This window comes from Hordeum vulgare, chromosome 6H (assembly GCF_904849725.1).
Source record: "Hordeum vulgare subsp. vulgare chromosome 6H, MorexV3_pseudomolecules_assembly, whole genome shotgun sequence".
NCBI lineage: Eukaryota > Viridiplantae > Streptophyta > Magnoliopsida > Poales > Poaceae > Hordeum > Hordeum vulgare.
Genome location: NC_058523.1, coordinates 348,842,560 through 348,914,648, shown reverse-complemented (window position 1 = coordinate 348,914,648; position 72,089 = coordinate 348,842,560). Strand labels below are relative to the sequence as shown.

The window sequence follows — 72,089 nt, the reverse complement described above, 5'->3', positions numbered from 1 at the left end:
GCCCCTATCTGTTGGAAATATGCCCTAGAGGCAATGATAAATAGTTATTATTATATTTCCTGTTTAAATATAATCGTTTATTATCCATGCTATAATTGTATTGAATGAAAACATAGATACATGTGTGGATAAATAAACACAACAATGTCCCTAGCAAGCCTCTAGTTGGCTAGCCAGTTGATCAAGGATAGTCAAGGTGTTCTGACTATGTGCAAAGTGTTGTTGCTTGATAACTGGATCACATCACTAGGGGAATCATGTGATGGACTAGACCCAAACTATGAATGTAGCATATTGATCGTGTCGTTTTATTGCTATTGTTTTCTGCGTGTCAAGTATTTGTTCCCATGACCATGAGATCATATAACCCACTGGCACGGGAGGGATACCTTGTGTGTATCAAATGTCACAACGTAACTGGGTGACTATAAAGGTGCTCTACAGGTATCTCCGAAGGTGTCCGTTGGGTTAGTATGGATCAAGACTGGAATTTGTCACTCCATGTGACGGAGAGGTATATCGGGCCCACTCGGTAATACAACATCACACACAAGCCTTGCAAGCAATGTGGCTAAGTGTAAGTCACGGGATCTTGTATTACGGAACGAGCAAATAGACTTGCCGGTAACGAGATTGAAATAGGTATGCGGATACTGACGATCGAATCTCGGGCAAGTAACATACCGAAGGACAAAGGGAATGACATATGGGATTTCCTGAATCCTTGACACTGAGGTTCAACCGATAAGTTATTCGGAGAATATGTAGGATCCAATATGGGCATCCAGGTCCCGCTATTGGATATTGACCGAGGAGTACCTCGGGGCATATCTGCATAGTTCTCGAACCTGCAGGGTCTGCACACTTAAGGTTCGGCGATGTTTTAGTATAGTTGAGTTATATGTGTGGTTACCGAATGTTGTTCGGAGTCCCGGATAAGATCACGGACGTCACGATGGTTTCCGGAATGGTCCGGAGACGAAGATTGATATATAGGATGACCTCATTTGATTGCCGGAAGGTTTTCGTGCATTACCGGGAATGTACCGAGAGTGACGAATGGGTTCCGGATGTTCACCGGGAGGGGGCCAACCCACCCGGAGAAGCCCATAGGCCCTAGGGGTGGCGCACCAGCCCTTGGTGGGCTGGTGGGACAGCCCAATAAGGCCTATGCGCAAGGGATAAGAAAATCAAAGAGAAAAGAAAAAAAAGAGGTGGAAAGGAAGGGAAGGACTCCACCTTCCAATCCTAGTTGGACTAGGATTAGAGGTGGACTCCTCCACCTCCTTGGCCGGCGCACCCTTGGGGTCTTGGACCCCAGGAAAGCCTCCCCTCCCCTCCTCCTATATATAGTGTAGTTTTAGGGCTGATTTGAGACAACTTTTGCCACGGCAGCCCGTCCACAAACACCACGGTTCTTCCTCTAGATCGTATTTCTACGGAGCTCGGGCGGAGCCCTGCAGGAGTAGATCCTTCACCACCACCAGAGCGCCGTCACTCTGCCGGAGAACTCATCTACTTCTCTGTCTTGCTTGCTGGATCAAGAAGGCCGAGATCATCATCGAGCTATACGTGTGCTGAACGCGGAGGTGCCGTCCGTTCGGCACTAGATCGGAGCAGATCGTGGGACGGATCGCGGGACGGTTCGTGGGACGGTTCGCGGGGCGGATCGAGGGACGTGAGGACGTTCCACTACATCAACCGTGTTTCTTAACGCTTCCTGTTGTGCGATCTACAAGGGTACATAGATCCAAATCTCCTCTCGTAGATGGACATCACCATGATAGGTCTTCATGCGCGTAGGAAATTTTTTGTTTCCCATGTGACGTTCCCCAACAGTGGCATCATGAGCTAGGTTCAGGCATAGATGTACTCTCGAGTAGAACACAAAGGGTTTTTTTGGACGGTGATGTTCGATTTGCTGCCCTCCTTAGTCTTTTCTCGATTCGGCGGTATTGTTGGATTGAAGTGGCCCGGACCGACATTATTCGTACGCTTACGAAAGACTGGTTTCATAGCTTGACATGCAACCTCGTTGCATAAAGATGACTGGTGGGTGTCGGTTTCTTCAACTTTAGTTGAATTTGTTTTGACCAAGGCGGTCCTTGGAGAGGTTAAATAGCAATTTGCACATCTCCGTTGTGGTTTTTGCGTAAGTAAGATGCTATCTACTAGATACCCATTGCAACCACGTAAAACATGCAAAAACAATTAGAGGACGTCTAACTTGTTTTTGCAGGGTATGCTTGTGATATGATATGGCCAATGATGTGATGTGATATATTGGATATATGATATGACCATGTTTTAATAGTTAATATCGACTTGCACGTCGATGGTACGGCAACCGGTAGGAGCCATAGGGTTGTCTTTAAACTAACATTTGAGCTTGCAGATGCGTTTACTATATTGCTAGGACGTAGCTTTAGTAGTAATAGCATGAGTAACACGACAACCCCGATGGCGACACGTTGATGGAGATCATGATGATGGAGATCATGGTGTGGCGCCGGTGACAAGAAGATTGTGCCGGTGTTTTGGAGATGGAGATCAAGAAGCACATGATGGTGACCATATCATGTCACTTAAGAATTGCATGTGATGTTAATCCTTTTATGCACCTTATTTTACTTAGAACGACAGTAGCATTATGAGGTGATCTCTCAGTAAAATTTCAATATGAAATTGTCTTCTCCTCGACTGTGCACCGTTGCTACAGTTCGTCGTTTCGAGACACCACGTGATGATCGGGTGTGATAGACTCAACGTTCACATACAATGGGTGCAAAACAGTTGCACACGCAGAACACTCGGGTTAAGCTTGACGAGCCTAGCATGTGCAGACATGGCCTTGGAACACATGAGACCGAAAGGTCGATCATGAATCATATAGTTGATATGATTAGCATAGGGATGCTTACCATCAAAACTATCCTCAACTCACGTGATGATCGGACTTGAGTTAGTGGAATTGGATCATGTACCACTCAAATGACCAGACAGATGTACTTTTTGAGTGGGAGTTTAGCAAGTAATTTGATTAGTTAAAATCTAATTATCTTGAACATAGTCTAAGTCCACTTTGAAAATATTTGTGTTGTAGATCAATGGCTCACGCGACAGTCACCCTAAATTTTAATACGTTCCTAGAGAAAGCTAAGTTAAAAGATGATGGAAGCAACTTTGTAGATTGGGCTCGTAATCTTAAGTTGCTCCTGCAAGCTAGGAAGAAGGATTATGTCCTTAATGTTGTGCTAGGAGATGAACCACCCGCCGCGGCTGACCAAGATGCTGAGAACGCTTAGTTAGCACGCAAGGAGGACTACTCAGTAATTCAATGTGTAGTCTTGTATGGTTTAGAGCCGGGACTTCAACGTCGCTTTGAGCGTCATGGAGCATATGAGATGTTCCAGGAGTTGAAGTTTATCTTTCAGAAGAACGCCCAGATCGAGAGGTATGAGACCTCCGATAAATTCTATGCTTGCAAAATGGAGGAGAATTCGTCTGTCACTGAACATGTGCTCAAAATGTCTAGGTACTCAAACCGTCTAGCTGAGCTGGGGATTGAACTCCCGCAAGAGGCTATCAGTGACAGAATTCTTCAATCACTACCACCAAGCTATAAGAGCTTTGTGTTGAACTATAACATGCAAGGGATGAACAAGTCACCCGGCGAGTTATTCGCAATGCTGAAAGTCGGAGAGTCAGAACTCCGTAAAGAGCATCAAGTGTTGATGGTGAATAAGACCACTAGTTTCAAGAGAAACGGCAAAGGAAAGAAGGATAATTCAAAGAAGAGCGGCAAGCCTGTTCCAATCCGATGAAGAAGCCCAAAGATGGACCTAAGCCTAAAACGGAGTGCTATTATTGCAAGGGTATGGGTCACTCGAAGCGCAACTGCCCCAAGTATCTGGCTGATAAGAAGGCGGCCAAGAAAAAATCAGGTATATTCGATATACATGTTATTGATGTGTACTTAACCAGCTCTCGTAGTAGTGCCTGGGTATTCGATACCGGTTCTGTTGCTCATATTTGCAACTCGAAACAGGAACTGTGGAATAAGTGAAGGCTGGCGAAGGATGAAGTGACGATGCGCGTGGGAAATGGTTCCAAGGTTGATGCAATCGCCGTCGGCACAGTTTCACTTCAGTTACCATCACGATTAGTTATGAACTTAAATAAATGTTATTCAGTGTCTGCGTTAAGCATGAACATTATATCTGGATCTTGTTTATTGCGAGACAGTTACTCGTTTAAGTCACAGAATAATGGTTGTTCTATTTCTATGAGTAATATCTTTTATGGTCATGCACCCAATGTGAGAGGATTGTTCATATTGAATCTTGATAGTGATAATACACATATACATAACATTGAGACCAAAAGAGTTAGAGTTAACAATGATAGCGCCATGTTTTTATGGCACTGCCGCTTAGGTCATATTGGTGTAAAGCGCATGAAGAAACTCCATACTGATGGACTTTTGGAGTCACTTGACTTTGATTCACTTGACACGTGCGAACCATGCCTCATGGGCAAGATGACTAAGACTCCATTCTCCGGAACAATGGAGCGTGCAAGTGACTTGTTGGAAATCATACATACCGATGTGTGTGGTCCGATGAGTGTGGAGGCACGCGACGGATATCGTTATTTTCTCACCTTCACTGATGATTTGAGTAGATATGGTTGTGTCTACTTGATGAAGCACAAGTCTGAGACGTTTGAAAAGTTCAAACAATTTCAGAGTGAAGTTGAAAATCATTGTAACAAAAAGATCAACTTCCTACGGTCTGATCGTGGGGGTGAATATCTGAGTTTCGAGTTTGGTGCTCACTTAAGACAATGTGGAATTGTTTCACAATTGACACCGCCTGGAACACCACAGTGTAATGGTGTGTCCGAACGTCGTAATCGTACTTTATTAGAGATGGTGCGATCTATGATGTCTCTTACCAATTTGTCGTTATCATTTTGGGGTTATGCATTAGAAACAACTGCATTCATTTTAAATAGGGCACCATCAAAATCCATTGAGACGAAGCCATACGAACTATGGTATGGCAAAAGACCAAAGTTGTCGTTTCTTAAAGTTTGGGGATGTGATGCTTACGTCAAAAAGCTTCAGCCTGAAAAGCTGGAACCCAAAGCGGAAAAGTGCGTCTTCATAGGTTACCCAAAAGAGACAGTTGGGTATACCTTCTATCTCAAATCCGAGGGCAAAGTGTTTGTTGCTAAAAACGAAGCTTTTCTTGAGAAGGAGTTTTTCTCGAAAGAATTGAGTGGGAGGAAGATAGAACTCGATGAGGTTGTCGAACCTCTAATTCCTCTTGATGGTGGCGCAGGGCAAGGGGAAACCCCTCTTGCTGCGTCGCCGATTGAGGAACAAGTTGATGATGATGATCATGAAACTTCGGATCAAGTTACTGTCGGACCTCGCAGGTCGACAAGATCACGTACTGCTCCTGAGTGGTACGGTAATCCTGTCTTGACGATTATGTTGTTGGACAACAATGAACCTGTGAATTATGAAGAAGCAATGGTGGGCCCAGATTCCAACAAATGGCTGGAGGCCATGGAGTCCGAGATAGGAGCCATGTACGAGAACAAAGTGTGAACTTTAGAAGTACTACCTGAAGGCCGCAAGGCTATTCAGAACAAATGGATCTATAAGAAGAAGATGGACGCAGACGGTAATGTGACTGTTTCTAAAGCTCGACTTGTGGCAAAGGGTTTTTCACAAGTTCAAGAAATTGACTACGATGAGACTTTCTCACCGGTAGCGATGCTTAAGTTTGTCCGAATCATGTTAGCAATAGCTGCCTTTTACGATTATGAAATCTGGCAGATGGATGTCAAAACGGCGTTCCTTAACGGTTTTCTTAAGGAAGAGTTGTATCTGATGCAACCCGAAGGTTTTGTCGATCCTAAGAATGTTGACAAAGTGTGCAAGCTCCAGCGATCCATTTATGGACTGGTGCAAGCATCTCGGAGTTGGAATAAGCGTTTTGATCAGGTGATCAAAGCATTTGGGTTTATACAAGTGGTTGGAGAATCTTGTATTTACAAGAAAGTGAGTGGGAGCTCTATGGCGTTTCTAATATTAAATGTGGACGACATATTGCTGATTGGAAACAACGTGGAGCTTTTGGAGAGCATAAAAGGTTACTTGAATAAAAGTTTCTCTATGAAGGACCTGGGAGAAGCTGCTTACATTCTAGGCATTAAGATCTATAGGCATAGATCGAAACGCCTGATAGGACTTTCACAAAGCACATACCTTGATAAAGTTTTGAAGAAATTCAAAATTGATCAGTCCAAGAAAGGGTTCTTGCCAGTGTTACAAGGTATAAAATTGAGTAAGACTCAGTGCCCAGCAACTGCAGAAGATAGAAAGACAATGAGTTTCGTCCCCTACGCTTCAGCCGTAGGTTCTATCATGTATGCAATGTTGTGCACTAGACGAGACGTCAGCTTAGCCATAAGTATGACAGGCAGGTTTTAGAGTAATCCAGGAGTGGATCACTAGACGGCGGTCAAGAATATTCTGAAGTACCTGAAAAGGACTAAGGAAATGTTTCTCGTGTATGGAGGTGACAAGGAGCTTCTCGTAAAAGGTTACGTCGATGCAAGTTTTGACACCGATCCGGATGACTCTAAGTCACAAACCGGATACGTGTTTATTCTTAATGGGGGTGCGGTAAGCTGGTGTAGTTCCAAGTAGAGCATCATAGCAGATTCTACATGTGAAGCGGAGTACATGGCTTCCTCGGAGGCGGCAAAGGAGGGTGTCTGGATGAAGCAGTTCATGACAGATCTTGGAGTTGTGCCGAGCGCACTAGATCCATTAACTCTGTTATGTGACAACACTGGTGCCATTGCCTTAGCAAAGGAACCAAGGTTTCACAAGAAGACCAGACACATCAAACGACGCTTCAACCTCATCCGTGACTATGTTGAGTTAGAGGACGTGAATATTTGCAAAGTGCACATGGATCTGAATGTAGCAGACCGCTGACTAAACCTCTTCCACGGGAAAAACATGATCAGCACCAGAACTGTATGGGTGTTCGATTTATTACAATGTAAATCGCATGGCGATGTGAGGACTAGATTATTGACTCTAGTGCAAGTGGGAGACTGTTGGAAATATGCCCTAGAGGCAATGATAAATAGTTATTATTATATTTCCTGTTTAAAGATAATCGTTTATTATCCATGCTATAATTGTATTGAATGAAAACATAGATACATGTATGGATAAATAGACACAACAATGTCCCTAGCAAGCCTCTAGTTGGCTAGCCAGTTGATCAAGGATAGTCAAGGTGTTCTGACTATGTGCAAAGTGTTGTTTCTTGATAACTAGATCACATCATTAGGGGAATCATGTGATGGACTAGACCCAAACTATGAACGTAGCATATTGATCATGTCGTTTTATTGCTATTGTTTTCTGCTTGTCAAATATTTGTCCCTATGACCATGAGATCATATAACCCACTGGCACCGGAGAGATACCTTGTGTGTATCAAACGTCACAACGTAACTGGGTGACTATAAAGGTGCTCTACAGGTATCTCCGAAGGTGTCCATTGGGTTAGTATGGATCAAGACTGAGATTTGTCACTCCGTGTGACGGAGAGGTATATCGGGGCCCACTCGGTAATACAACATCACACACAAGCCTTGCAAGCAATGTGACTAAGTGTAAGTCACGGGATCTTGTATTACGGAACGAGAAAAGAGACTTGTCGGTAACGAGATTGAAATAGGTATGTGATACGTCTCCAACGTATCTATAATTTTTGATGGTTTCATGCTATTATCTTGTCAAACTTTGGATGTTTTGCATGCTTTTTATTTATTTTCTGGGACTAACTTATTAACTCAGTGCCAAGTGCCAGTTCCTGTTTTTTCCATGTTTTTGACCCCTTTCAGAGGAGATTTTAAAACAGGAGTCCAAACGGAAGAAAATCCCCGAAAAGATTTTTTTGGAACGGAAGAAGATCGAAGAACTTGGGAGCCAAGCCAGCGGAGCTCCAGGGGCCCCACAAGCCCCCACCCCACGGCCAGGGGGGTCGCGCCATCCAGGCTTGTGGCCCCCCTGGAGGTCCCCTGACCTAGATCTTTCGCCTATATAATCCCATAAATTCCAGAAAAAATCAGGAGATCATCGCAATCGCTTTTCCTCCGCCGCAAGCTTCTGTCTCCGAAAGATCCCATCTGGGGCACGTCTTGGTGCCCTGCCGGAGGGGGGATTCGGATAGGGAGGGCTTCTTCATCAACACCATGACCTCTCCGATGATGCGTGAGTAGTTCACCATAAACCTACGGGTCCATAGCTAGTAACTAGATGGCTTCTTCTCTCTCTTGGATCTTCAATACAAATTTCTCCATGATCTTCATGGATATCTATCCGATGTAATCTTCTTTTGCGGTGTGTTTGTCGAGATCCGATGAATTGTGGATTTATGATCAGATTATCTATGAATCTTATTTGAGTTTCTTATGATCTCTCTTATGTATGATTTCATATCCTTGTAATTCTCTTTGAGTTGTGGGTTTTGTCTGGCCAACTAGATCTATGATTCTTGCAATGGGAGAAGTGCTTTGTTTTGGGTTCATGCCGTGCGGTGACCTCACCCAGTGACAGAAGGGGTAGCGAGGCACGCATCGTGTTGTTTCCATCAAGGGTAAAAAGATGGGGTTTTCATCATTGGTTTGAGATTATCCCTCTACATCATGTCATCTTGCTTAAAGCGTTACTCTGTTCGTCATGAACTCAATACACTAGATGCATGTTGGATAGCGGTCGATGTGTGGAGTAATAGTAGTAGATGCAGAAAGTATCGGTCTACTTGTCTCGGACGTGATGCCTATATGCATGATCATTGCCTTAGATATCGTCATGACTTTGCGCGGTTCTATCAATTGCTCGACAGTAATTTGTTCACCCACCGTAATACTTGCTATTTCGAGAGAAGCCTCTAGTGAACACTATGGCCCCCAGGGTCTACTCCACACCATATTTTCAGCCTTAGACTATTTACTTCGTTGCACTTTCCGCCTTCAGATCTCACTTTGCAAACAATCTTGAAGGGATTGACAACCCCTTTGAAGCGTTGGGTGCAAGCTTGTTTGTGTTTGCGCAGGTACTCCGGACTTGACGAGACCCTCCTTCTGGATCGATACCTTGGTTCTCAAATTGACGGAAATACTTACTGCTCCTATGCTCCATCACCCTTTCCTCTTCAAGGGAAGAACCAACGCAAGCCCAGCCTGTGTCAACGTGTCAACTTCTGGCGCTGTTGTGTGTGGGATAGCAGAAGAATTTCTGGCGCCGTTGCCGGGGAGGAAGATCAAGTCAAGAACTCATCCGAGTAGGTGTCACAAACTCATCTCTTGCATTTACTTTGTTTGCGAGTTGCCTCTCGTTTTCCTCTCCCCCACTTCACCAATTTGCCTTTTTCGTTTGCCGTTTTCGTTCGCCCTTTTCTCTCGCTTGCTTTATGCTCGTCTGTATGGGATAGTCTATCCTGATGGCTAGATCCACCACTTCGAACGATACTCCCAAGAGCGAAGTTCTCAATTTCAAACAAATTGAGGGAGAAAACTTAAAGGACGCTTGGTATAGGATTTGCAATGCTCAGAGTAGATCTACTCATAAGCAATCCACTACTCTCTTGCTTCGCAGTTTTTATGTGGGTGTTTCTCCTTGGAATAGGTATATTCTTGACACCATCGTAGGTGGAAAATTCTTGGGTAGCCATACCGTTGATTCTTACGGAGCTGTGATAAATTTGGTAGGTTCACCCCCACTCATGGTTAATGGAACTACCTTAACGCTGGAACATGTGATGCGTAGGCTTGACGCTATTGAAAATAAAGTTGCTACGATTGAACTCATTGAGAATTTGGATAAAAAGATCCACAATCAAATCACTCAGTACAGATCCAAGGTGGGAATGGTTTTGAAAAATTTAAAGGAGAAGGAACCCACAGTTAACGAAAAGTTAGGTCATGATTCCGCTAGGATTGGCAAACTAGAGGATGTTATAACCAACTTGGGTTCCGCTTTTTCCGCTGTGCAGAATAATCCAAATTTTGCCCACAATAAAATCACCAAGTCTTTCTTTGTTCCTAAAAGTACTGGTGAATCATCTAGCAAGAAAGATGAAAACCCTCAAGATGATAAGTGATTCTATCGCTTCTATGCCTAGCTAAGGGCGTTAAACAATAGCGCTTGTTGGGAGGCAACCCAATGAATTTATCTTTTTTCCTTCTGTTTTGTTGCGTCCACACTTTCACAATTCTGTTGTGATTGTGTTTTTTGTGTTTCTTTTGGTGTTTGAGCCAAGCAAAACTTTTATAACTAGTCTCGGTAATGGTTGTTTGATCCTGCTGGAAAAAGACAGAAACATTTCGCTCACGAGATTATTTTTCATTTTTATTCAGAAAGAGATTTTGAGTTGATTCTTTTTGCTTCTGATTGATATGCTTTTTCCCCAGGCCGTCGTAATTTGTCAGATTTTTTGAGGTACCAGAAGTATACGGAGGATACATATTGCTACAGACTGGTCTGTTTTTGACAGATTCTATTTTTGTTGAGTTGGTTGCTTGTTTTGATGAAACTATGATTAGTATCGGGGGGTACTAGCCATGGGAAAGTGAGAATATAGTAGCCCATCATCAATATAGATGGAATTCAAGTTTTCTACAGTACCAAAAGAAGGGGTAGTTTGTTTTCTTGTACTAATGTTAAACCTTCTGGACTTGACGAGACCCTCCTTCTGGATCGATACCTTGGTTCTCAAACTGAGGGAAATACTTACTGCTCATGTGCTGGATCACCCTTTCCTCCTCAAGGGAAGAACCAACGCAAGCCCAACCTCTGTCAACGTGTCAACTTCTGGCGTTGTTGTCTGTGGGATAGCAGTATGCAGATACCGACGATCGTATCTCGGGCAAGTAACATACTGAAGGACAGAGGGAATGACATATGGGATTGCCTGAATCCTTGACACTGAGGTTCAAACGATCAGTTATTCGGAGAATATATAGGATCCAATATGGGCATCCAGGTCCTGCTATTGGATATTGATCGGGGAGTACCTCGGGGCATGTCTGCATAGTTCTCGAACCCACATGGTGTGCACACTTAAGGTTCGGTGATGTTTTAGTATAGTTGAGTTATATGTGTGGTTACCGATTGTTTGGAGTCCCGGATGAGATCACAGACGTCACGATGGTTTCCTAAATGGTCCATAGACGAAGATTGATATATAGGATGACCTCATTTGATTGCTCGAAGGTTTTCGGGCATTACCGGGAGTGACGAATGGGTTCCGGATGTTCACCGGGAGGGGGCCAACCCACCCGGGGAAGCCCATAGGCCCTAGGGGTGGCACACCAGCCCTTGGTGGGCTGGTGGGACAGCCCAATAAGGCCTATGCGCGAAGGATAAGAAAATCAAAGAGAAAAGAAAAAAAAAGAGGTGGGAAGGAAGGGAAGGACTCCACCTTCCAATCCTAGTTGGACTAGGATTGGAGGTGGACTCCTCCACCTCCTTGGCTGGCGCACCCTTGGGGTCTTGGACCCCAAGGCAAGCCTCCCCTCCCCTCCTCCTATATATAGTGGAGTTTTAGGGTTGATTTGAGACAACTTTTGCCACAGCTGCCCGACCACAAACACCACGGTTCTTCCTCTAGATCGTATTTCTGCGGAGCTCGGACGGATCCCTGCAGGAGTAGATCCTTCACCACCACCGGAGCGCCGTCACGCTGCTGGAGAACTCATCTACTTCTCCGTCTTGCTTGTTGGATCAAGAAGCCCGAGATCATCGTCGAGTTGTACGTGTGCTGAACGCGGAGGTGCCGTCCGTTCGACACTAGATCGGAGCGGATCGTGGGATGGATCGCGGGACCGTTCGTGGGATGGTTCGCGGGGCGGATCGAGGGACGTGAGGATGTTCCACTACATCAACCGCGTTTCTTAACGCTTCCTGTTGTGCGATCTACAAGGGTACGTAGATCCAAATCTCCTCTCGTAGATGGACATCACCATGATAGGTCTTCGTGCGCGTAGGAAAATTTTTGTTTCCCATTCGACGTTCCCCAACACTATATTCATATGTGTCCTATGGAAAAATGAGCTCCACAAATATGTCTTGAGCGTGAGCAATCATAGAAGATTAAATAATAGTTGAGTATGTGAACTTGCCAATAAGAAATCTCTTACATAGACTCTCCTCTGGAATACGATGAATTATGATTGTCCTAGTGACTGAGAACATAGTTTGTTGATTGTTAATAAAGTTTATGCTTCATACCCCAATAATTGTGAATGGATTGTTACTTGTTTATGAGGATATATATGATAAAATACTTGCTGCTATGCTATTATTCATGATGCTCTCATGTTTGTGTTTTGTTTGTATCGACTTCTCCCTCTCAAATCACGTGGCCATTATTTTCGAGGTCGGCTTTTGCTTGAGGACAAGTGAGGTCTAAGCTTGGGGGAGTTGATATGTCCATTTTGCATCATGATCCCTTATTGATATTTATGTTATTCTTGTCCATTATTCCCTATTATCATATAATTCTTATGCCCTTTCTCTTTGAATATGCAAGGTACATCAGGAAGAGGGCAATATCTGGAAAGTAGAATTCTGTATCGGGAAAACACACTCCAAGTGACCTGAAAATTCACGAAGAATTTTTATGAAATATTTAAGAATTATTGGGCCAAAAATATACCAGATGGGGCACCTACTGGCCACGAGCTAACATGGCATGCCCACCCACCCCCTTGGCGCACCCTGATGGCTTCTAGGCCCCGTACAGGCCTCCCGACGCTCCTCTTCTCCTATATGGTGTGTTTTGACATAGAAAAAATCATAAGAAAACTTTCAGGACAAAGCGTCGCCATCTCGAGGCGAAAACCTTGGCAAAGGCCCTTTTTCTCTCCGGCACAGAGATTCTGTCGGGGAATTCCCCTCCGGGAGGGGGAATTGAAGCCATCATCATCACCAATGCTTCCTCCTTCGTGGGAGGGCCAATCTTCATCAACATCTTCACCAGCACCATCTCATCTCCAACCCTAGTTCATCTCTTGTATCCAATCTTTGTGTCATAACCTCAGATTGGTATTTGTGGGTTACTAGTTGTGTTGATTACATCTTGTAGTTGATGGTTGTTGGATTACCTGGTGGAATATATTATGTTGAGATCCTTAATCATTATTATTATACCTCTGATTTTGAACATGTTGATGAGGTGTGAGTATTTAGTATTGTTCAAGAGGACATGGGAGAAGTCTTGTTATAAGTAATCATGTAAAGTTGGTATTCGTTCGATATTTTTATGATATGTATGTTGCTACTTCTCCTAGTGGTGTCATGTGAACGTCGACTACATGACACTTCACCATGTTATGGGCCTAAGGGAAGTCATTATGGAGTAACAAGTAGATGATGCGCTGCGAGAGTGACAGAAGCTTAAACCCCAGTTTATGTGTTACTTCATGAGGGGTTGATTTGGATCCACGCGTTTAATGCTATGGTTAGATGTACCTTAATTCTTATTTCATAGTTGTGGATGCTTGCGAGAGAGGGTAATCATAAGTTGGTTGTTTGTTCAAGTAAGCACAACACCTTAGCACCGATCCACCCACATATTAAATTATCAAAGTAGTGAACGCGAATCAACTCAACATGATGAATGTGACTAGACAGAAATTCCCATGTGTCCTAGGAAGCCCTTGCTTAATATAAGAGTACTTTCAGGCCTGTCCTTTGCTACAAAAAGGATTGGGCTACCTTGATGCACCTTTGTTACTATTGTTACTTGTCACTTGTTATGAATTATCTTGCTACAAAACTATCTATCACTGTTACTTACAGCACTTGCAGAGAATACCTTGCTGAAAACCGTTTGTCATTTCCTTCTGCTCCTTGTTGTGTTCGACACTCTTACTTATCAAAAGGACTATGATTCATCCCCTATACTTGTGGGTTATCAGTAGTATGATGAACTCCTTGCTCTTGTGCTTCTAAAGATAGTCTCCGCAACACTCAATCACTCTCTCACAGATTTGTTGTGGGTAGAAGAGATTGATTGGGTGGAAAGCAACTTGAGGAGGCTAGAAATTAAGATTCATATGGTAGGAATGGAATATCTTGATATCAACACATGAGTAGGTGGATATCTCTCAGAAAATGGATGGGGCAAGTGTTGGTTCGTTATGAGTGCTTCCTCTATGAATGAGAGGCTGGTGAAGGGGTATATATAGGCATCTCCAAAAATACAACTGCTATAAAATTATTGCCCAACTTGGTGAAACCGAAGTAAAAACTTGGTTGCACCGACTAGTGCAAAATGTGGCAAATTTTGGCGTTTCGGTGAGACCGGTATATAGATCTCGAAGGGTACGATTTGGCTCACCTATGCAGTTACGAGACTCGGTGTCACCGATTTCTAGAAATCGGAAATTCCGATTCTTTGAAATAGGTAGACATATGCTTGGTCACTGATTTTCGGTCAGACTGAAATTGAACTTCGTGGTACCGAGACCTTAGGGTTTGGCATAGGATCTGTCTAGGGTAAAACTCGGTGTGGCTGATTTGGAAATATTGGTGGCACCGAATTTGGACTTTGTGTTTTGGATAGAATATTTGTGGGAAAATTTATGACTATTTTTGGTGGCTAATCTCTAAGCACTTGAGCAACCAGATCATCATAGATACCTCATCCCCTTTTAATAGTATTGTCATTCCTATGGACTCAAGTGTGATTTCTCACAAAATGCAAAATGTAGAGTCTTGAAGCTTGTTGCCAATAGATGTTTCTTGCATCTAGGGGATCTCCTCACAATCCTTAGTCAATCCATCATTGAACTTTTCGTGAAATATACTTGGTAGAATCATTAGTTCAATGACATATATGTTGTTATTAATTAGCAAACCCACCTAGGGAGAAGTTGTGTTTTCAGCGGTCCGGCGGGTCGGAGCGCGGCAGCGCTGCTCCCTGGTGGTGGTCGCGAGGTGGCGGTGGACTGCGGAAGGTGGCGACTTCGTCGGTCAGCGAGCTGCAACAGGGTGGCAGGGACTGTCCACATCCATTTGGGTCCAACTGGCCAAGTAGGGGCCTGGTAGGTCCCTACCGTCACATCCGGTCGGCTCCGTGATGGCGGTGGAGGATGTCCCTCCTGTCGAGTGTGTTGTGGATGCCCCAGAGCCCATTGTCTCCTCTTTCGTCCTCCAGGTCTCGTGTCGGTGGACTCAGTACGACGACGGAGTTGGTTCGGTGACCGTGGTGGCACATGATGATGGGGCGGCGGGTTGGGCGGTACACTACGGAGCGTCCGGGGTGGTGGTTTGTGTTTGGGTCGGGAGAAATCCCCGACGACTCGTCCGGCTCCGATGCGGCGACGCATGCGAGCGTCATCGGGCCTTCCTGAAGGGAGTTGTCGTCCCATTCCTTCTTCAAGGTGTTGCTCGGTACGCAACGCCTCGAAGTGCTAGGAGCACGGTGGTACTTCTCCGGAGGGTGCGGCGGTTGCCGATCATCTTTGCTACGTTGTTCTGTCAGTGTCGACATTTGTTTCTCTTTCTCTCATTTTCTTTTTTCGGCTTGTTTGTGCTGCACCCCATCGTGGATGTCTCCGTTGGTTGCTTTATAATATAAAGCAGGGAGAAACCCTTTGTCGTTAGGGAAATTTTTATAATCGGCAGTCCGGCCGAGTCTTCGGCAGGACACGCAAGCTGCCCTAGACTGCTGCGACGAACCGCAAGACACCAGGACACGCAAGCTGCCCTAGACCGCTGCGACGAACCGCAAGACGCCATGAACGGTGCCTCCTTCCTCCCACTCTGAACGCAACCCACACCTCGTCGGACTCACAAAGGTGATGTTGGAACCAGCATTATTTTTTGCTTCAACCGGCCAAAGCCAGAGCCCGAACCACATGTGTTTTTTTGCTGCAACCCATAAACAAGTTGGAACCATAGCTGATTTTTGCTACAACCAATGTCACTATTTGCTAATGTCACTATTTGCTACACTAGGGAGATCTGAAAGCTGCAACCCACGTTGCGAAAAGCGGGTTGGGGCAGCTGTAACTGTCAGTTTGGAAAGAGTGCATTAGTCAGTTCCCCCAAAAAAAATGTAGCACGTGGTTCTAACTGACAGTTACAGCTTACAAGCAACGCAGAGACAAGGAAGCATGTACTTATTCTGCTTGTCGGTGCAATACATGGGCAAACCTTGACTCGCGTCTACAAAGAACAGTTTATTCGACAAGTGTACCATAGAGGAAGCAATTCATCCTAAACAAGAACACGTCAGAACGAAAAGCTGTGCTGCCTACACATTCTGCTCAGCTCAACCAAGTGACCCTTCTTGGGTCGTCGTTGCACATGACCTCTTATTACAATGGAAGAGAGTAGCCGCGGAGGTACTTGGAGTCAACCCTGGATTCACGGAGTAGCGCCGCCCGACCTGTTCTGGCGACCTGCCATGTGTGGAACATGACAGAGAGGAAAGCATACGGTTAATTTTTCAGAACAAAAAAAAATGTGGTTGAACACAAATAAAGCATTCTGTTACATGTGGAACATAAAGATTTATTGTTCCAGGGAGCATAGGAACAACATTAGCACATCATATTGCGGGGATGAATGCATGTCCAGATGATTGAAAAATGACTCAGTGCCAAGAAAAGAAGGTACAGCCATGCCCTGAATCCTCAGCACAGACAGCACACAAGTCTTAACATCTAGAAATGTTTCCATTGTTTATTTTTATAGAATGTACTCCCTCCGTAAACAAATATAAGAGCGTTTAGATCACTATTTTAATGAACAAAACGCTCTTATATTTCTTTACAGAGGGAGTACTATTGTTCTTCTTTCTCTAACTGACACAGAATTGCCTTGAAGTTGTTCCAGGGACCTACAATTGTACCCTGAAATCATCAACACAGGCTGAGGACAAATCTTACATCTAGAAATGTTTTCCATTAATTATTTTGATAAACTCCGATTGACTGCAGGGTATGTTGAGACTTGAGAAACAATACTAAGCATTTATCATGGTAAGAATGCGAGCTCAAATACGTGGATTTAAATTATTTGCAAACTTAGATTCCATCACATAACAATCGACTCACAAGAATGAAATTGACATTATTTCACATCGTCAATAGGATAGCAACAAAACAGAATTAAAATACCAAAAAGCTCATCTAGAATTACTTGTTCCTAGTCACAAGAAATCAACAATGAAGAGGCGAAACCAATCAACATACCTCACATATGCCATAAGGCTCCAACAGTCTTTGTAGTGCAACCATCTTGTCAAGATCCCCAGTAAGCTACATAGTATCAGAAGGTATAATTATGCAAGAGTTTTTGTCAGTGATTAAATAGCCTTAAATAAAGCAGAATAAATAGTTGCAGTCATGTCAAACATTCAATCTTTTTATGCCAACAATTCATCCTGTTACTAGTTTGCTACCAAACTACTGTTCCCATAAAAGAGGAAATCAGGGCATAGTGTGTTCTAAAAAACATCAGACAGACAAATACCTAACCATGAAAGAAGCTCACCTGTAGTGTAACTGTGTGATCAGAAAGATCCACACATTCTGCCCGGAAGATATTACCAATATCTAGTATCTCCCTCCGAGCAGCGGTGTTTCCCGATACTTTGATAACCATCAGTTCTCTTTCGGCAAAAGGTAAGTCAGTTAAATCATCAACCTGTGATGGTCACATGTTTTGCATTAGCCCAAAGTATTTGCTAGCACAAATGATTGATCTAACAGATTGCATGTCATTTACCTTATGTACATCGATAAGCTTGTAAAGCTGCTGAACTAACTTCCCAATGGATTCATCAGTTCCAGGAACAACTGTTGTAATACGTGAAATGCCTTCCTTTTCAGCTGGGCCAACAGCAAGGCTCTGGGCAGTAGTACGGTCTCATTGATAACAAGCCTGGCACATACACAACAACAATGAACAGAAGTTTTGACAAACCTGTATACTGTACCCTCTGCGAGCAAAGACCCCTGTTATAATGTTGAGGACACCCGGACAATCATTCACAAGGATGGAGAGAGTATGTGAGCGAAGCCCGCTTGACTGTACCAAACAAAGTCATCGTTAGCTTAGAAGCTGCACCATTACTACAGCACATATTATCATGTCGATTAAGCACTGTGATGCTTAAAGCTACAGAGGCCTTTGTTTATATTTGACTATTTGCAATATAAATGAAGAGGCAAAATGAGAACACACTGCAGTCAAAAGAGAATTAGATCCAGCTTTGAAATAAACAGTGCATACAGTCTATATGTCATTTTAATTGAAAAACAGACGATGTTTCTTTTGCAAAACTGGAATTCTTTGAACTTACATCTTCATCATCAAGAACACCCCAATGGGCATCAAGTACTTGGTTCATGGACAAGCTCTCATAAGGTTCCACGGGATAAACATCACCCTGCATACACAGTTCAAAGTCAAAACAACCACATGTTATAAGAATCAGTAGCAATAGACATACATACTGTAATAATCTATACCTAATAATAAAGAGGCTATTGCTTCCGTCGGAAAACCCACCGCGGCATTTTTATAAAAAAGCCCCTGTAATTTTTATTATTCAACCCGCGCTCCATCATTATTTTAATAAATCAAAATGATTATAAAAAGATTAAAAGCGTGTGGTATTTTTTTTCTCCCGTTGCAACGCACGGGCCTTTTGCTAGTGTATCTAATATGTTTACTGAAAATCTGGAAATATTTTTCTCAGTTATGTTGCTTCGGTTGCACATTTAAAAGTCTTGTGGTGATTCCTAAGTGTGGTCTTCAGTTTTATATGAATGGAGGTCTCCCCAGTTTCGCTGTATGAACTCTATTTTTCTTTCTATTTTTTGATTTCCTATAACCGGGTATACAAATTAATTTTCCTCTAAAAAGAACCACTTATGGAGCGATGGCTACACTGGGATTTCTACAGTGGCAAGAAGTTTAGTTTCATTTGTTTCCATTAAATAACTATTAAAGATACACCAGTTCGCAAGTTCTTTCTTTTCTTTCACCTCAAAATCTTTCTTGCATTATCCACACAAGGGGCATCTCTCAAGCATAGCTTACGAAGTACATTTAATCTGCATACAGCAGTGTCCTAAAAGGTACTCCTAAAGCTACACGCCACCTTTTAGAACGGATATAATAGGACAAGAAGAACAAGAGGAAATGGGCAACAAACATGGAGTTAGTCTTATAAACACAGAAACATACCCCAGCACTGGATGGTTGATCAAAACTGCCATTAACCGTCTTATTCACAGAGGTAAGAGGATTTTTACGCGATGCTTCTACAAGGTCTGGGTAAGAAGCAGCAGAAAATCCCCAGAAACGTGCAGTTGCTCCGATCTTTTCACGCCTCAAAGCAATCTAAGAACGTTGGAAGATAAGAATTAGCTAATGAAGAAAATATGCATGTGGATGTAGGCAGCAAATGATTCAGAAAATATGCCCATGCATGTAAGCAGCAAATGATTCAGAAAATACTTTTCCCGTCCGACAAATTTCTTTGATCCCAAATTTGCTTAAGTTCCTTTGTGCCGCAACAATTTTCCCAGGATCTCCAGTTACCTACAGCATTGATCAAATAAGCATCAAAGGGCTTCTTCCAGCATAAAGCAAGGAACACATATACCATATGCAGAACTGTTGGAGATCAAGAGTTTTTACCTCCAGAGTTAAGCTGTTCTCAGAAATATCAACAACTTTCGCTCTGAAAACAGTAGCTACAAACATGACCTATCAACCATGAGAAGAAACAGCACATTAAGAGTATTGTTGCAACTGCGTATGGAAGTACCATTACCAATATACTAATTCAGTGATTGCAGATACAAGTCAACAGCATATCTTACATCAGCACGTTGATCTGGTTCAACATTGAGTTTTATAAGCATGAGCTCTCTTTCAACCTGAGCCTCCTTAGATAGATCTTCAACCTGCAATTTATTGGATTCAAATACGATATATATTAACAAACATTTATATGATCACAGAACAACGTGCAATAAGAAAAGAAATCTGAAAGCCAGGAACATAGCAATGCTTGGGATAAAAAGGAAAACATCACATCACACTATTCAATTCATCTAGATGGTAGGAACGATAAGCAGATGACAGACAATTATGCAAATTGGTATGAAATCAGCTTAGATTCGTTAGATAGCTGTTTTCTTTGGATATCCTGTATGTGCATAATGGCAGACTAAAATTTTCCATCTGTGAGTCCTTTCTTTTTAAGCATCTTCAGTATAACAATTATGATAAGGTTATATGGAAACAACCTAATACTCCTGATTCCATGCAACACAGTGATTTTTACCAAACATACAAACTGCTTATTACTTGGATTATAACCATGTGATTATATGCTCGACATCGCTGAAGACAAACAAAATTTACAACACACTACACAACCAGGACACATCAGACATAAGAGTAAATTTCTAAACTTACACTTTTTGTTGCAAAATTATCAACTGATTACACGTTTAAGGGCCCACATGTCCTGGGTCCCCTGTGGCGCTTCTGGGCAGCCGGCCTTCAGGGCCTTTTCTCGACCGGGCCAGGAAGAGATTCTTCTTAGTGCAAAGCCGTGGGGGCGGTCTTTCCCCCACCAGTCGAGTTTTTCTTTGTTACACGTTTAAAGACTAATATCACATAAAATTACCTTTTCTTGCACACTGTAAAGGAATACTACTTTTTTTCAACTCTCTAATGGTTTTACTTTTACAACACTGTATCACGGGGCCTTGTACTGCCATGCTATGCCTAGGTCTTTGGTCCAGTAAGCATGCATGTGTGTAACTTTGAATCTGAAACAAACACACGAGTGGTTGGTTCAGAGCAACTCCAACGCGCCGACCCAAACGGAAGGCGCTTTTGTTTGCTTTTTGTCCGTTTGGGTCGCCCGCCCGCTCGGCGTCAGCCCTGTTTAACATTTGGGTCCGCAGTGCGCCCAACGCCCGCGACCCATTTCATGTCCGTGCACACATTTGAAAAGGCCCGCGGCCGTAGATCAAGACAGCGGCCATGTTGTCGCCCAAAGTTCATGCCGACACCATGCCAGCAGCCGGCATACAATGCCAGCTTCAAAAAAAAACACCACACGGTTCATGCTGGCGCACTTGCCAGCGGCCGGCACACATGCCAACAAACAAAAAGGGGCGGGAGTTCGACCCAAAGCCATTGCGGTCGTGGTCATGCCCTCACATTTGCCGGCATACAAAAAAGGATGGCGCTCGCCGCCATAGATCACTCGTCGTCGAACTTGAGCATGTCGGCCTGCATCTTCTCGAACCACGACCTCTTCCTTGGCGACACGGTGTTGAAATCCACCTTCATGATCTCCACCCCCGTCATCATGCTAGCGAGAGCCACTTCTTTCACCTTGGTCTTGGCATTGGCGGCCTCGATCTCTAGCATCTTGGCTTGCTTCTCCGCCTCCATCTCAAGCATCTTGGATTGCTTCTCCGCCTCCATCTCAAGCCTCCTCCTTTGATCTTTGGATCTCCATGAAGGCGTTCATTTGCTCTTCCTTGTCTTGTCAGCGCTTCCCCTCCCTTGAGTCCTTCTTGGTCATCATGCCCTCCACGGTTGCGATCAAGGCGATCGACGCCGAATCGGGTGAGTCGCTGACGCGCGGGGCGACTCTGGCAACACCATCCGAGGAAACGCAGACGAGCCAGTGTTGGCCACGGCCACGGCGGCGTTGACGAGCCCGTGCTGGCCAGGGTTTAACCCTAGGTACAGTAGTGCCTCCCTCGTTGCCGCCGCGACGCGGGCGGTGGTACAGTTGTTGGCACGCGGCGAGCGTCCGTCTCGTGTTCGCGCCAACGCAAATCAGGCTCAAAAATGGGTCGGGAATGGGTCAGCAGGCGGACGAAAAGCGGACGCGCGTCCGTTTGGGTCGGCATGTTGGGCCGACTTTTTTGTTCGCCGAGACCCAAACGGACACACGCGGACGAAATGGGTCGGCGCGTTGGAGTTGCTGTTACACCTTGAACCGAAATAACTAGGAAAGTGGCACAGAAATGTTCACTAATCCTTGGACCAACATAAGACTACCCACAATGGGAGTAACATAGATAGTAACATAGATGCCACCTAAGCAAAAAATATGATGTGGCACCTAATTAATGAGAAGAAAGAGAAATTGAGTAACTTAGCTAGTTACTCATAGTATGAGTAACATAACGCATACTAAGATAAGATGAGTCTATAAGCTAATAAATGAAAGGCTCAATGTTACTACCCCTATGTTACTATCCACTGTGGAGGTAGTAACTTAGACTAATAACATATGCATGTTGCTACTCTATGTTACTCCCCATTGTGAGTAGTCTACCAGGCAAAGCTCATTACACCTAGGTTGAGTCACATTGTACCCGCCTATGCATAATGGGAAACTACAAGACTCTGTGAGACTATGTAGTGGGGCCAGGTTGTAAGATATACAGGAGAGCTAAAAAGGTGCAGGATACCTGTGCAAGAAAAGGTGTATAGTTCCATCAAATTATTCCTAAAAGGTGTAGTTCCTTGATGGTTCTACAACAACAAATGCAGAACATCCACAGAAGGAGCTTTTTTCCAATGTCGAAATGACTATTGAAGTTGTGATTATAACGGAATGGAGTATTATCGCAGAATACGGCTAAGGTGTTTAAGATTAAATTAGAAACTGCTATGCTCTAGCATTTTATACTGTATACTGTATTGCTAGAGCTGAAAGAAAATTTTGAAGTCAGTGGAATCTTATGAAGGCTGTTGAAACCAAGTGGCATGAAATCCGAATGGTTTACTCCTCCTAACCATATACGGAGTAATAAATTGGTTCAAATGTGGAACGGCAGGCTCACATTCAAGACGTTGACAAGCTTATTGAGCTGCTCAATGACTTGCTTGAGCACCCTGTCCGTCCCCGAGACGACGATGGTGAAGAGGGCCTTATCCTTGTTGAGCCCCACGGCGAGGGACTCGATGTTGTAGCCTCTCCTTGCGAAGACCCCGGCAATCCTGTTTATCATGCCGCTCTCGTCCCCGACGAACACAGAAATCGTGTGGCGCCGCACCCTGCAATCCCGGCTAGCAACTCCCATCAAAGTCAGCTCAAAGAAGCAACGCGCGCAGCAAGACGGGATTCAGGCGCGAAGTATCAAAAACGGAGAGCGCATTGCGGCGGGGAGAGGCGCTTACGGATCCCTCTTGGCGCCCGCGGCGACCGTCGACACGGTGGCGGTTGCCTCGCCGCCGGCGCTAGCCCCCGCGGCGACTCCGCGGCGGCGCAAGGGGCGGAAGGAGACGCGCGCGGCGCATCGAGTGAGACGGTCGGGGGCCGCCGATGGCGACGGCCGGAGGTGGTGGGCGGTGGCGACGGACATGGATATTGGAGGGCGGGGTTGGTGGCTATCTGGAAGTGCTGGACGGGACAGTGTGTTGGTTTAACATAACAGCAGTAGGGTTTATGAGGGGGGAAATTACGGAGCTGCCCCCCGCCGCGCATGCCTGACAGTGTGATCCGCCCATGTGTCACGGGTGACCACGTTTTCCGTTGGGCGCTGGAGTAGTAAGTAGTAGAACCCGCGGCCTGATGATGCTACGATTTGCGTGCGGGAGAGCTATAGAAAGGAGGCGTATCCGCAGTTGTCTGATGGGGGCGAAGGCGCAAAGCCATCTTTGCGCAAGAAAGATACACACACGCAGCATGCCAGTTCGTCGTTTCTCCGCACGGCAGGCTGCGCAAAGTATTTGCCCAGAGGCCCGGACGAAACATAAAGACAGCACAACAGCCGAAGGTTGTTCTCCCACGTACCCATTGTGCGGACAAAATTATTGTTCTGATCCTCGTGACGAAAGTATTGGACAGAATGAACTCGCCGAAAAAGAATTTCACGTTTTGACTTTTTTTAAAACGTCAGAAATCATGGTGTTTCTGATCAACTAAGAAACGCCATAATACTCTACGTGTGTACATTACTGAAACGTCGTACTAGTGTGCGTTTCTGCTGGGGTGCAACGCCAGCTACTCATGGCGTTTCCACGTAGGGGTGCAACGCCAGGCACCATGGCGTTTATGTCTAAGATATTTGTTTGAGCACCGCCCTCTCCCATCAGGCCATCATTCCACTCACTCTCTTCTTCCCCACCTCTTCCGCGAGCTGCGGCCCCTTTTTTCACCTTTTCTCCCCCACTTGTCCCCTCTCAAATCCCTCCAAAAGGATTGATTTGGTGTGTGGATCCGGTGTCATTTCCGTTGCTTGAGGTAATCTCCTTCATCTCTTAAATTTTGATTGGTTGGATTTATATATTTTGGGTGGTTTTTTGTTCATTTGTTTTCTAACCCTAGTTTTGAAGATTGTTTCAAAATGTGATGTTCTTAGTGTATACTAATGAGTATAGTTGTGCCAATAATGTTGCATTGTATTGGTTGGGTTATGCTTATTGTTAAGATATAGGGTTAGGGTTAGGGTTTGGGTAATGCTTAATTTGGATGGACATAGAAGTTTCTTAGTTGTTTTGTGAGGAATGTGTTATACTTAGCATTGGTACTTTTGTTTCATTTTTTAGATGGACAAGGTTGTGAATATTCATTATGTTGACAAAGAGGCATTCATGAATGTTGATATTATTGACAAGTATGAGCAAGAGTTGATATTTCTTGAGAGTCCTACTTATGAAGAGATTGTGGAAGAAACACAGATAAGATTGAAGTGGGTTGATCCAAGTGACCAAGTTGAATTATTAGGAAGAAATGATGTTGGGTCGGCACACAAGTGTCGAATGAAGACAATGTGTATCAAGTCCAATTTGCATTGGGTTACATACAAGGAGGTTGTTGCATCCTCGGTAGTCAAGTAACTCGAAGTGTTTGCAAGTAAGGTGGTCAGGGCTCCTCTTTTGCATGTTGACTTGAACCAACCCTTAGTACATGATTTGATCCCGATTAGTAGTGTTCCACATATTGTTGAGCATAAAGTTGAAGTGGAAGCCAATGAGTATCCCCAATATGAGTTTGGAGGTAGTGCACCGATCAAAGATGATGGTCATGACTCCGACGAAGAGTATGAGAGGCACCACAACATTGTTGGTGCCATAGAGGCTCAAGTAAGGCATGATGACATGGATCCTGACATTGTGTATCAGCGTGCTTGTGTGGATGAGTCGGATGATGAAGGCCCGATGAATGAGTTGGACGAGGATGGCTTCACTGAGAAAGAAGCGGAGTGGTATACAAAAATCACCGGTAAGGATCATAAAGTTCCCTTGTTTTGTGATGTTAGCCTTGCAGATAAGGCTATAGTCGACGGTGGCATGAGCAAGACAAGTGAGGCTAGAATGTTCCCAAGTTGCACACCCGACGCGATTTCTACGTCTTACCTAAAGAAAGGTTTGATGTTCGAGCATATGCTAGAATTCAAGATGTGGTTGTGTGAGTATGTCGTCAAACACTACATGCCTTTCATAGTTGTTCACTCGGACTGCAACAAGCGAAACACCATGAAATGCGAGGTGGAAAAATGCAAATGGAAAGTCAATGGAAGACTCACGAAAGATGGTTGGTGGAAGATAAAGATGGCTGAAGAGAAACGGATGAAGGATTTTCGAGAGAACACTGCGAAACTTTGGGCTAAACATGCGGCAAAGAAAGAGAGGGAGCACAAACGCTTCATAGAGAAGGTGGTTCAGGAGGCAAGTCTCATAAGGAAAAGGGGGGAGGAGGAAGAAGAAGAAGAGAGTAAGAAGAAGAAGGGAAAGGGACCTGGACCTTGCTCTACACAATAGAGCAACTTCGTTCTCATCATGTCGTGCACCTTTGAACTTTAATTTAGTAGTCGATCTCTATGTGCACTTTAAATCGCTATGGGACTCCATTGTGTGTACTCTTAGTCGATATATGTGTACTCCATCATGACGTGCACCTTTGAACTTTAATTTAGTCCTCTATGTGATGTTTGAACTTTAATTGCTATGAATCTATGTGATGTGTGTACTCTTAGTCGCTATGTGTGTACTCCATCATGACGTGCACCCTTGTGGATAATTTTGTACTCTTTACGCATCCACTCCAAATGCCTTAAATATGCCGCCTTGTCACTGTCGGGTGTTTGATCAGTTTCAACTCGAGTATTCCTCTGAGCATTCCACATGTCCACCCACATAATGTGGTGCTCCTCCCAATTGATGACACTCTTATTGTTTTGCCGGTTTGTCCTACAAAGCATTAGAATAATACACCAGTTCCATTTTCTCGTGTTAGACATTGATCAACAGGATCAACAGGTGATAGAAAAAACTCACTTATGTAGCACCACACTTGTCTCGACGTGATCCGGCGGGCTGCGTTGTTGGACTCCGAATTGCATTGAAACACGATAAGGAAGATGCCACTCCACCGCAAAAAAGCATACCATGGGGCACCACACACGCCAAAGATGCTGGTCACGAAGGCACATATTTCTCAGAGGGAACCGCCTAAGTATCGTGTACGGCCTCCAATTGTCCTACATCACAGCAAGTCACTCGCCCATGCACGAAAAAAATTCAGAAAAGATGCTAAATCATTTGGCTAGTTACCTGTTCATAAGTCAACATGTCAAGCTCGCTTATGTATGCCTTGTACCGCCCCATAGGTGCGATACTCGTCCATTGGGCATTAGCCCATGTGTGTGCGATAGTGGGGTACCGCTCCTCATCCCCGTCAAAAGGGTACTTCCAAGGTTCTTCCGGAGGAAGGCTGAGGTTACGGCCAACAGGGATACGCTCCCACATCCAAACCTGTAGGGCCCAAACGAAACCTCCAAGAGTGGATGTCGGCTTACTCCTCATACATGCTCCATCCAACTGCAGATTTGCACACACGTTAACCGACCACACACAAATACCTATTTAATAAAATGAAAATGCATCATATTAAGCAGTACCTGACGATACAAGAAGGCTAGTGCCGCCGAACCCCAACTCCACTTAACATCCCAGACACAAAGAGGATCCAAGAACATCCACGAGGTTGTGTCCCCCGTGCCATTCAGAAACACCACTTGGGTCAAAAGATTCCATAGGTAAGCCCTGGCGTACCTCTCCACAACAGTTGGACTAGCATCGTTTGAGCACTTGCGAAAATATCTCTGTATCCACGAGACAACACGCCAGATGGCCTAGGATCCTTCCTACTTTCATGAATCCACGGCTCAGGTTCAACACCAACCAATGTTGCAACCCGTTGTCGCCACCCATCAGACCTAACCTTCCCTGTAAGAGCCCTGCCCTCGATAGGAAGCCCGGTGATCATAGTAATATCCTCCAAAGTTACGGACATCTCACCAAGAGGAAGGTGAAATGAGTGCATCTCCGGCCTCCAATGGTCCGTAAGGGCGGTAAGGGCCGTGGCATTCAACCATGGTGGTGTGCCTTTAAAGTTGAGCACACGCTGAAGAAGATCCATTCTTCTAAAATAAGCCTCATACCGAGGGTCATATAAGAGAGATTCATTCGGGTTGTGCCCCCTCAAACAAAGTAGTGGAGGAACCTAAACAAACAAACGCATAATTTGTTACTTCTCTCAACTTGTCACAATATGAAAATCATGGAATATGGAAAAATAATCATCAAGACCAGGATAAGTACCTCTCCTCTTTCCACTAGCACCACACGATGCTTCTGTTCATAGAAATCATCAAGGCCCGGATATTTATTCGGCTGAAACATCCTACATAATATGAACAAATTCTTTTAGGCATTAACCTAGTGCCAAAAACAATCACACTACACCTAGTGCCAAAAATAATCACACTACACCTAGTGCCAAAAACCTAGGCATTCACCTAGTGCCAATAATATGAACAAAACCTAGTGCCAATAATATGAACAAAACCTAGCTTACACCTAGTGCCACCAAAAACTACACCTAGTGCCAAAAACCTAGGCATTCACCACCACGAATTTAGTTTTACTTGAAAACATAGGCATTAACCATCACAAAATTGATCTTACTTCAAAACCTAGGTGTCACCTAGTGCAAAAAGCTCCACAAATACAAAGGTATTGCAAAAACTAATTGGATGGATTGGAGGAGCTTACCGGCCTCTTCGATTTGCCCCAAAGAACCCACAAAACGGTTGAGGGAGGAGGGAGATCGAAGGGGGATTTGGAGGAGGATGGAGCAGTTTTTCGCCAAGCCTCGCAGGGAAGAGGAGGAAGAAATGGTGGTTGGTGGGCGATGGGTCGGGCTGGGGCAGATATGGCTCCTAGAAACACTAGGGAGCTTGGCGTTGTAGTGATGGCAAGCAAGGCCACAATACACTCGCGTTGCTGTGCTGGCAGGAAACGCCATAATACTCAGGCGTTTCACAGTACACCTGCAATGCCACGGATTACAACGTTTCTAAAAAGGGTTAGATCATGAAATTGTTTCGTGGCGAGTTCATTCTGTGCAATATTTTCATCAAGTGGGTCAGAACGGTGATTTTTTCCAACGTGGTTGTGCTTTACTCCTCTTCTAATCTTGGGGGTGGGGGTTACGCTTTGCGTACTGACTGACACCACGACATTACTCAGAAAAGAATACATATACATTAATCTGTGGTTGGATTGACTGTGGTATCTCCAACCCACCAGGATACAAATCCTGGTGCTTGGATTATTCCTGAATTTAGTTCAGGATTTTCGGTGATACGCTTTCAGTGGAAGGAGATGTTCTCGTCGACGACGAGGCACCTAGGGTGACTTCGTAAATCTCAAGATGATATGCTGGTTCAGTTTCTCGAAGGTGCTCATATGGGTAGGGTGTGCATGTGTACGTTCATAGGGGTGAGTGTATGCGCGTGTATATGAGCGCTTGCGTGTGTACCGTGTTAAAAAAATGTCCATGATAAAAATAGTATGAGACATCTATACTGATTTTTTATTTCAATGCAAGCTATCATTAGTGGATCTCATCAAGAAAAATAGAGGTTTCAATAGGAAGAGAGGGATTGCATGCATCGATAATTACATTGATCATGCACTAGACACATACTATTGTTGTACTATAAAATTTGATGAATTTTTGACCTCTTTCAATGAAATCTTCTCTACACCCATGAAGATGGATTATTGGCCTTCTTTCAACATAATCCATCTTCGTCTCTCTCATATACTTATATAATATATATAAACACACCTTTTGTATTATCATGCACATCAAATATATTAAGAACCATTATTTGTATGCATATCTTATGATTGTTAAAACTCAATGATTTTTTGGTCCGGTCCATCATAAATGTGATTTGTTAGGGTATCTGGTATTTTTTAACTATATAAAAGTATGTGGCATTTCTCTCATAGCAAACAACCGCTTTCCCTATATCACTATATAAAAGTATGTGTCATTTCTCTCGTAGCAATCAAACACTTTCCCTAAAAAAGTGTTGCTCCTTTTATTTTTCTTTAAAAATAGTAATCCACTCTCTCATTCTCTCATCGCATGGCACAACTCTCACACTCACATCGCATTCCTTAGCAACGCTTACACTCTTATCACATTCCCAACAACGCTTACACTCATATCGCATTTCCCAGCAACGCTCACACTCATATTGCATGCCCCCAACTTCTCTCCTCGCTGACGTTGTTGGCATCAAAGCACTCCACGACATTCCAATATCGTCTCCCCTTCCCTTCACAGTGACACCTTCCCCCTCCTCTCCCCTCTAAGGTATTCCAAGGTGATTCCCAGTGCAAGGAATGTACGACGTCAACCGAGGGCGACCACCACCATGTGCTTTTGCTGTCGATATATGAAATGGTATATATAATGTAGTCCTTACACTCTCTTCTTTTATGAAGTAGCTATTACCTTGGATGCATCTAAAAATCAGTTCATCTCAATGAACACATGAAGTACCATCTACTATTTGATTCGTAGTTTTTTCATGTTTATAGCTGATCACACTTTCATACACAGATCCGCCATGGGATGTAAGAAGGCAATTAGCAAGTTAGCAAATATACCGAAAGTAAATTTATTGATAAAATCAGACAAGGAAGTCAACTATAATGCCATCACTTCGTACCAAGAAAAATCAAGATTTCACCTTGTTATTTTAGTGACACATATGTTCACAATTTTAAGCTGCTTCTTTAGGTCAACGCAGGGCAAGCTAATAATAAAAAAGTATGGTGTTAGCTGCTACCTTTTCATGATCATCATGCGGAATTAGATCATCATTACAAATAAGCATTACAATGTTCATATAAATGATGCATTCCACTAGAGGTTCTGTGATTGTCACAAGAACATAAAAGTAATAGAAGTGCATATATTTTCATGTGGTAGAATACTACTAATCTAAACCATAAAAGTAATAGAGGTGCATATATTTTCATGTGGTAGAATACTACTAATCTAAACAGAAAATTAAATTAGCTAAGGACAAGACAAAAAATCCATCTAGCCTTGCATATTATAATTAAACGTTCATAGTTGTATTCAAACAAGCTATACAGAGGAACACGCCATCTAGTTAAGCACTACAAACTGGGAGAAGTAATTACATCTTCCTGTATAGTGTGAGACATTTTCCTTATATTTTGTCCAAACTCTTACCAAACTTGAGAACCATCAGTGACATAAAATTCGTAACTGAAAGACAATATAACATGTTTGTTGCAGCCTTATTTGGTTTCATCATATCTGAACACACACCTACACTTGTTCTCCTTTTGCACCATGATAAAAAAGTTGTGATATGAGCAAAAGGAGTTCGCTTCCATGGGTTTTGTTTCGGCACCATTCTCAATGCTCTGTTCATTCACACGCAATGGAATTATATGTACCATTATATATGTACAAGATGCATGTACGTGCATTGGACTAAGCTGGAATCTGCAAGCAATAACTCAAAGGAGAAGACACGGTGATATGGGCTTTCTGATAGATAGACAATAATGCATATGAGAGCCACTCAACATGTCATCGTGATCTTTTCCTTACGAACCAAAGAAGAAAGAAAAACTATTTACACGGGAAAGCTCCCAACAAGAAAAAGAAGAACGAGAAATCTTTTTGGGGTTTCTTTAACACTACAACTAAACAAATAGAAGGTAAAGCTACAACTATTATTTTTTTTGGATTTTCTCAAGGTTAATGAAACACACAAGAAGAAAGAAAAAAGAAGAAATAAACTACCATGGATAGTAAAATGAAACGTATGAACACCAACAATTGGAATGAGTGTGTGAACATGAATGTAATGTCGGTGAGAAATACGTACTCCCCCAAGCTTAGGCTTTTGGCCTAAGTTGGTCTAGGGCCATTGCTAGACCGGATAATATCCAAAGTCATAGTTGGGGTTGTACTGAGCTGCGGCAGCTACCGCCTGAATGGCTTCAGCATGGAGGCGAGCGGCTACCGCCTCCCTCTCGTATTCGTTTGCCTCCTCCCTGGTTATAAAGTATCTACGTTTTCCGTGGAAGTTAAAAAAGGCAGGAGCGGGAAGGGTAATATGGACACCATGTTGTGTGTCAAAAAATCGTCGGTACAAGAGGGATTGTTCATTTCTCTCAAGAAAGTGGTAACACACCATAGACTCATAATCAAAAAAAGCACGTGGTAACTCGATATGAGTCTCCCTTATATGTACCCCAAGATAACTAGCTACATGTGTGGCATAAATTCCACCAAAGAAATCTCCATCCTTAGAATTTTTACGTAGTCTCCTAGCAATAATAGCTCCCAAGTTATATCGTCTATCACCCATGACCGCACTCTTAAGAATACTAAGATCAGGTACGCAAAGGTGGCTATGCTCAATTTTACCGTTGATACATCTACCTATGAAGAGAGAAAGATAATGTATGGCAGGAAAGTGAATGCTCCACAAGGTAGCTTGTGTAATGTTTCTAGTTTCTCCCATAGTGATGCTAGCAAGAAAATCATTATATTCGGTCTTGTGAGGATCACTATGGCTACCCTATTGTGGAATTTTGCATGCACACTTAAAATCCTCTAGGTCCATGGTATAAGATTCATCATAAAAAATAAATAGAACAGAATGTGTATTATGCGTGGATAAGAATTCAAACCTCCACACGAAGGAATAAGTGAGTTGATAATATTGCTTGCATTGGTATGAAACAAAATCTTCAAGGCCAGCATTTCGTATGTACGCGTAAAATTCTTCCTTGAATCCGGCATGGATCATGAATGAATCCGACGTCCATTCACAAGGCCGTACTTGAGCTTCCCGTGGTGGATCAAAGTTGGGCTCGCGTATCGTGAGTCTCAAGGTCTTCTTGCTCGAGGAACCACCTTGGTATATTTTCCTTAACATCTTCCTTTCTCTGAAAATAACTCTGAAAGTTTTAGTGACTCTAAGTAAAGGTGAATAAAGCTCAATGAAAACTTATAGTGCCTAGAAGCTATATCATGCATTAAAACTAGTTGGAACCCTACAAATTTGACATGCAAGCTCAAGAACAAGGTCACCACAACAGCAAAAAATTGCAACATATAAAGCACTAGAAACAAAACTAATTGGACCATTGGAGGAGTCACATACCGATGAACAATCCCCTAAAATAGTTTTGCAAATGAAGCTTTGAGCAAGGAGATTGAAAATGGCAGCAAAATGAGCTAAACCACGGGTTTGAGCAATGGTGAGATTTTTTTTGGAGGAAGACGAAGTGGATGGGTACTGGAATAAGTGGTGGGGTCCTACGTGGGATCCACAAGCCAGGGGGCTCGGCCAAGGGGTGGCCGCGCCCTGCAGGCTTGTGGCCCACTTGTGCTGTCCCCTGATGTATTTTGTGCCAAAAATTCTTAAATATTCCAGAAAAATCATACTAAATTTTCAGGGCATTCTGAGAACTTTTATTTTTCACGTCTTTTTTCTACTGCACGGTTAAAATGGAAAAGCAGGGAAATAATAGTAATTTTACTAAATTAAAGCTAAGGAACAGAAAATAAAAGTTGAGCACAGAAGGTTGTGCTTTCTAAATTCATCCATCTCATGCCCGTAAAAAACAATCCATCAATAAGGTCGATCAAGTCTTATTGATAAACTTTTTTCCGGATGACATGAAACAAGAGAATTTACGAATAGCACTAGGTTACCTCAATGGGGATATGCATGCCCCCCACAATAAGTATATCATATTTCTTTTTGATAGTAGGGATAGGGATTTCAAAGTCTCCAATAATAACCGTTGAAACCTTTTCAATGGAGTTGATACTATAAACGTGAGGTTGTTTCTTCGGGAAGAGTACCGTATGCTCATTACCATTAACATGAAAAGTGACATTGCCTTTGTTGCAGACAATAACAGCCCGTGCAGTATTCAGAAAGGGTCTACCAAGGATGATCGACAAACTATCGTCCTCGGGAATATCAATAATAACAAAGTCTGTTAGGATAGTAACGTTTGCAACCACAATAGGGACATCCTTATAAATACCGATAGGTAAAGCAGTTGATTTATCAGCCATTTGCAGAGACATTTCAGTAGGTGTCAGCTTATTCAAACCAGGTCTACGATATAAAGAGAAAGGCGTAACACTAACACCGGCTCTGAGGTCACGTAAAGCAGTTTTGACATAATTTCCTTTAATAGAGCATGGCATAGTAGGTACTCCCGGATCTCCTAGTTTCTTTGGTATTCCACCCTTAAAGGTATAATTAACTAACATGGTGGAGATCTCAGCTTCCGGTATCTTTCTTTTATTTGTAACAATTTCTTTCGTATACTTAGCATAAGAAGACATTTTCAGGATGTCAGTTAAGCGCATACGTAAAAAGACAGGTTTCGGCATTTCAGCAAAGTGGTCAAAATCCTCATCATCCTTCTTTTTTAGTTTAGGAGAAGTGGGCATGGGTTTCTAAACCCATGGTTCTCTTTCTCTACCATGCTTCCTAGAAACAAAGTCTCTTTTATCATATATTTTGCTCTTAGGTTGTGGGTTATCAAGATCAATAGCAGGTTCAATCTCCACATAATTATCATTACTAGGTTGAGCATTGACATGAACATCATCATTAATATTGTCACTAGGTTCATGTTCATTACCAGATTATGTCTCAGCATCAGAAATAGAAATATGATTTGAGTTTTCATGCGAGTCTACAACAGGTTCACTAGCAGCATGCAAAGTCCTATCGTCATTCTTCTTCTTTTTATTAGAAGGACTAGGTGCATCAATATTAACTCTCTAAGAATCTTTCTCAATTCTCTTAGGATGGACCTCAGGATACAAAGGTTCCTGAGACATTTTACCACCTCTAGTCACAACTCTAACAGAATGATCATTGTTCTTACTAATCATCTCATTGAGCAAATCATTCTGTGCTTTAAGTACTTGTTCTACTTGAGTGGTTACCATGGAAGCATGTTTACTAATAAGCTTAAGATCATTGATAGTTCTACTCATATTTTCACCCAAGCGGTCAAGCATGTAAGCATTATGTTTCAATTATCTCCTAACATAAGCATTGAAAAATTCTTGTTTAACAATAAAGTTATCAAATTCATCCAAGCATTGGCTAGCATACTTATTATAAGGAATGTCACCTTCATCAAATCTACAAAGAGAATTTACCTCTACTACCTATGTCGGGTTATCAAGACCATGTATTTCTTCAATAGGCGGTAGATTCTTAACATCTTCAGCCTTAATACCTTTTTCTCTCATAGATTTCTTTATCTCTTGCATATATTCAGGACTAAGAAATAGAATACCTCTTTTCTTCGGAGTTGGTTTTGGAGGTGGTTCATGAATATTCCAATCATTATGATTACTCAATATATTATTCAATAGTAGTTCAACTTGTTCGACGGTTCATTCCGTAAAACACAACCAACACAACTATCTAGGTGGTCCCTAGAAGCATCGGTTAGTCCATTATAAAAGATATCAAGTATTTCATTTTTCTTGAGAGGGTGATTAGGCAAAGCATTAAGTAACTGGAGAAGCCTCCCCCAATTTGCACAAAGTTAAATATTTCATGCAAGGCAACCTATTTTTTAGGGGCAGGAAAATATTTTTCAGAGAAGTGATAAATCATGTCCTGGGGACTACGCACACAACCAAGAGCAAGAGAATTAAACCATATCTTAACATCACCCTTTAATGAGAACGGAACATCTTAAGAATATAATACTAACGGATATTTTCCTCATTAGTGAATAGGGTGGCTATATCATTCATTTTAGTAAGATGTGACACTATAGGCTCAGATTCATAAACATGGAAAGGATCAGATTCTACCAAAGTAATTAACTCAGGATCGACACAGAATTCATAATCCTTGTCAGTAATACAGATAGGCGAAGTAGCAAACTTGGGACCATATTGCATTCTATCATTCAAAGATTTTTCCTTCCACTTGCATAACAATTTCTTAAGATCATTTCTATCTTTACAAGCAAGAAAGTCCCTAGCTACTTCTCCTTCCAAAACATAACCCTCAGGTATATCAGGCAATTCATATCTAGGGAGCTAGGTCTAGCAGGTGTACGATAGTGTTTAGTTTCAAAATTTTCATCAGACTCAAAGATATTATTAGTTTCAGCATTCACTCTAGCAATTTGTTCATAAAGAAATTCACCAAGTGGCATAGTAGTATCAAGCAAAATATCATAAGCATCATGCATAGCAGAAGTAGCATCATCAATTACTTGCGACATATCAGATTCAGTAGTAGGTGGTGATGTCACAAATTTACTCATAAGAGAAGGTGAATCAAGTGCACAGCTAGATGGCAGTTCCTTACCTGTCCTCGTAGTTCAGGGGTAGATCTTGGTTTTAGCGTCTTTCAGATTCTTCATAGTGATCAACAGATATAAATTCCAAGTGACTCAGAGAATAGAGCTATGTTCCCTGGCAACGGCGCTGGAAAAAGGTCTTGATAACCCACAAGTATAGGGGATCACAATAGTTTTCGAGGGTAGAGTATTCAACCCAAATTTATTGATTTGACACAAGGGGAGCCAAAGAATATTCTCGAGTATTAGCAGCTGAGTTGTCAATTAAACCACACCTGAAAGACTTAAGATCTACAACAAAGTATTTAGTAGCATAGTATGTGTTGGGGATATTACCCGCGGTGTGACCCGCCCTATTGGGTCGGGTCAGGTGCATGGCGATTCAACATTCATGATCAAGATAGGCCTTGGCCCAGGATCTGGAAGGCGCGAGTAGATCTTCAACAGTGAGCTGGCCGGGCCCATGAGCCTAGATGGCGGTTCAAGACCCATGGAGAAGATGAGTCGTTGTGGTTGTTTCCTTGCTTGAGAGACACGACGGTTTAGAGATATGGCAGGCCACGATTTATGATGTGGCATGGACTCTTGTAAAACCTAGGGCCTCGACCTGTATATAAAGGCGAGTCCCTAGGGTAGATAGGGTCAAGTTACAATCCATCGAGAGCTAGGTCAGGCGAGTTACGCCCTCCTTGTAATCGATCCCACCATCAATATACACAAAGCAGGACATAGGCTTTTACCTCCATCGGAGGGGCCGAACCTGGATAAACTTGAGTCTCGCTTCCGCTCAACCCCTTTGAGTCGTCACCAAGGTGCGATGGCTCCATCACTAAGTCCTTTCACGAGGACATCTGCCGTGACAAAATCACGTCAGTTGGCACCCACCGTGGGACCAGCGCATGGTGGAGTTGAGTTCTCAAAGGGAGCCCTTCCAGGGTTTTGTAGCGACCCGACTCAAGACGAGTCAAGCCTCTGTGTATCTATGCCATCCCTGGATCAGTATGCTGGCACACATAGTACATCAATGTATATATCAAAGTGCAATCACAAGTAAATAGCGTAAAACTGATATATACCTTAATTATTTCAGCGGAAGCAGTCAAGGGAGTGGAGTCCCAATAAACACCAACGGCAAGTTGAGTGTAGACCGTAACCCTGAATCGTACTCTTATTCGTCGAAGAAAAATATCTGCAACATAAGACGTTGCAGCTGTGTAGGTCAGCATATTGAATATGCCGGCAAGTCACATATGAGAGGGGTGAAAAGTAATCATCTATACTATATGCATATATGGCAGGTGTTGTTGTAAGTTTTTAGCGTAAAGCAAATTTTCTCCTACAACAAGAGGGGGCTAAAAGCAAAATGTTACTACGTAGTTGGTTGTTAATGAGATGGTTCCACCAACCAGTTCTCATACCCGAGTTATCAATATTACCCTCATCAAATATATATAATGGTGTTGAGAAATCCAGATAACTTCAGTTCCTTTGGCTCAAGTTCTCTGTGACCGTGGACACGGCTAATCGATTAGGTTTGAGTACTCTGCAGAGTTTTGCACACGTTCCCCACAAGATTTGATCGCCTCCGAGTATGTCCTCGCACTTCAGGGTGTTTGAAGACCGAATGATCAAAACATGGTCTTTCAACGGGTCCCTCTGTATCCCTGTCGGTGCCCATCCATTCCTACCGTTCTTTTACATTTGCTAGCACCGCCTGTCCAGAGTCGCCGCGTTGTCCAACCAAGCCAGAGCCCATAATGACTTGTGGCTGTGCAGGTAAGCCTTGGGTCTTGAAAATATCCGTCCGTCTCTTTGAGCCTGGGCGAAGCTTTCCGCAGGATGTCATGGCCTTCCCCAGCATCCCGGGTCATCCACTGGGTTCTCCAGGGAGCCGATCAACCGTCCTTCACCCAGAGTTGCATTGCGTCCGAGGTCTTGAAAATCTTGTCTTAACCGGTCTTGATTATTTAATCAACCTCGCATCACTCGTGTTATGCACTCAATCGAATTCCCGTCTACTCGAGCATAGCAATATGAAATTTGTCATCCCGGGGCCAAGTATCGGGGTTGTTGTGTGCCTACCACATGATACTACAATCTATACTAAAATTTCCAAGTACCTAAGCAGCATGCAATTGGGCATAGGATGGTAGAACTACGATGCATAAAACATAGGTGATAGTATGATCAAAGTGACTTGCCTGGTTATGTTGACGAAGAAGAATTTCTCGAGAAATAACTTGATAGACTACTCGTCACTCTCCGATGAAATCTATATAAAAAACATGTCATTCACATAAGCACTCATACTAGCAATCATTCTAACAATCAAAACAAAAGAGAGAGCGAAATAGAATCCGAAAGAAACTTCAAATAAGACTAGGGAGTCTTCTACTACGTCAAACACTAAATAGTTTTTGTCTAACAGAAAATAATAACAAGGAACTAATATATAAGTTTAACTAAGATAAAATAAAGTATTTTTCACAAAACTATTTGAAAGTATTTCCAAACGGGATTTGAAACAATGAGGAAACCAATTGCAAGTTACTAAGGAACTAGAATTGATTTCAGGAAAACAAATAAAAATAAAATAAAAACTTGTTGCAAAACTACTGTTAACTAACATAAACAAAACAATAATCTTTCTGAAATAATAAAGAAAATATTTTAAAACAAAGAAATAGAAAAGGAATTAGTCGAAATCCTAAAAGAGGTGAAACAGAAATTGTTTCATAAGAAACAGTGAGCTAAATACTCAAACAAATCTGAAATTTCTACCACTGATAAATAAGATCACTAGTGATCAGTACCAAAAGGAATCAAATTAAAAGCTATTTTTAAACTCCTGGAATAGGCAAAACATGGTTTAAACTAAATCTGATATAACTCAAATTTGAAAATTTCAAACATAGACAAATTGTATGTTTTTAGAAACTACAGGAAATTTGTGAGCTACTGGAAAAAGAATCACTATCATTGGACTTCGGGATCAAAAGTTATGGCTAAAACAAAACAGAAACTTTGCTATTTTTGGAACTAGACAGAAAAAGAGAATAATTGCTACACACACGTGGCGCTCACTGATTGGCTAAGAGGGTGTTTGCTGCTAACGCTAGGAGCAAACGGCCGAGTTCTAACCAAAACTTGATGGCTAATGAATAAGTGAAATAAAAGCCAGTGCGGTTTTTGTTTAAAAACCGAAGGGGTAAGTTACTCTAATCTACACCATTGAGAATAGATCTAAGGGTAGAACTACAAAATAAAAAAAACAGAACAAGTAAAATAAAAAAAAACAGAGGAGGGTTACCTCGTGCTCCAGAGGAAAGCACGGCAAGGGCACTCTCCAGCGATGGGGAGCTCCGGCTGGGTGGGGAAGGGGCACTCCGGCGGGGTGGGGAAGGGGCCGGTGGAGGAGGTGGGGTGGCAGGGGGGCGGTGCAGGGGTGCCAGGGGGGCTCGGCAGGGGGCGAGGGGAAGATGCAGGGGCGATGGGGTGGTGGCCGACGGGTTCTCTGGTGGTCAACTCCGGCGAGGTGGCGCGCGAGCTAGAGGCGAGGAGAGGCGGCGGGGGTTCTTATAGAGGCGACGGGAGGCGCTGGGAGGGAAGGTACTTCGCGAATCCCGGAGGTGGAGATCCTCTCTCCATGGAAGGCAAGTTCCTGTGACGTGAAGAAGAGAATAGAGGAAGAAGAAGATCTCCTGTTGGGCCAAAAATAGGAAAGGTCTTAATGGGCCAGCAGGAGTTTCCTAATAAAAGGGATTCTTTTCCTATTTTTAAAACTAGGAAACTAAAACGATAAAAAGGAAATCAAATCAATTCGGGATAAAGAGTTTATATATACTAAAATTATCAGAAAAAATAAAATATAAATGATGGGCATTTTTCCACGGCAAAAATAAAAACTTCAGAAAAAATTATTTTCACAAAATTGCCTAAAAGGTTTATTTTCTTTTGCAAATAATTTTCAAATGACCCTCTAAGTTTGAGGGTTCAAATAACTTTCAAAATGCCCGTGGGTTTGAGGGTCATGTTCCTCCTCTCTAGAATGTATTTCCCGGCATTTCTTGCACGAAGAAAACGAATGGAAATGCAAAAGAATTCAATGCAAATATCTCCGTTCAAATTCTTTATAGTTGAAGAAGTCATGTCATCTTCTCTCTTTGCTTTTAAAAGATTAAATTTGAATTCACCGGAGAAGGGGAAAGTCATTTTATTCCCTCTCATTCAAAAGTTTTGAAAAGTTTCAAATTTCACACAAGTTTCAATCACTCAGGTAACCAACAAACAAGCAATCTAATAATTATATTAACATTCCAAAATTTATAATGATAAATAAGTTATTATTATAATTCCTGCATCAAGATAATCGTTCATTATCCATGCTATAATTGTGTTGAATGAATACTTAGATACATGTGTGGATACATAGACAAAACACTGTCCCTAGTAAGCCTATAGTTGGCTAGCCAGTTGATCAAGGATAGTCAAGGTCTTCTGACTATGTACAAGGTGTTGTTGCTTGATAACTGGATCACATCATTGGGTGAATCATGTGATGGACTAGACCCAAACTAATAAACGTAGCATGTTGATCGTGTCATTTTGTTGCTCCTGTTTTCTGCGTGTCAAGTATTTATTCCTATGACCATGAGATCATATAACTCACTGGCACCGGAGGAATGCCTTGTGCGTATCAAACATCACAACGTAACTGGGTGACTATAAAGATGCTCTACAGGTATCTCCGAAGGTGCCCGTTGAGTTAGTACGGAATAAGACTGGGATTTGTCACTCCATGTGACGGAGAGGTATCTCGGGGCCCACTCGGTAATACAACATAACACACAAGCCTTGCAAGCAATGTGACTTGATGTAAGTCACGGGATCTTGTATTACAGAACGAGTAAAGAGACTTCCGGTAAACGAGATTGAAATAGGTATGCGGATACTGACGATCGAATCTCGGGCAAGTAACATACCGAAGGACAAAGGGAATGACATACGGGATTATATGAATCCTTGGCACTGAGGTTCAATCGATAAGATCTTCTTAGAATATGTAGGATCCAATATGAGCATCCAGGTCCCGCTATTGGATATTGACTGAGGAGTCCCTCGGGTCATGTCTACATAGTTCTCGAACCCGCATGGTCTGCACACTTAAGGTTAGGCGATGTTTTATGCGTATTTGAGTTATATGGTTGGTTACCGAATGTTGTTCGGAGTCCCGGATGAGATCACAGACGTCACCAGGGTTTCCGCAATGGTCCGGAAATAAAGATTGATATATAGGATGACCTCGTTTGATTACCAGAAAGTTTTCGGACTTTACCGGGAATGTACCGGGAGTGACGAATGGGTTCCAGATGTTCACTGGGGGGGGGGGCAGCCCACCCGGGGGAAGCCCATAGGCCTTAGGGGTGCCGCACCAGCCCTTAGTGGGCTGGTGGGACAGCCCAAGAGGCCCTATGCGCAGGAATCAAAGGAAAAGAAAAAAAGGGGAAGTGGGAAAGTGGAGAAGGACTCCACCTTCCAATCCTAGTTGGACTAGGATTGGAAGGGGAGGACTCCCCCCTTGCTTCGGCCGACCCCTTCGATCTCTCTTGAGCCTCAAGGCAGGTCCCTCCCCCTCCCTCCTATATATACTGAGGTATTAGGGCTGATTTGAGACAACTTTGCCATGTCAGCCCGACCACATACCTCCATGGTTTTTCCTCTAGATCGTATTTCTGCGGAGCTCGGGCGGAGCCTTGCTGAGATAGATCACCACCAACCTCCGGAGCACCGCCACGCTGCCGGAGAACTCATCTACCTCTCCGTCTCTCTTGCTGGATCAAGAAGGCCGAGATCATCGTCGAGCTGTACGTGTGTTGAACGCGGAGGTGCCGTACGTTCGGCACTAGATCGGAGCGGATCGTGGGACGGATCGCGGGACGGTTCGTGAGACGGATCGAGGGGCAGATCGAGGGACGCGAGGACGTTCCACTACATCAACCGCGTTTCTTAACGCTTCCTGCTGTGCGATCTACAAGGGTACGTAGATCGGAAATCCCCTCTCGTAGATGGACATCACCATGATAGGTCTTCGTGCGCGTAGGAAATTTTTTGTTTCCCATGCGACATTCCCCAACAAGATTGAAGAGGAGGCTACAAGGATGGCGACCCAGCGGGCCGAGATAACCGCAGAGACAGAACGACTAAGTGTTCGGGGATGGCGGCTGGAACGACAACAACGCGCTTCCGATGCGATTCACCAGAGGAGGCATCATAATCGTCTGCTAGTCGATCTGAATCCAACTCGACTCTTCGACATCCCACATACACCTGGGATGGATCCTAACCAGCCATGCAAGTTACTCTGCGTGTCGACCCGGCTCACCCCCCGCCCAACCCACAGGTGCCTCAGTCGGCACCGGCCCAGCCGCCACGCTTTCAGATGCCGCGGGGTCACTTTTCTAACCCCGTTGACAACCTATTGGCGGTGACCCGCAACCTAGAGTCTCTTCCCATCTACGGAAATTCTTTGGCTGAGGTGGAGACAAGGAACGCCATCGAGATGTTGAAAACGGTGGTGGTCCAATAGGCGCAGTATTTGTATAGTCGTGAGCGGCTGCACTCCACGCCTCAGGAAAGTCATACCCGGAGCCGTCATGACGACCCGCCCGCGGTGTCGAGCAGCGAGCAGCGGCGGCCTTCGCAAAATCAAGCCGCCCGGGATGCCGGACACCCGGGCTCAGGACCTCGTGGATGCATCACGAGCCGCCCGCCTAATGGACATGGCGGCCGCGGCAGGTCAAGGCTATCCGGCTTATCTCCCGCCTTCCCCCGCGCAGGCCAAGTCAGGAGGCAGGAACATAGGAATACCCTGTTGTGACAGCCCGAGACCGACGCTCCAAAAGATTCCCCTCTTTTCCGTTGTTGCCGTGTTATTATTTTGTTTGTTGCATTCGTCATCGCATCATTCGCATCATCAGCATTGCATCGGCACTCCGTTGCCGCCAGTTTTCAAAACTTGCATCCGTTATTAGTTGCCGGTACTCTTCGTTCTTGTCATTGACCGTTTTGAGACCAATCACACACGCACGCGCCCGCGACATCTATTAAACCTTGTTTTTAAAACTGTGTTTAAACATTCTTGGATTGGGATGAGACTTGGCGTGCGGTCATATATAGTTGTAGGTAGGCCGCCTGCCAATTCGTCGCAATCGGAGTCCGTCTGGTACCCGAACGGTCGACCGTAGCGGCATCATATTCGGTTATCGTCGAACGTTTTTCGATGTTTAAAAGAAATACGTTGCTGGGTGCCCGTTTTCCCTCTCGTCTCCGGCTAGCCACTCTACACAGCCCACCTAGCCATTCCCGCGCCCATGGCCGTCCGATCGTGATCTCGTGGTCGGAAACGGAGCCGGATTCGGATAAACCTAGCCCCGTCTCTATAAATAGACACCAAATCCCCTCTCATCCTCGATTTTCATGCCTAACCCTAGCAGGGCCGCCAAAGCCCATCTGGGGACCGCCGAGGCCCGGATAGCGCCGCCCCCGAGCAGCTCCTCCTCCCGAGCTCATGTGGCTGCCCCGATCTAGATCGAGAATGGCTCAATCCCGCGCCCGAGCCGCGGCATCACCGTCCGTCGCCGGCGAGCTGCCAGTGCCCCGAGACGGTTCTGCCCCAGGCCGTCATGCCCTGCTGCCGCCCTCTGTCGCGCCATGTGTCGCCACTGACTGCCACCGCGAGCAGCCCGGTGTCCCGAGCTGCTGCTGCTGCTGCAAAAGCCACGTCGCGCCGTCGACGCCCCGTCGCCGACCCGCCATTGGCCCGTTCTGCCCCCACCCGCCGCCGTCCGCCCCAGCGCCGCCGGTAGCCGCGCTCGTCGCCCTTCAAAAGATCGGATCGAATCCGATCGGGAGGCCCAGCGCGCCAGAACGCCGCTCCCATTGATCGGCGTGCCTCGCCCCGTGGGCCACATGAGCCGGTCCAGCAGCCGGCCCAACAACGCCTCACCCCTTCGGCCCAACATCTTGAGCTTCCCCAAGGCCCAAGTAGTTCCAGTTCCGCCGGCCCAAGTGGCCACGTGGGTGAGCTGCCTATCCCCCGCCATGTGCGTCTGATAGTATCTTGCGCTTGACGGTTTCTGCCCGTTTAGATTTTTAGGTTTTTCTGCGATTTAGTAATTTCAAAAATTATTAGATTTTTCAAACGCCCATAGATAATTAACCATGCGTTGGATCGTGAAGATTTAAATATGTAACGTGATTAGTTTTTCACGTAGAACATTATTTTGCAACTTGCATGCATAATTTGAGTAGTTTGACCCGCTGCTTGCCTAGATTTGCGTGCTGCCCTAATAGAGTAATATCCCGTACTTATTTTTGTGCGCGTCTGGATTGTTCAAATCCCATATATAAAAAGTTGACGATGTTCTTGACCCTTTGCCATGTATTTTAGAGTACTTGTTTGCATTTTCGCATGTAGAAGGTATCAATAGTTTGTTATGTCGTGTTTAGGACATATTCTCGCATATATATGTGGCGTTAGTTTTATTTTTGCAACTCCACATATTATATATGTTTTCGGGGTAGAAAAATCCATAGAATTTAACTGTGTATTTAGTTTTGTCTTTGGAGTAAGTTAGCATGCATGATATTTTGCCATTTTGCCCTCTTGTTTATTTTGTGGAATTTATTCTGTGCGTGATATGAATTAGTTGTGAACTAGAGATATGCTCTTGGATATGTACGCTAGCCCCTATTAATTTTTGTTGCAATAGAAATCCATGTTTAGTTGTTGTTTGCTTGTTGTCAACATGCTAGGAAATAGTGCTGATTTGGAGATGCTGAAATATTTCTAAGTCTGGAATCTGTTATATTTTGTTGTTGTCTTGCCATGAGCTTTGCTAGTGATCCACAACTCCTTTGGGGTTCGTGCAATGGAGTTATTTGTAGTCCTTCAGATTCTCTAGCATGTTGTAGATTTTCATGTCATTCTGTGCCCTGTAGCATAAAGTTTTGCTGCTGCCTATATGCCTTCAGATCGAAAACTGTACTCTCAACAGTGTTATTTTCACAAAGTTTGAAATGTGTGCGAGATGCCATTTTGTGAGTTCTTTTCCTAGTGATCCATGCTTCCATGCTAGTTGTATTTAGTAGGATGTTGTTGTGCCTCTTGACCACTACTGCCTCATGTCTTGTTTGAGCATTTTAGAATTATGTAGCTTGTTGTTTTGGGGTGTAGAAAATGTCATTTGCTGTTTTTGGCAGATTGTAGCTATTTATTGTGTAGCTTGTATTTGTTGAACCGTTGCTCCATTTTGATCGTGTCCTATATGAATCTTTCTTAGAATCTCGTATAGGTTCTTATTATCTTGCTCCTTGTATGTTTTGGAGTGCTTGTGACTATCATCCGCATGCATATTGCATTCATGGCATCATATCTTGTGGTGATCATATCTTTTGAACCGTAGCTCCGTTGGAGATGTTCCATATATGTAAATGGACTAGAACGATGTGTAGTTTCACGTGAACCACTTTATTTTGCTGTTTAACAAATATTAAAACATGTTAGTTAAGATCTGGACAGAATTATAAATTAACGTATGAGGTCATCTCGGAGATGCTATATATTGTTTCCGACCTCATTTAAAATGCCTAGATAGGTAGTTTAATTACGCTTCACCTCTTGACATGTTTAAACACAATTAATATTGTCGTGTACCTAAATAAGAGTGAACTAAATAATGCGATGTGGAGTTTCGTCAATATGCAACGAGTTGCATATTGAGCTTCACTTAATGTGTAGCATTTGATTGAGTGAATTCCCATGTCATCTGTGCATAATTGAAACCGCTCATGCATCATTTGTGTTGTGCATCGCGTGGTCAATATCGTGTGTTGATTCTTTTTTCCGGTTTGCTTCGACTCGATAGATTTCTGCAAGCGTGTCGGAATGTGAGGACCCATTCGACTACGTCGGTTCATCTGCTTCACGGAGTCGTTCTCCTTCCAAGCGGGATCTCAGGCAAGATGATCATTTCCCTAGATACCATTACTATCATTGTCATGCTAGTTGTTTCGTTTCTATCACTATGTCTCATTGCCTACCACCTGTTAAATATCAGCCTCTCAACATTGCCATGCAAACATTCAACCTGTTCACAACCTAGCAAACCACTGATTGGCTATGTTACCGCTTGCTTAAGCATGTGTTAGCGTTGCTAGTTGCAGGTGTAGTTGCTTCCATGTGATAACATGGGTTCCTTGTTATAGCACCCTATTAAATGCTATTTAATTTAGTGCACCTATATACTTGGTAAAAGGTGGAAGGCTCGGCCTTTCTAGCCTTATGTTTTGTCCCACCTTTGCCCCCTTAGTTTCGGCTACCGGTGTTATATTCCATAATTGAGCGCTCCTAACATAACCGGGGTTGTTATGGGGACCCCCTTGACAATCCGTCTTAGATTAAAACCGGTCTAGCAAGGTCCAACTTTGGTACTACATTTGCCTAATAATATAATAAAAATGCATAGGGACCCGCCGGCACCCGCAGATTAATTAATCAACCCCCGGGCCAGTGCTCCTCATGAGTGTTGGTCCAACATGTCAACCGCTAGTGGCTACCAGGGGCAACTCTGTGTTTCGCCTACCGAAATTTTGGACAACTCGTCGTGTCCTGCGAACGAGATACACGACTCCTATTGGGATCGTCGACACGTCGGGCGGCCTTGCTTGATTAGTTTTACCTTTGACGAAATATCTTGTGCATCGGGATTCCAGTGATGCTTTGGTATTTCTCAGAGTTGAGGTTTTCCACTAAGGAACCGACGAAGTCACGAGTTTCGTGACTGAGGCTTTCTATGCGGCTTGTGGTAATTTATGATGGACTAGTTGGAGCACCCCTGCAAGGTTAAATCTTTCAGAAAGCCGTGCCCACGGTTATGTGGCAACGTGGAAACTTTGTTTAACATCCGTTTCTAGATAACTTGAAGTAATCTTAATTAAAACTTATCAACTGAGTGCGTAACCGTGAGTGTCTCTTTCGTGAGCTCCTTCTCCGATCGAGGACACGGTGGGGTTATGTCTGACGTAAGTAGGTGTTCCGGATCATTCATATGATCATCAATAGTTCACGTCCGCCATGCGTAGAGCACCCCCTCTTATTCTTGTACTCGTAAGTTAGCCACCTCAAATAAATGCTTAGTCGCTTGCTGCAACCTCACCACTTAACCATACCTCACCCATTAAGCTTTGCTAGTCTTGATACCTTTGGAAATGAGATTGCTGAGTCCCCTGTGGCTCACAGATTACTACAACACGAGTTGTAGGTAATGTAAAGAATATTATGACGTGAGCGCGTTGATTGTTCATTTGGAGTTTCTTCTTCTTCTTCAACGATCTAGGAAGGGTTCCATGCCGGTAGTCTGGGATAGCAAGGATGGACGTCGTTCTTTTATCATTTGTTTTCATCCGTAGATGGACCCTGCTCTTCTACATGATGTTTATGTATTGTACTGATGTGACTCTGATGCAGCCTGTGGCGAGTGTAAGCCAACTCCATATATCTCTTCTTTTCAGTATATGTACTTGTAACGATATCCATTCTTGCGAAACGACGAGATGCACTTCTATCCCTGTTGAGGCCCTCGTGCCAAAATAAGGATAGGGTCGCATCTTGGACGTTAAAAGTTGGTATCAGAGCAGTACCGACCTAGGAGCCCCCTTGATTGATCGAACTTGGCCAAGTCGAGTCTAGTGGAAAATTGCTTTGAGTCTAGTTATATATCGGAGAGTAGGATTCTTTTTCTCCTCTTCTATGCTCTGGTGAGGACTCTTGACGTAATAATTTTAATTCTACTCCTCTTCTCACTCAATTTTTTTAGGATCATGCGGATATTTTGCAATCTATATGACGTCGATGTGACGGAGTTTTGTCTTGGTGCCTCTTGTCTGACTTGATTTCTTCCGGGGAGTTGAGCTCCAGGGGATTCTTGAGCACATCATTGTCATTCAAGTTTCTTAGTATCTCAGGATGAAGGATGTTCGAAATTGCTTCAATACTAGTAGTGGCGAGAGGAGTCAAGCTTCCCCAGTACTGGTGCAGAAAGGTCTGGATGTATCGCCACACTTAGTATCGTTGTGATTACGAGGCTATGAGATAGATGAAGTTCCTAGATTCTGGTTATGTGTTGACGGATGTGATACACTGGGCGGGTTAGATGCTAGGATTTGAGTGATATATGTTGGAAATATTCCCTAGAGGCAATGATAAAATAGTTATTATTATATTTCTTGTTTCAAGATAATCGTTTATTATCCATGCTATAATTGTACTGAATGAAAGCATAGATACATGTGTGGATATAAAGACAAAACAATGTCCCTAGTAAGCCTCTAGTTGACTAGTCAGTTGATCAAGGATGGTTAAGGTTTTCTGACCATATGCAAGTGTTGTCACTTGATAACTGGATGACATCATTAGGAGAATGATGTGATGGACAAGATCCAAACTATGAACGTAGCATGTGATCGTGTCATTTTGTTGCTATTGTTTTCTGCGTGTCAAGTTTTCATCCCTATGACCATGAGATCATGTAACTCACACACATCGGAGGAATACCTTGTGTGTATCAAACGTCACAACGTTATTGGGTGACTATAAAGGTGCTCTACAGGTATCTCCAAAGGTGTCCATTGAGTTAGCATGGATCAAGACTGGGATTTGTCACTTCGTGTGACGGAGAGGTATCTCGGGGCCCACTCGGTAATACAACATCACATATAAGCCTTACAAGCAATGTGACTCAAGTGTTAGTTGCGGGATCTTGTATTACAGAACGAGTAAAGAGATTTGCCGGTAACGAGATTGAAATAGGTATAGAGATACCGACGATCAAATCTCGGGCAAGTAACATACTGAAGGACAAAGGGAATGTTATACGGGATTATATGAATCCTTGGCACAGAGGTTCAACCGATAAGATCTTTGTAGAATATGTGGGATCCAATATGGACATCCGGGTCCCGCTATTGGATACTGGCCGGGGAGTGTCTCAGGTCATGTCTACATAGTTCTCGAACTCGCGTGGCCTGCACACTTAAGGTTCGATGATGTTTCAGTATAGTTGAGATATAGGTGTTGGTGACCGAAGGTTGTTCGGAGTCCCGTATGAGATCATGGACGTCACGAGGGTTTCTGGAATGGTCCGGAAACGAAGATTTCTATATAGGATGGTTTCATTTGGTCACCGGAAAGATTCCGGGAATTACCAGGAGTGTACCGGGAGTGACAAATGGGTTCCAGGTTTTCACTAGGGGGGGGGCACCCACCTGGGAGTGAGCCCAATAGTCCTAGGGTGGCGCACCAACCCTTAGTGGGCTGGTGAGGCCATCCCAAGTGGGCTATGGCGCCACAAGTGAAAACAAAAAAAAGGGGGAGGTGGGAAGGGAGAGGAGGACTCCTCCTTCCCCAAACCGAATTGGAGTTGGAGTCCTCCTCTCCACTTCGTCCGGTGTCCTAGGGGATCCCTTGAGCCCCAAGACTAGACCCTCCCCTCCTCCTATATATACTAGAGGTTTTAGGGTTTTTGAGACACAACTTTGCCACCTGCAACTCAAACCTATACCTCGTAGTTCTTCCTCTAGATCGGTTTTCTGCAGAGCTCGGGCGGAGCCCTGCAGGAATATATCATCACCATCGCCGGTGCACCGTCACGCTACCAGAGAACTCATCTACTTCCCCATCTCTCTTGCTGGATCAAGAAGGCAGAGATCTTCATCGAGCAGGATGTGTGCTGAATGCGGAGGTGTCGTCCGTTCGGTGCTAGATCTGGACGGATTGTGGAACTGATCGTGGGACAACGATGATTTGAATCACGAAGCTGTACTACTACATAAACCGCGTTTCTTAGCGCTTCCTGCTTAGCGATCTACAAGGGTATGTGGATCCGATCTCCCTCTCATAGATGAACATCACCATGAAATGTCTTCGTGTGTGTAGGATTTTTTTTTGTTTCCCATGCAATGTTCCCCAACAATATATTACTCCTTGTATCCGTGTAACAATTGCATGACTAGAAATTTTGGGAGTTCTTAGGTGGGAATTCAAGTAGTTACTTATAGGACAATCTTCCAACAGATGCATGATGTGAGGTTGGGGTTCGACATCTAGTGGATTTGTTTGTTGAGGTCGTTTTACAGCGGTTCACGTTGTGTATTGAAGAGTCCTTCTAGCTTGCTACGACTCGGGGACGCTTCGTATGTCGTGTGCAGTGCCTTGTACATGATGGCTACTGTAGGATCGAGCCCGTGCGAATCTATCCACGAAAATATCGGATGAAATTTCTGTCATGAATTTATTCCGGCCTGTTTCGTAAGCATCATCCTTTGTTTTGTTGTAATATGGTAATTCAAGTTGCTTCGATGTCAAATGGTGATTTCATATCTTTCCAAGAGGTCTTCTCATATTTTTATGGGAATGTAAATTCTTTTGCACAATCAAGTTGTGTTTTCAATTCTTGTCAACCGGAGTCGTCTTGTCAATTCTTTTTCAACTCGTGTGCTACTCTTCAAGTGAATTCAATCCTCTCCAATTTTGCAAGATCATTCTCCCATTTCTTCCGGAGTTCATCTCATCTCTCCCAAGTTGTCTTTGTTTTCCCCGCCCTCCCGCCCTTTTTCTTCAGTGATTGGATTTCACCCAAGTGCATTTCATTTCATTGTTGCTTCCGCTATCTTTTCTTTTCTCTCTTATCCGGTGATTCATTGTGAAGATTCTTATGAGCTTTGTGTTCATCTTTATTCAATCTTGTTATCTTTTCCGGTGAATTCAATTCAGTTTCCTGTGTTCATCATATCCTTTTCATCCTTTAAATTCTTTTCCATGTTTTAAATTATTATCAAGTCTTTCTTGTTTTTTCATGTCTCCTTATTCTATCCGGAGAGTTGAAGTTATCTCAGAAGTTTCTTGTTTTCAATTCTTCAATAATTTCGAGGTGCTCAACCTCATCAAGTTTTCATTTGTACCGGTGCTATCTCTCTTTCAAATCTATTGTTTCGACGGTGGTTTCTTTTGAGTGGGTCCATAACCCACAGGCTATTCCGAGGATCTTATCTGGCTCTTGTAATCTTTCCAGAGTTCTCTAATTCTTTTCAACTTTGACGTAAGTATGAATTTCATCAGTCATATTCCTTCTTCAAGATCAATTTGAAGTAATTCCCATATTTGGCTCAACCTTTCATTCTTCATTATTCCGGAGTGTCTCAGTTATTCTTGATGGTATTCTCCTCATCATTTTCAGCTTCGAAAACCAAAGGAGTGTTTCTCTCAAATCTTGGTCCATTCTTTTGAAGGTTGTCATCTCAGCTTTGTGTTATCTTCTCAATTGTTCCCAATCATGAGAATCCCTTTCTTGCTTTCCGGTGCATTTCTGAATTGTTTTCATTCTTGATCCTCCGAAGGCCGTCATTTTAGAAGATTTCTTCGTTCTCAGCTTTCAGCCTTCGTTCTCAAATTTTTCTCAATTGTTGTCTCTTCATTCATCTCTCAATTATTCCGGTGCCTCATTCAAGTTTTCTGTTAGGCGGCTCAAGATCTCTTCATTCTCAAGGTGTTCTTCAAGATTCTTGTGGTAGTAGTTTTGATTTTCTTCTTCGTTCCTTCTTGCCTAGAGCTAGTTTCTATTCTTTCTAACGGATGCTCCGTGATGCTGCTCTCTTCAATATATAATTTTGCCTTTTCAAGATCATATCATTCCCTTGTTCAATTTAGTTAGTTTGTTGGGAATCTTGTCAAGATCTTTCCATCTTATAGAATTTTGTCCTCTTTTCCTACCGAAGTGGTGCCGAAATTTTGTGTGAATTCTCGCTTCTTGGATTGGGATGAGACTTGGCGTGTGGTCTTATTTAGTTGTAGGTAGGCCGCCTGCCAATTTTCGTCGCAATCGGAGTCCGTCTGGTACCCGAACGGTTGACCGTAGCGGCACCGTATTCGATTATCGTCGGACGTTTTTTGGTGTTTAAAAGAAATACGTTGTCGGGTGCCCGTTTTCCCTCTCGTCTCCGGCTAGCCACTCTACACAGCCCACCTAGCCATTCCCGCGTCCGTGGCCGTCGGATCGTGATCCCGTGGTTGGAAACGGAGCCGGATTCGGATAACCCTAGCCCTGTGTCTATAAATAGACAACAAATCCCCTCTCATCCTCGATTTTCGTCCCTAAACCTAGCCAGTCGCTGCTCTCTCTCCTCCCGAGCGTCCTCTCTCCCCTCACCGTCGCAGGCCCGCCAAAGCCCATCCGGGCCCCGCCCAGGCCCGGATCACGCCGCCCCCGAGCTCCTCCTCCTCCCGAGCTTGGCTGCCCTGATCTAGATCGAGAATGGCTCGATCTCGCGCCCGAGCCGTCGCATCACCGGCCGTTGCCGCCGAGCTGCCAGTGCCTCGAGCCGGTTCTGCCCCAGGCTGTCGTGCCGAGCTGCCGCCATCCGTTGCGTTGTGTGCCCCCACCGACTACCACCGCGAGTAGCCAGGTGCCCCGACCTGCCGCTGCCGCTACGAAAGCCATGTCGCGCCGTCGCGGGCCCGTCGCTGTCCCTTGCCGACCCGCTGCCGGCCCGTTCTGCCCCGACCCGCCGCCGTCCCGTTCTGCCCCGACCCGCCGCCAGTAGACGCGCTCGTCGCCCTTCGCCGGATTGGATCGAATCCGATCAGGAGGCCCAGCGCGCCAGGCTGCAGCACCCGTTGACTGGCCTGCCTCGCCCCGTGGGCCGCGTGAGCCGGCCGAGCAGTGCCTCACCCCTTCGGCCCACCATCTCCAGCTTCCCCAAGGCCCAAGCAGCTCCAGTTCCACCGGCCCAAGTGGCCACGTGGGTGAGATGCCTATCCCCCGCCATGTGCGTCCGATAGTATCTTGCGCTTGATGATTTCGGCCTGTTTAGATTTTTAGGTTTTTTCTGTGATTTAGTAATTTCAGAAAATATTAGATTTTTCAAATGCGCGTAGATAATTTACCGTGCGTCGGATCGCGTAGAACATTATTTTGCAACTTGCATGCATAATTTGAGTAGTTTGACCCGCTGCTTGCCTAGATTTGTGTGCTGTCCTAATAGAGTAATATCACATACTTATTTTTGTGCGCGAACGGATTGTTAAAATCCCATATATAAAAAGTTCACAATGTTCTTGACCCTTTGCCATGTATTTTAGAGTAGTTGTTTGCATTTTTGCATGTAGAAGGTATCAATAGTTTGCTATGTCGTGTTTAGGACATATTCTCGCATATATAAGTGGCGTTAGTTTTATTTTTGCAACCCCACATATTATATATGTTGTCGGGGTAGAACAATCCATAGAATTTAACTGTGCATTTAGTTTTGTCTTTCGTGTAAGTTAGCGTGCATGATATTTTGCCATGTTGCCCTCTTGTCTATTTTGTGGAATTTATTCCGTGCGTGATATGAGGTAGTTGTGAACTAGAGATATGCTCTTGGATATGTATGATAGCCCGTGGTAATTTTGGTTGCAATAGAAATCCATGTTTAGGTATTGTTTGCTTGTTGTCAACATGCTAGGAAATAGTGCTGATTTGGAGATGCTGAAATATTTTTAAGTTTGAAATCTGTTATATTTTGTTGGTCTCTTTCCATGAGCTTTGCTAGTGATCCACAACTCCTTTGGGGTTCGTGCAATGGAGTTATTTGTAGTACTTAAGATTCTCTAGCATGCTGTAGATTTTCATGTCATTCAGTGCTCTATAGCATATAGTTTTGGTGCTGCCAATATGCCTTCAGATCGAAAACTGCACTCTCAACAGTGTTATTTTCACAAAGTCTCAAACTGTGTGCGAGATGCCATTCTGTGAGTTCTTTTCCTAGTGATCCATGCTTCCATGCTAGTTGTATTTAGTAGGATGTTTTGTGCATCTTGACCACTACTTCCTCATGTCTTGTTTGAGCATTTTAAATTATGTAGCTTGTTGTTTTGGGGTGTAGAAAATGCCATCTTGCTGTTTTTGGCAGATTGTAGCTATTTATTGTGTAGCTTGTATTTGTTGAACCGTTGCTCCGTTTTGATCGTGTCCTATATGAAACTTGCTTAGAATCTCGTGGAGGTTCTTATTATCTTGCTGCTTGTATGTTTTGAAGTGCTTGTGACTGTCATCCGCATGCATATTGCATTCATGGCATCATATCTTGCGGTGATCATATCTTTTGAACCGTAGCTCCGTTGGAGATGTTCCATATATGTAAATGGACTAGAACGACGTGTAGTTTCACGTGAATCACTTTATTTTGCTGTTTAACAAATATTAAAATGTGTTAGTTAAGATTTGGGCAGAATTACAAATTAACGTATGGGGTCATCTCGGAGATGCTATATATCATTTCCGACCTCATTTAAAATGCATAGATAGGTAGTTTAATTACGCTTCACCTCTTGACATGTTTAACCACAATTAATATTGCCATGTACCTAAATAAGAGTGAACTAAACAATTTGTATGTGGAATTTCATTAATATGCAACTCGTTGCATATTGAGCTTCACTTAATGTGTAGTGTTTGATTGAGTGAATTGCCATGTCATCCGTGCATAATTGGAACCGCTCATGCATCATTTGTGTTGTGCATCGCGTGGTGAATATCGCATGTTGATTCTTGTTTTCGGTTTGCTTCGTCTCGATAGAGTTCCGCAAGCGTGTCGGAATGTGAGGACCCGTTCGACTACGTCGGTTCGTCTGCTTCACGGAGTTGTTATTCTTCCAAGCGGGATCTCAGGCAAGATGATCATTTCCCTAGATACCATTACTATCATTGCCATGCTAGTTGTTTCGTTTCTATCGCTATGTCTCGTTGCCTACCATCTGTTAAATATCAGCCTCTCAACATTGCCATGAAAACATTCAACCTGTTCACAACCTAGGAAACCACCGATTGGTTATGTTACCGCTTGATTACCATGTGTTAGCGTTGCTAGTTGCAGGTGCAGTTGCTTCCATGTGATAAGATGGGTTCCTTGTTATATCACCCTATTAAATGTTATTTAATTTAATGCACCTATATACTTGGTAAAAGGGGGAAGGCTCGGCCTTTCTAGCCTGGTGTTTTGTTCCACCTTTGCCCCCTTAGTTTCGGCTACCGGTGTTATATTCCATAATTGAGTGCTCCTAACACGATCAAGGTTGTTATGGGGACCCCCTTGATAATTTGTCTTATATTAACAATAGTATGGCAAGGTCCAACTTTGGTCCTACATTTGCCTAATAATCTAATAAAAATTCATAGGGACCCGCCGGCACCCGCGGAGTAAGTAATCAACCCACGGGCCAGTGCTCCTCATGAGTGTTGGTCCAACCTATCAACCACCGATGGCTACCAGGGGCAACTCTGTGTTTGGCCTACCGGAAGTTTAGTGTCACATCCCTAACCCTTAACCAAGATAGCATTGTGCTCATGTCTTCTTTGCATTTGCATCTAAGAAGTTTCAACAAAAACAACAAAGTGGCAAAGGAAAAACTCAAAACCCTAGCCACCATTTCAATTAAAGGAAATCTCAAACTAGTTCAAAATCAATGAACCCAAAATGGCCTCAAGAAATGTTCAAACTTTCTGATAAATCATGAAAGTAAATGAGCATTGGAGAAAACTATTTTCTTGACACTTTAAGCTTTTTAAATAAATGCAAAAAGCCACTGGTTTCAAATTTAAAATTTGAAATCAGAAGCTATAATTTTCCAAAAATGTTGAAAACCTAGGAAATGAGTGGGGATGTTATAACAAATATTTCAGGAGGTCTAAAATAGTTTTTACTTTTTGTTTTGGAGCTGAATTAATTAGCAAAGCAATATTTAGCAAAACAGAAAAACAAAAAGCAGAAGAAAAAGGAAAAGAGTTAGCTGTCGCCCAAGCCAGGCCCGGCCCATCTCCCCGCTCGTCCCCTCCCTCGCGCCAGTACGCAGCAGGAGGTGGCCGCCGCCTCCTCCGGCGCGGCCACGCACCTGCGTGCCTGCCTGGCCGCCGGTTCGCGCTGGCGACGACGGGGATAAGCTCCCCAGAGCTTCCCCTATCCATTCCCCGCCTCGGTTCCTCCCCTCCGCCCGGATCTCCTCCTTCTCCCTGCTGCCGCCATTAGAGCCGAGCTCGAGCTCGAGCTGGCCGTGCCCCTAGCCATAGGATCCCCTCCCAGAGCACGCCATTAGCTCCGCCTCGTCGCCCTGGTCGTCTCTGCAGAAGCCGAAGCTTCCTCGCGCCCTGCAACACCCGCAACGCCGTCGTCTTCCTCCTCCGGCCGCCGGACCTCTCCCGTCGATTCGTCCCCCCCAGGCCTCCCCGAGCCGTCTGAGCTCTGCTCTGCACTCCCTGTGAGCATGCGGTCGTTTCCCCTAAGTTTTCCCCGTCGATCCCCTCCTCTAGCCCTAGTTTCACCGGAGCCCGACGAGGACCGCCACTGCCGCTCGTCGCCGGTAGCCCTCCGATGTCCAGCTCGTCCTTCCGAGGGCACCATCAGCTCCAGGACGACGCGTAGATGCCGTAGCAGCTAAGAACTGAGCGTGGATGCCTCTGTTTCAAAGCCCCCGACGACGCCCGAGCTTCGGCCGCCGCTCCGGCTCGTCGCCGACGCCTCTTCCGGCGACCCTAGCCTCCCCAGATGGTCCTGCCAGATCGGCCACTTCGCGAGCATGCTATAGCTGCAAACCGCGTGCGTTTTGGTGCTGTGCAGCGCCGTCTAGATCGCCTCCGGCGAGCCCTCCGCCGCGGGTCTGGTCGCCGGCGACCACCCTCCGGTGGCCGTCGACGTGGCCGACCATTAGGGCGTAATCGCCCTCCCCTCAGTCGCTGACAGAGGGCCCCACGCCTGGTCAAACCCCAATTAGGGGCTGGTCAGCGCGGGATTAGTCCCAGAGAGGCTCACCAGTGGGGCCCCCCTGTCAGGGTTGACCTGAACAGGTCGGCTGACCTGCTGACGTCAGCCTGATGCAATAAATGTAATTTCCAGTTTAAAACTAATTCAGGAAATTGCTTAAAATTGCAAAAATCATAGAAATTAATCTGTAACTCTAATGAAAATAAATTATATATGAAAAAGTATCAGAAAAATTCAAGGATTCTGATTATGCTATTTTCAACTATGTTTGAAAAGTTACAGGACCCTAAATTGTGAAATAAAGAATAATTCAATTCTTTAATCACTTTATAAATGGAATTTGCAAAAATATCCAAATTTCATTATAAATGCAATGATCACACACTGCCCTAGATATAAATCAGTACCATAACATGACATTTCATGCATGTTAACATTAGGTTGATCTGAGCATCAGGTCGAATCAATTAAACCGGTATCCGAGAATACCCGTTTGAATTGCTATTCGAATGTGATTCAAATCAACTCTAAACCTAAAAACATCTTGATTATAATAACTTATCACTTTGCATTCTCATGCCATGCTCATGCATCATTTTGATTGCATATGATTGTTATTGAATGTTGCCATTCATTTCGGTAGGCTCCGCACCCCCGGATTCCACCGAATATCCGTCTGACGGATATCGTTCCTCCTCTGAGCAACAAGGCAAGCAACACTTTTGATCATCCCGATAACTCCTATGTTCTTGCTCCTGCACCTATTTATTGCATTAGGATCAAATGCTTCAACTGCTTTTGCCACGATAGTTGGACCCACTTCCTTTGCATGACTTAACCTTGTCACAGTAAATAGCCGAACCTTGCAACCTAGCATACCTGGTAGTTGCTTGAGCTATGATGTGCCTTATCCTGCTATGCATGCTATGCTTAGAGTTGTGTATGGTCTGTCATCTGGGAGATGAACAGAAATGTGGAATGTGTTCGGTGAGCAAAGGTCGTGTGTTGAACTTGATTTGGTAAAGGTACCGGTGAAAGGCTGTGTAGGAGTACATGGCGGGTTGTTTCATTGGAACCGTCCTTAGGAACTGAGTTCCGTGTATGTAATCCAAGACTAGATACTACCACATGCTGGGCCCTGAAATATGACCTCGCTCGGCCTATTAATCGCGTAGTACTCGGTCCAGGAGTTGCAAGTAGTTTCTGGTGTTTATAGTAATGCTGGAGGTCGTGCATGGTGCTGACCTGAGAGGTGGACCGTGATGCGGTAGGCAGTGGCACGGTGTACCAAGTGGCACCCGGATGGTGGGCTTGGGAACCCTGCGCACATCGTTTGAGGCCGTGGCGGAAACCTCGGCCGGACTTCCGTACGGGTTACTCTCAGATAGGCGATAAACCTGGACTAGGTACTAGTGTGGTTAACGGTCGTGGCCGACTCCCTCGCTGGGCTTCTGCTTGAAGGTTGCCGAGGTGCATGACGTGCACATGGCGATAAGTGGCGGGAGCGTGTGTGACGAAGTACACCCCTGCAGGGTTATGATCTATTCGAATAGCCGCGTCCGCGGATATGGACTACTTGGAGACATATGCTGTTCATAGATAACTTCAATGGCTACTCATAAAATTGTCAAGATAAGCGTGAGTGTCGTGGACGACATTTCCGTATGGAGACGGAATGATTCCACGGTAGTGTATTGTTGTGGTGTTAGTGGACTCGTGTGCGAGAAATCAAGTTGTCAAAACTAATTTTCAAAATGCAAGTTGTCTAGCCACGAGTCAAATGCTGGCTTTCCGCATGAAACCCCACAATACCTTTTGATACCTTGCATGAGTAGTTAGTTCTCCTAAAGTCTTGCTGAGTACCTTCGTACTCATGTTTGCTTAATAAATGTTGCAGAGGTTGCTAATGACCCTAATGGAGGGTTCTTCGTAGACATCGACGACGACGAGTAGCTGGTGTCCCAGCTACGATCTGGCCCTACGTCGGCTCTGTAGTATAGTCAGGCCATGTGCCTTCTAGTTGCACTGTCTGTACCCAGACAGTTTATAACTCTTCCGCTGGCTTGTATTGTATGACTGATATCATGGGTCGTGAGACCCTTAATGTGTAATATTATGTGTGTGGCTCTTCCGAGCCTCTTAAATAAAGCTTGTATGGTTATGGTTATGTTGTGATGCCATCGATGTATCTATACATATCGGTATGCCATGCGTACGTGTGTCTTACTTGATATGTATGGGATTCGAATACCTAGTCATGAACTTTAGTAGCACTCCTTACAGGGAAATGCCCCTTTGTGATCCAATGAGCCTTGGTAGTTCGCTACTGCTCCGGACACATTGGTTGACCGGCATGTGTCCTTCTTAGCTGTTGTGTCTGTCCCCTTTGGGGAAATGGCACGCAACGTAATGGAGTCCTTGTAGCTTGCTACGACTCGTCTACGTTCGTTGATGACCGACACCTGCTTTGTTGGGTCATGTATGCCTGTCCTTGTGCGGAACTGCCACTTTGGTTTATGACTAGACATGTCGATCCAGGTTCTTTGACATTGGATTGCTAGCAACACTATTGCATACGTGAGTCAAAAGACGCAAACGGTCCCGGCTAAGGTAAGGCTGCAGCCGTGGAGTTAACCGTGCGTGAGACCACAAAGGGATGCGATGTGTTACAGGTTGGATTCCTATGGCTTAGGATCGGGGTCCCGACATTTAGACAATCCGTCGTGTCCTGAGTACGAGATACGTGGCTCCTATCGGGATCGTCGACACGTCGGGCGACCTTGCTGGATTAGTTTTACCTTTGATGAAATATCTTTTGCATCGGGATTCCGGTGATGCTTTGGGATTTCTCAGAGTTGAGGTTTTCCATTAAGGAATCCGATGAAGTCACGAATTTCATGACCAAGGCTTTGTACGCGGCTTGTGGTAATTTATGATGGACTAGTTGGAGCACCCGTGCAGGGTTAAATCTTTTGGAAAGTCGTGCCCACGGTTATGTGGCAACGTGGAAACTTTGTTTAATATCTGGTTCTAGATAACTTGAAATAATATTAACTAAAACTTATCAACTGAGTGCGTAATGATACTACTTTTCCGAACTCTATTGCCCTTGTTTTGGACTCAAATTTGCATGATTTGAATGGAACTAACCCGGACTGACGCTGTTTTCAGCAAAATTGCCATGGTGTTGTTTATGTGCAGAAATGAAAGTTCTCGGAACGCCCTGAAAATTTACGGCGATTTTTCTAGAATAAAAGAAAAATACCTGTGCAAAGATCCACGTGAGGGGGTGTCCAGTGGGCCACAAGCCCACACGGCGCGACCACCCCCTAGGGCGCGCCATGCAGGCTTGTGGGGCCCACGTGGCACCACTGCCCCCAATCTCAGTCCTATATCTTCCGTTTCGCCTGGAAAAAAATCAGAGAAGGTTTCATTGCGTTTTGCGATATGGAGGCGCCGCCACATCCCGTTCTTCATCTGGAGGGCAGATCTGGACTCCGTTTCGGGCTCCGGAGAGGGGAAATCGTCGCCATCGTCATCATCAACCTTTCTCCATCGACAATTCCATGATGCTCTTCATCGTTCGTGAGTAATCTTATCGTAGGCTTGCTAGACGGTGATGAGTTGGATGAGATCTATCATGTAATCGAGTTAGTTCTTGACGGGGATTAATCCCTAGTATCTACTATGTTCTAGATTGATGTTGCTACTACTTGGCTATGCTTAATGCTTGTCACTAGGGCCCGAGTGCCATGATTTCAGATGTGAACCTATTATGTTGTCACCAATATATGTTTGTTTCAGATCCTATCTTGCAAGTTGTAGTCATCTACTATGTGTTATGACCCGGCAACCCCGGAGTGACAATAGCCGGAACCACTGGTGGAGATGACCATAGTATGAGGAGTTCATGTATTCACCGCATGTTAATGCATTGGTCCGGTTCTTTATTAAAAGGAGAACCTTAATATCCCGTAGTTTCGATTAGGACCCCGTTGCCACGGGAGGGATGGACAATAGATGTCATGCAAGTTCTTTTCCCTAAGCACGTATGACTACATACGGAATACATGCCTACATTAGATTGACGAACGGGAGCTAGTTACATATCTCTCCGTGTTATAGTTGTTACATGATGAATCACATCCGTCACACTCATCCATCACCGATCCACTGCCTACGAGTCTTTTACTACTGGTCCTCGCTATGTTACTTTGCCTAGGCTTGTCCCTTGCTACAAGAGGGATTGGGCGACTTTGCTGCTGTCACTACTGCTGTTACTTTGCTGCTGCTGTCGCTACTGCTGTTACTTGTTACTTTGCTGCTGCTGCTGCTACTACTGTTCCTTGCCACTCCACTATTACTTGTTGCAAGACTTTGTTGGCGCTAACATCCCGTCAACAAGGCCTTTTCTAGCGCCGTTGCTGGGAATTGCCAAAGCTTTTTCTGGTGTCGTTGCTATCGTACTACCTTGCTACTGATACTTTGCTTGCAGACACTAATCTTTCAGGTGTGGTTGAATTGACAACTCAGTTGCTAATACTTGAGAATATCCTTTAGCTTCCCCTAGTGAGCGAATCAATAAATTTGGGTCGAATACTCTACCCTTGAAAACTGGTGCGATCCCATACGCTTGTGGGACATCAACGCTTTTTCTGGCGCCGTTGCCGGGGAAGCACAACTATATTCTCTGAGTCACTCGGGATTGACGTATGTTGGTCACTATGAGGAATCCAAAGATCCAAGAACTAAAATCCTACCTTCCGCTACGAGAAGAGGTAAGGAACTGCCATCTAGCTCTGCGCTTGATTCACCTTCAGTTTTGAGTAAGTTTGCGACTTCGCCTACTGCTAGAAATCTTGATATGTCGCATGTGCTTGATGATGCTACTTCTGCTGCCCATGATGCTTATGATGCTATGCTTGATACTATGCCTGATGATGCTATGCTTGATACTATGCCTGATGATGCTATGCTTGATACTATGTCTGCTATGCCTGATACTGCTTTGCCACTTGGTGCCCTTGATGCACATATTGCTAGATTTGCTGCTAGATGTGATGATACTTCTGAAACTGCTGATACTATTGAAGTAGAACCTGCTCCTATGCCTGAATTGCCTGTTATGCCTGATACGCGCTATGTTATGGAGGGAGAGATAACTGAGGATTTTCTTGCGTCTAAGGATAGCTATGATGTTGAGAAACTTCTGCGCAAGTGGAAAGAAAAATCTCTGAACGCTAGGATGAAATACGACCCAAAGTTTGCCACTTCGCCTATCTTTGTGACCGATAAGGATTATGAATTCTCTGTCTACCCTGAGTTAATCACTTTGGTTGAATCTGATCCTTTTCACAGTTATGAGTCTGAAACGGTTGTAGTCCATCTTACCAAACTGCACGATATAGCCACCCTATTCACTAGTGAGGAAAAGATCCGCCACTACTACATGCTCAAGTTGTTTCCTTTCTCGCTAAAGGATGATGCTAAGACCTGGTTCACTTCTCTCGCTCCTGGTTGTGTGCGTAGCCCCCAGGACATGGACTACTACTTCTCTGAAAAATATTTCCCTGCCCATAAGAAGCAAGATGCCTTGTAAGAAATATACAACTTTGCTCAAGCTGAAGAAGAGAGTCTCCCACAAGCTTGTGGGAGGCTCATCTAGCTACTGAATGCTTTTCCTGATCACCCTCTTGAGAAGAACGAAACACTTGATATCTTCTATAATGGACTTACCGATGCTTCCAAAGACCACCTAGATAGTTGTGCCGGTAGTGTTTTTAGGGAACGCACCATAGAACAAGCTGAGATTCTGTTGAATAACATCTTGTGCAATGAGAATGCTTGGACTATTCCCGAACCACCTCCTAAGCCAACTCCGAAGAAAAGAGGTATTCTATTCCTCAGTCCTGAAGATATGCAAGAAGCTAAGAAATCTATGCGAGAGAAAGACATTAAATCTGAAGATGTCAAAAATCTACCACCTATCGAAGAGATCCATGGTCTTGATAACCCGATACAGGTAGTAGAAGTAAATTCTCTGCGTAGGTTTGATGAGAGTGATATTCCTTTTGATAAACCTGCTAGCTTATGCATGGATGAATTTGATAACTTCGTTGTCAAACAACAAAGTTTCAATGATTATGTTAGCAGACAATTGGAAAAGAATGCTCGTATGCTTAGTCATTTAAGTGCTTGTGTGGACAGAAATGTCAATGATCTTAAACTTCTGAGTAAACATGCCTCTATGGTTACTACTCAGGTAGAACAAGTACTTAAAGCTCAGAATGACTTGCTCAACGAGTTGAATGACAATGCCGTCAGAGTCGTTACTAGAGGCGGTAGAATGACCCAGGAACCTTTGTATCCTAAGGGTCATCCGAAGAGAGTTGAACAAGAGTCTCAAGGAGTTAGCACTGATGCACCTAGTCATCCTAGAAAGAAGAAGAAAGATGATAGGAACCTGCACGCTAGCAACCCTGTTGCTGCTACCCCTGAGAGTCCAAACGATGCCTCTGTCTCTCATGCTGAAACACAATCTGGTGATGAACATGAGCCTAATGATAATATCAATAGTGATGTTCATGAAGATGCTCAACCTAGCAATGAAAATGATGTGGAGATTGAACCTGTTGATCTTGATAACCCACAACCTAAGAATAGAAGATACGATAAGAATGACTATGTTGCTAGGAAGCATGGTAAAGAAAGGGAACCATGGGTTCAGAAACCCATGCCCTTTCCTCCCAAACCATCCAAGAAAAAGGATGATGAGGATTTTGAGCACTTAGTTGAAATGATCAGACCCGTCTTTCTGCAGACGCGTTTGACAGATATGCTCAAAATGTCTCCGTATGCTAAGTACATGAAAGATATTGTGACTAATAAGAGGAGGATACTTGATCTTGAGATCTCCGCCATGCTTGCCAATTACACTTTCAAGGGTGGAACTCCTAAGAAATTAGGTGATCCCGGTGTGCCCACTATACCTTGCTCCATTAAAGGCAACTGCGTTAGAACTGCGTTATGCGACCTTGGAGCCGGTGTTAGTGTTATGCCTCTCTCTCTTTATCATAGACTTGAGCTGGATAAGTTGACACCCACTAAAATCTCTGTGCAAATGGCTTACAAATCAACTGCTTTCCCTATCGGCATTTGCGAGGATGTGCCTGTTGCGGTTGCTAACACCACTATCTTAACAGACTTTGTTATTTTGGATATTCCCGAGGACGATGCCATGGCTGTGATCCTCGAAAGACCATTTTTAAACACTGCAGGGGCTGTTATAGATTGCAACAAAGTCAATGTCACTTTCCATGTCAACGGTAATGAGCATACGGTGCACTTTCCGAAGAAACAATATCGAGTACATTGCATCAATGCTATCGGAAAAAATTCATCGATTCTTATTGGGAGCTTTTAATGCCCTATTCCTCGTGTCAAGATGAAGTATGATTTGCTTGTTGGGGAGATACACATCCCCATTGAGGTGACCTAGTGACTATTCGAAAATTCTCCGTTCTCTTTTGCGATTCGAGAAAGTTTTGTCGAGGGGATTTGATCAACCTCATTGACGGATTTCTTTCGATGACCATGAGATGGATGAATCGAGGAGTCACAAACCTCTGTTTCAAGCTTTCACTTTAGGTTGCTTAGAAGAAAAATGATAAATTTAGTTTAGTTTTCCTTGTTTTCTGTGTTAGCGTCTGGTAGAAAAGTACCCCGAAAATAAAAGTTCTCCGAACGCTGTGAAAATCTAGTATGATTTTTTTGGAATATTTGAAAAATACTGGGACAAAGAGTCTGTCTGGGGGCCACACCAGTGGGCCACAAGCCCTAGGGGCGCGGGCACCTCCCTGGCCGCGCCACCCAGGCTTGTGGGGCCCACAGGCACACCTCCACTCATTCTTACTTCCATCCAGTTCTCCTACCTCCAGAAAAAATCGTTTCGCAGCTCAAACCCGTGTTCTTGCTCCTCTTGCTGGGATTTTCGATCTCCTTGCTCAAATCACCGTTCTCCAAACTATTTTGGGGAAATTACTCCTTGGCAAGTGACTCCTCCATTGGTCCAATTAGTTTTTGCTCTAGTGCTTTATACTCCGCGTATTTTTGCTGCCTTGGTGACCATGTTCTTGAGCTTTGTATCCTGATTCTAGCTGGTCCCAAGTAGTTTTGATGCGTAATATGGTCTCTAGGCACTTGTGGGAGTAGTTGCTACTAGTTTAGTTGAAGCTTGTTCACCTTTCCTTTGGGTCACTGAAAATTTCAGAAAAGGAAGATGTTCAGGAGAAACTTTCATGGTGGTTCTTCAAGCAAGAGAGGTCCCTGCCTTGCGATTCGGGAGCCTGACCCTTACCAACCTAGGGACGCGCAGGTTCAACCATGTGAATGGCCTTCTGATGAATTTATAATTGAGGCAGGCTTCAAAGATGAGTTTGATGCACTTGTTCACAATGTCGGACTCGAAGAATTCATCTCCGATAAATGTGAACAGTATGTTGCTCTCACTGCCTCTTTTGTTCGTAGATTCAAATTCTCAGCTGGCCGTGAGCCATCGGTACTATTTGATCTCTATGATACATCGTATACCATGGATTTAGAGGATTTCAGTAGAATTTGCAAAATACCTATTTGGGGTAACCTCAATGATCCTCCTAAATCTACGGTTAGAGATTTTTGCGCTGGTATTACGGTTGGAGAAACTAGAGACATTACGCAAGCTACCATGGAGAGTATTCATTTTCCTGCCTTGCATTACTTTGCCCTCTTCATAGGCAGATGCATTAATGGCAAGATTGAGCATTGTCACCTCTGTGCACCCGACCTTAGTATCCTTAAGAGCACAGTGACAGGTGACAAAAGCTTCAACATGGGAGCTATTATAGCAAGGAGGCTGAATAAGAATGCTATTGATGGGTATATCTTTGGTGGGATCTATGCCACCCGCATAGCAAATTTTCTTGGAGTACCCATCCGCGCAGGAGATCCCCCGCTCCATACAGCTTTCCTTGACCGCGTCGCTATGACACGCTACCAGTTCCTTGAGAGGGATGATGAATCCCTCCTATACCGATTGATATTTAACCGGCGGCGTGTTTTCCATATTACCCTTCCTGCTCCTGCTCTATTTGACTTTCAGGTAAAACAAAGATATTACATAACCAGAGGAGAGGCAGAGGAGTATGAGAGGGAGGCGACGGATGCTCGTCTCCGTGAGGCAGCTATTCAGGCAGTGCCTGAAGTGCTCCCGTATAACCCCGATTATGATTTTGGGTTTCGCCAGGACCGCCCTTGGGAGTAGACCAAGTTAGGCCAAAAGCCTAAGCTTGGGGGAGTACGTGTTCTCATCGACTCTACATTCTTGCTTATGCTTTCACTTTGTTAGCCGGTGTTCACACTTTGCCACCATATCATCCATGTTAGTTTATTTTCTTTTTCTCGTTTTCTTTTCGTGTGTCTGTCTAGTTTGAGAAAACCCCAAAAGATTTTATTTTCTTCTTTTGCTTGTTGGGAGCTTTCCCGTGTAGATAGTTTTGTTTTTCTTTGGGCCAAGGTAGAAGATATTGGTTACAATGTTTAGTGGCTCTTGCATGCATACCTGTTTAGCTTTCGAAGAGCCATATTACTTTGTCTTCTCCTTTGTGTTTGCCTGCAGATTCCAGAGTAGTCCAATGCACGAGCACTCTTATTATTGTTCACATCGTTCGGTCGTGCAAGTGAAAGGCAATAATGATGATATATGATGAAGTGACTGAGCCTGGAAAAGTTGGTATGAACTCGATCTATTTTTTTTTGTAAGTATGACTAGCTCATCATGCCTGATTCAGCTTTGTTGTGAGAGAAACATGTTTGCAATGACAACTTAGAGATCATAGTTGCTTATGCCATTCTTACTTAGCTAGGAGCTTATAATGGTTTGTCTTGGTTGCCAAAATGAATGTTGAGATGACTATGATGTAGTATGATAGGATGGTATCCTCCTTTGAATGTTTCAAGTGGTTTGACTTGGCACATGTTCACGCATGTAGTTGAAGCAAAATCAACATAGCCTCTATGATGTTCATGTTCATGGTGATTTATGTCCTACTCATGCTTGCACTCAATGTTAGTTAATCTCAATGCATTTTGATGACTGTTGTCGCTCTCTAGTTGGTCGCTTCCGAGTCTTTTGCTAGACTTCACTTGTACTAAGCGGGAATACTGCTTGTGCATCCACCTCCATAAACCCAAAGTTGTTACATTTGAGTCCACCATACCTACCTATGTGCGGTATCTACCTGCCGTTCCAAGTAAATTTGCATGTGCCACTCTCTAAATCTTCAAGAAATAATCTGTTTTGCATGCCCGAACCGCTCATGTGGTGACAGGGGGCTATTGGTATCTTCCATGCTAGGCGTGTTATCCTCGATATGTGTTTATTCACTATCATTCACGAGAAAGGGGCCGGTAATTCGAATTCCCAGTTCCATGCTCAAATCGAAAAGATAATTGCAAACAAAACTCCCCCCGGGATTGTTGTTGGTATGGACGGTACCCGAGGATTCGGCTAGCCGTGGAGTGTGATTGATTGGTGGTGGGGGAGTCAAAACTTTACTTTTCTGTTTGGGAACCACCTATAGCATGTGTAGCGTGGAAGATGTTGAAAAATCTTGGTCATTGCGTTGACAATGAAAGCATGCCACCCAAAATTATTATCTCTGTTTTCAAAGCTTGAGTTGTGGCACCTCTGCAAATCAATGCTTCCCTCTGCGAAGGGCCTGTCTATTTATATTCCTGTTGAGTCATCCTCCTCTTACAAAAGCACCAATTAGAGAGCACCTCTATCATTTTTATGCTTTGCTTTTAACTGTGTTGAGTGTGACTATGACTGGATCTTCATTGCCTTGAATTACAATGTTTAGTCAGCCCTTGGTCTTTTAAGGTGCTCTGCATTTATGTTTTGCAGTCTCAGAAAGAGCTAGCGAGATACCATCTATTCGTACTACTTCATGTTGTCTTGATTGAATTTTTGACACTTCAGGGTTATTATTATTTGCTCGCTAATTGATTATTCCATTGATGTCATTTGCAACAACAAGATCAAACCGAGTTCGTCAAAGTTTTTCTTTTGTCTCTCTCAGTTTGTCAACCAAGTTGCTTGAGGACAAGCAAGGCTTTAAGCTTGGGGGAGTTGATACGTCTCCGTCGTATCTACTTTTCCAAAATCTTTTGCCCTTGTTTTGGACTCTAATTTGCATGATTTGAATGGAACTAACCCGGACTGACGCTGTTTTCAGCAGAATTGCCATGGTGTTGTTTTTGTGCAGAAATGGAAGTTCTCGGAACGTCCTGAAAATTTACGGAGATTTTTCTGGAATAAAAGAAAAATACCTGCGCAAAGATCCACGTGAGGGGGTGTGTGAGTGGGCCACAAGCCCACAAGGCGCGGCCACCCCCCTAGGCCACCCCATGCAGGCTTGTGGGGCCCACGTGGCACCACCGCCCCCAATCTCAGTCCTATATCTTCCGTTTCGCCTGGAAAAAAATCAAAGAGAATGTTTCATCGCGTTTTGCAATACGGAGGAGCCGCCATATCCTGTTCTTCATCTGGAGGGCAGATCTGGAGTCCGTTTCGGGCTCCTGAGAGGGAAAATAGTCGCCATCGTCATCATCAACCTTTCTCCATCGACAATTCCATGATGCTCTTCATCGTTCGTGAGTAATCTCATCGTAGGCTTGGTGGACGGTGATGAGTTGGATGAGATCTATCATGTAATCGAGTTAGTTCTTGACGGGGATTGATCCTAGTAGCCACCATGTTCTAGATTGATGTTGCTACTACTTGGCTATGCTTAATGCTTGTCACTAGGGCTCGGGTGCCATGATTTCAGATCTGAACCTATTATGTTGTCGCCAACATATGTGTGTTTTAGATCCTATCTTGCAAGTTGTAGTCATCTACTATGTGTTATGACCCGGCAACCCCGGAGTGACAATAGCCGGAACCACTCCTGGAGATGACCATAGTATGAGGAGTTCATGTATTCACCGCGTGTTAATGCGTTGGTCTGGTTCTTTATTAAAAGGAGAACCTTAATATCCCGTAGTTTCCATTAGGACCCCGCTGCCACGAGAGGGATGGACAATAGATGTCATGCAAGTTCTTTTTCCTAAGCACGTATGACTACATACGGAATACATGCCTACATTAGATTGACGAACGGGAGCTAGTTACATATCTCTCCGTGTTATAGCTGTTACATGATGAATCACATCTGTCACACTCATCCATCACCGATCCACTACCTACGAGTCTTTTACTACTGGTCCTCGCTATGTTACTTTGCCTAGGCTTGTCCCTTGCTACAAGAGGGATTGGGCCACTTTGCTGCTGTCACTACTGTTGTTACTTTGCTGCTGCTATCGCTACTACTGTTACTTGTTACTTTGCTGCTGCTGCTACTACTGTTCCTTGCTACCCCGTTGTTACTTGTTGCAAGACTTCGTTGGAGCTAACATCCCGTCAACAAGGCCTTTTCTAGCGCCGTTGCTGGGAATTGCCAAAGCTTTTTCTGGTGTCGTTGCTATCGTACTACCTTGCTACTGATACTTTGCTTGCAGACACTAATCTTTCAGGTGTGGTTGAATTGACAACTCATATGCTAATACTTGAGAATATCCTTAAGCTTTCCTTTGTGAGAGAATCAATAAATTTTGGTTGAATACTCTACCCTCAAAAACTGCTGCGATCCCATACGCTTGTGGGACATCACGTAACCATGACTGTCTCTTTCATGAGCTCCTTCTCCGATCGAGGACATGGTGGGGTTATGTCTGACGTAATTAGGTGTTCGGGATGATTCATTTGATCATCAGTAGTTCACGTCCACTATGTTTAGATCACTCCCTCTTATTCTTGTACTCATAAGTTAGTCACCTCAAATAAATGCTTAGTTGCTTGCTGCAACCTCACCACTTAACCATACCTCACCCATTAAGCTTTGCTAGTCTTGATACCTTTGGAAATGAGATTGCTGAATCCCCTGTGGCTCACAGATTACTACAACGCCAGTTGCAGGTACAAGTAAAGAATATTATGACGTGAGCGCGCTGATTGTTAATTTGGAGTTTCTTCTTCTTTTTCAACGATCTAGGAAGGGCTCTAGGCCATCAGCCTGGGATAGCAAGGATGGACGTCGTTCTTTTATCGTTTGTTCTCGTCCGTAGACGAACCCTGCTCTTCTACATGATGTTTATATATTGTACTCTTGTGACTCTGATGCAGCCCGTGGCGAGTGTAAGCCAACTCCACATATCTCTTCTTTTCAGTACATGTACTTGTAACGATATCCATTCTTGCGAAACAACGAGATGTGCTTCTATCCCTGTCGAGGCCCTCGTGCCAAAATAAGGATAGGGTCGTATCTTGGGCGTTACACCTGTCTGTCCCCCGCCCTTCACAATGAGCGTATGCCCAAAGATTTGAAAGGTCCGCGCAAGGTTCCCAATTACACGCCAGATCTCGAGACAAGGGCGTGGATTGAGAGTTACGAGCTTGTGATGGATATGCTTGATGTTAACGAGGCAGTGTGTGCCAAGTACTTCACAATGATGCTTGAAGGGACGACACACACTTGGCTGAAGAATCTGCCGCCCAACTCCATCAACATGTGGGCCGAGTTAAAAGAGCGTTTTGTCAAAAACTTCCAAGGAACTTGTAAGCGCCTGATGACTATAGTCGACTTGCAGCACTGCATCCAGCGCCCACACGAGTCGGCCCATCATTGGACGCGGTGGGTTGCAGAGGTAATCCACTCATCGGATGGTATTTCGATGGCTCAGGCCATGTTGATCTTGGAGAAAAACTGTCACTACCAGCCCTTGGTGTTGAAGCTTGGGCAACTCAAGCGCAAAGTGCAGGATATGGGAGAGCTAATGGACACCCTCACTAGGTACGTCGAGTCTGATGACACCAAAGATCCCGGGGAGGACGACGATAAAATTAGCAGTGCCAGGAGAGGGGAGTCATCCAGAGGCTATTCACACTCCCAAGGGCGAAATAACTACAACACCGGGGGCCAAGGGAAGAAAAGGCAGCAGGAAGGTGCAACTGAATTCGTCGCCAATACTAACACGGGGACCGGGAACCAGCGTCCGAAGAAAAGGGGTTTCAGTGGGAAAAAGCCACGCAACTATCACGATATGCTCAAGGCCCCCTGCCCACAACATACCACGACGGAAGTTCCATCCACCCATTCTTGGGAAGACTGCTATATGATGCGGGAGTTTCGTGCCGAGGCGCTCAAGAACGGCCAAGGAGGTAGTAGTGGTGGACACTCGGATCAGTTTGGGTCGGGCGGCTCACACAGGAGTCCATTTGGTGGTTTTCCTAACCAGGTCTACATGGGGGTCAGAGGCCAACACTGGACAATATCAGGTCTAGAACAACCAACAGTATAATGCGTAGGGCGGATTTCAGCAGCACCACGGTGACTCTGAGCAGCAGAACGACAATGGCGGGTTCCAGAACAATCCCAAGCAGTTGAACGGCGGGAAGTATCACATGTTTACCACCAATACTTGCAAAAGGGACAAGAAGGTTAAACATAGAACCCTCAGCGTCACTGAGCCGGCGCTTCTCAGGTATCTCAACTGGTCTGAGCAGCCTATTATCTGGAGTAGAGAGGATCACCCGCCTCGGGTTGATAACCCTGGCGACTTAGCATTGGTTGTGGCACCACAAGTAGGGGGCTATACCCTTTCCAAAGTCCTCATGGATGGTGGTAGCAGCATCAACATCTTGTACCATGACACTTTCCGGAGAATGAATTTATGTAACATCCCAAATTTCCTATTTGGAATGTTTTACAATTGTAGCTAAGCTTCTATGCATTTTATTTGAATGAGTGTGACAATTCGAGTTTCCCTTCGGTTTTGAATTTGAATTTTATTTCGGCACATTATTTCCATCACAAAATTCTTTCTGACATATTCTTGCCACGCAAGAAGGAGAGGAGGTAACATGACACCCCAAAATAAATAAAAAGTCAGAAGAAAATAGTGCCGAAAATTTTAAAGGCAAGATTTGGATTTTTATTGGATTTTCAAAAAAATAATTTTTTGTGAAGTTTTTCTTTTGTGAAAAATAAATGCCCAATTAGTGGAAAATATTTTCCTGAGCATTTTGGTATATAATACCTATTTATTTGAAAAACAATTAATTTCCTTTTCGGAGATTTCTTTCCTGTTTTTAATAAATAGGAAAGCGGTGTTTAATAGCAAGGCTATCTCGGCCATATTAGGAATGCCATCTGGCCCATATCCCCACCTTCTTCCTCCTCACGACACCTTCCTTCTCTGGCCATGGCAGCTCTTTCCAGGAAGCTTCCTTTCCGGTTTCACGAGATTGCCTTCCTCCCCGCGCCTC

The 72,089-nt window shown here is 44.1% G+C and overlaps 1 protein-coding gene across 2 annotated transcripts; it reads right to left on the bottom strand.

Annotated features, from left to right (window-relative positions):
- Positions 1-16,227: 16,227 nt before the first annotated feature.
- LOC123401417 (acetolactate synthase small subunit 2, chloroplastic-like) lies at positions 16,228-23,521 on the bottom strand. 2 transcript variants are annotated; one of them, XM_045095213.1, is made up of 12 exons: positions 23,291-23,521; positions 22,954-23,179; positions 19,951-20,034; positions 19,766-19,834; positions 19,583-19,666; positions 19,310-19,465; positions 18,420-18,506; positions 18,041-18,145; positions 17,843-17,965; positions 17,609-17,761; positions 17,308-17,373; positions 16,228-16,512 (listed from the first exon to the last, which is right to left on the bottom strand). In XM_045095213.1, the coding sequence occupies exons 1-12, from the start codon at positions 23,473-23,475 to the stop codon at positions 16,429-16,431; spliced, it is 1,422 nt and encodes a 473-aa protein (XP_044951148.1). In that variant the 5' UTR covers positions 23,476-23,521; the 3' UTR covers positions 16,228-16,428. The 2 variants fall into 2 exon arrangements, with proteins under 2 accessions (XP_044951148.1, XP_044951149.1); XM_045095214.1 differs by having other exon boundaries at positions 22,954-23,167; positions 23,291-23,510.
- Positions 23,522-72,089: the final 48,568 nt, after the last annotated feature.

Excerpts from the sequence above, each read along its gene's own strand:
- LOC123401417 (XM_045095213.1), bottom strand. The coding sequence starts at position 23,475 with ATGTCCGTCGCCACCGCCCACCACCTCCGGCCGTCGCCATCGGCGGCC. Across the intron at positions 19,667-19,765 it reads AGAACAGCTTAACTCTGGAG|GTAACTGGAGATCCTGGGAA; the intron begins GTAAAAACTCTT and ends TCAATGCTGTAG. Across the intron at positions 17,374-17,608 it reads ATCACACAGTTACACTACAG|CTTACTGGGGATCTTGACAA; the intron begins GTGAGCTTCTTT and ends GATACTATGTAG.